This window comes from Chiloscyllium plagiosum, unplaced genomic scaffold, assembly GCF_037043375.1.
Source record: "Chiloscyllium plagiosum isolate Xiang-an unplaced genomic scaffold, Cpla_swu_hap1 HiC_scaffold_53Y, whole genome shotgun sequence".
Taxonomy (NCBI): Eukaryota; Metazoa; Chordata; class Chondrichthyes; order Orectolobiformes; family Hemiscylliidae; genus Chiloscyllium; species Chiloscyllium plagiosum.
In genome coordinates this window covers 7,518,308-7,590,396 of record NW_028270192.1, presented here as the reverse complement: position 1 = coordinate 7,590,396, position 72,089 = coordinate 7,518,308, and positions in this window count along the sequence as shown.

Genomic DNA, 72,089 nt, shown 5'->3' with positions numbered 1-72,089 from the left:
TTAGCCAAGGGTCAATACCAGGAAAGGCATCGGCACGCTGACCAGTGCACATCGACCCACGAAGTCGGGACCTGTAATCTTGAAAAGGATCTTCTTTTACACCAGTCACTGAAAGTAATATTACAGAAAACAGTTAGGAAGATAAATGGTGCGTTGACCTTCATTTCAAGAGGATTTGAGTACAGGAGTAAGTGGGTCTGGGTACAACTATACAGCACCTTTGAGACCTCATCTTGAACATTGTGCAGTATTATGTGAGGTTTGGTCTCCTGACCTAAAAAGGACAAACTTGACATTGAGGGAGTGTAGTGAAGCATGACCAGACTGATCTCTGGCTTGTTGTAGGAGCCAAGTTTGGGTCGACTGGGCCTGTATTTCATGAGGTCTATGATAACAAGTGGAAATTTTGGTGAAATGTATAAAACTCTGACAGGACGAGACAGATGGAAGCAGGAATGATAATTCCCCTGGTTGGGCCGTCAAAAACAAGGGACCACAGTTTTATGAGACGGCAGTGAACCTTTCTCTTAATTAAACCAAACACCCAGAAAAGCTCACCTCGCCTTGTAATCTGTAAAAATATGAGTGACAGAGAACTCCCAAATTCCACTATTTAAATTAAACATATCAATTCATTCTATAATGCTAAAAGTGAACATTAGAACATAGAACATAGAACAAAACAGCGCAGAACAGGTCCTACGGCTCTCGATCTTGCCCCGACCTGTGAACTATTCTCAAATCGTCCCCCTACACTATTCGTGTGCTTATCTGATGCATGCTTAAATCTCCCTAATGTGGCTGAATTGACTACATTAGCAGGTAGGGCATTTCAGGCCCTTACCACTCTTTGCATAAAGAACCTGCCTCTGACATCTGACATAAATCTATCACCCCTCAATGGCGGATATTTCTGTGTATAATGCAGAAGTTGCAGGATCAATTCATTCCAAAAAGGAAGAAAGATCCCAGGAGGAGCATGGGCGGCCGTGGCTGATGAGGGAAGTAAAGAAACATATAAAGTTAAAAGAGAAAAAGTATAACATAGCAAAGATAAATGGGAAAACGGAGGACTGGGAAGCTTTTAAAGAGCAACAGAGGATTACTAAGAAGGAAATATGCAGAGGGAAAATGAGGTGCGAAGGTAAACTGGCCAAGAATTTTAAGGAGGATAGTAAAAGCTTTTTTAGGTATGTGCAAGGCAAAAAATTGGTTAGGACAAAAATTGGGCCCTTGAAGACAGAAACAGGGGAATATATTACTAGGAACAAAGAAATGACAGAGGAACCAAATGGATACTTCAGATCTGTGTTCACTGGGGAAGACACAAGCAATCTCCCTGAGGTAACAGTGGCTGAAGGACCTGAACTTAAGGGAATTTATATTTGCCAGGATTTGGTGTTGGAGAGACTGTTAGGTCTGAAGGTTGATAAGTCTCCGGGGCCTGATGGTCTACATCCCAGGATACTGAAGGAGGTAGCTCGGGAAATCGTGGATGCGTTGGTGATTATTTTCCAGAGTTCAATAGATTCAGGGTCAGTTCCTAATGATTGGAGGGTGGCTAATGTTATACCACTTTTTATGAAAGGTGGGCTAGAGAAAGCAGGAAATTATAGACCAGTTAGTCTGACCTCAGTGGTGGAAAAGATGCTGGAGTCTTTTATAAAGGATGAAATTACTGCACATCTGGATAGTAGTAACAGGATAGGACAGAGTCAGCATGGATTTATGAAGGGGAAATCATGCTTGACTAATCTTCTGGAATTTTTTGAGGATGTAACTCTGAAGTTGGACCAGAGAGATCCAGTAGATGTAGTGTACCTGGACTTTCAGAAAGCTTTTGATAAAGTCCCACACAGGAGGTTAGTGAGTAAAATTAGGGCTGAAAATGTGTTGCTGGATGCTGCCTGACCTGCTGCGCTTTTCCAGCAACACATTTTCAGCTTGATCTCCAGCATCTGCAGACCTCATTTTCTCCAGTAAAATTAGGGCGTATGGTACTGGGGGCAAAGTACTAGATTGGATTGGAAATTGGTTGGCTAATAGGAAACAAAGGGTATGATAAACGGCTCCATTTATCATATGTGACCAATGGGGTACTGCAGGGATCCGTGTTGGGACCGCAACTTTTTACAATATATGTTAATGATATAGAAGATGGTATCAGCAATAACATTAGCAAATTTGCTGATGATACAAAGCTGGGTGGCAGGGTGAAATGTGATGAGGATGTTAGGAGATTACAGGGTCACCTGGACAAGTTAAGTGAGTGGGCAGATGCATGGCAGATGCAGTTTAATGTGGATAAATGTATGGTTATCCACTTTGGTGGCAAGAACAGGAAGGCAGACTACTACCTCAATGGAATCACTTTATTTAAAGGGAAAGTACAGAGAGATTTGGGTGTTCTTGTACACCAGTCAATGAAGGCAAGCATGCAGGTACAGCCGGTAGTGAAGAAGGCTAATAGCTTGCTGGCCTTCATAACAAGAAGAATTGAGTATAGAAGCAAAGAGGTGCTTCTGCAGCTATACAGGGCCCTGGTGAGACCACACCTGGAGTACTGTGTGTAGTTCTGGTCTCCAAATTTGAGGAAAGACATTCTGGCTATTGAGGGAGTGCAGCGTAGATTCACGAGGTCAATTCCTGGAATGGCAGGATTACCTTACACTGAAAGACTGGAGCGACTGGGCTTGTATACCCTTGAGTTTCGAAGACTGAGAGGGGATCTGATTGAGACGTATAAGATTATGAAAGATTGGACACTCTGGTAGTAGGAAACATATTTCCACTGATGGGTGAGTGCCGAACCAGAGGACACAGCTTAAAAATACGGGGTAGACCATTTAGGACAGAGCTCAGGAGAAACTTCTTCACCCAGAGAGTGGTGGCTGTGTGGAGTGCTCTGCCCCAGAGGGCAGTGGAGGCCCAGTCTCTGGATTATTTAAGAAAGAGTTGGATAGAGCTCTCAAAGATAGTGGAATCAAGGGTTATGGAGATAAGGCAGGAACAGGATACTGATTAGGAATGATCAGCCACGATTATATTGAATGGTGGCGCAGGCTCGAAGGGCAGAATGGCCTACTTCTGTACCTATTGTCTACTGTCTATTGTCTATTGTCTATTTATAGTTATGCCCCCTCCTTCATGCTGACGTCATCATCCTAGGAAACAGCTTTTCACTGTCTACCCTATCTAATCAAATTTTCACAACTTTAACCTTCCTTCTCCTATCTGGTTATTATCTGTCTCCTTCTTTATAACTATATACTTTTCCAATAAAACATTTGTTAAAAATTACTTCAACTTAATTTCGAAACAATACAACAGCTGTCATCTTCAGTATCTTTCATCTTCGGGCTGAAGATCTCATTGAGTTCTCTTTTTTTCTTTTTACTGCCAATATGATTCATATGCAAAGGTTACTTTGAAAGACAGTGTATCAATACCTTGAGTCTGCCTCTCTTTTGGTGACCATTGCTCTGTCTAACTCCCAAACTGCCTGCCTTTTTTAAATCCTCCCCAACATCTGATCGTCTCATTGGTTTAATGTCGGCAAAACAATAAATTCTAACTCGATTAGGTTTTAGATTTCTGGGACATAATTTAAACTGATTGAATAAATTTGAATTGTTGTCAAAATAGCAATCAATTTACCTTACTATTCACAGCCAAATATTACATATTTTCAATTTCCGAGTGCACTCTCAGGCTGCTCTTTTTAGCTCTCAGTGCAGAGCAACATTCACTGTCTCTTAAAGATACATGCCTTAAACATAATAACAGCAGCAGTATTAGGTATAGAAAGGTCATGCTGCATTGAGGTTAGAATAAATGCCTGCAGTCAGGACAGTGGAACCTGGGAAATTCACGATGAGAAAATGCTGTGGAAGCAAAGGCACTAAAAAAATAAGGATGTATAAACACTAATGGAACAGAGCAGGAGTGTGGCGTGGAGATAAAGAAAGAGACATCATTATATTGAACGGGAGAGCAAACTTGATGGACCAAAGGGATTGCTGCAGTTCCTACATTATATTGTTTTCCCCGATATTCCATCACAATAAGGAATCTGTGATATATTTTGAATGGCCTCCTTCTTTCCCGATGTTTCCGTGCAATAAGCGAGAAAGCTCCGTAAATGTCACAAGCTCTCAGATGCTGGGAAGGAGGATTCTGTAGGGTCAACAGGACTGTGTTTCCCGTTCACCTTTCCAATACTGAGGCCGATGCTGAGTTGTTCTGTTTTGGGTTTATACTTTAAGATCTCGGAGCAGTTTGATACAATTGAGTGTCTTGTTTGGCCGTTGCAGAGATCATTGAAGAGTTTATCACATATCTGTGTGTTTGGCGTCATTTTTGAGCCAGATCAGAAAAGCATGAGAGATTCACTTCTGGAATATACACTGGGGAAGCAATCGACATTGGCTTCAAGGTCACTATTACTGGCATCAGATATTACAGCTCGATATTTTATTAACTTTTTTTTAACTTCCACCAGCTGCCAGAACATTAGCCTGATCTTGATGAGTAATCCAGTGACTTTTCCACAAAAGCACCAACTCCACATGGGGACCTGTCAGAAACCACACTGAGCAGGTTATTTCTCACTGCTTGACAACTCGGTCAAAAAGAACTCACACCAATTTGACGATTGTGATGGGACTGAGCAGTTGGTATTTGGTCAGTTTGCAATTATTGTCTCCTTAGGGAACCGGACATAGCTGAGTAATTTTCCACATTGCCAGGGAGATGTCAGAGTTGGAGCTGGAATGAAACAGCTTCCCCAAGGACACGGCTTGTTGTGAAGCACAAGTCTTCAGTCCTCATTACCGTTTCTTGTATCTACTGTCTTCACCAGTTTCAGAATGCCACATGCAGCGAATCGAATTGGTTGAAGACTGGCATCTGATTCTGAGGACATAATGATAAGGGTGAGATGGATCATCATCAACAATTCTGGCATGAAGACGGTGCAGATACTACATCCTTGTCTTTTACAATGATGTGCAGGGCTGTTCCATTTTTGAGAATGGGGATATTAGTGGAGCCATCTCTTCCAGTAAGTTTTTTTGATTAGGTTGGATTACTTACAGTGTGGAAACAGGCCCTTCGGCCCAACAAGTCTACACCGACCTGCCGAAGCACAACCCACCCAGACCCATTCCCCTACATTTACCCCTTCACCTAACACTGCGGCAATTTTTTAGCATTGCCAATTCTTTGGACTGCGGGAGGAAACCGGATCACCCGAAGGAAACCCACGCAGACATGGGGAGAATGTGCAAACTCCACACAGTCAGTCGCCTGAGGCAGGAATTGAACCCTGGTCGCTGGCACTGTGAGGCAGCAGTGCTAACCACTGTGCCATCGTGCCGCCCACATTTTTGTTTCTGGGTCCAGCCAGTTGTTCAATCATCCAGCACTATTTGTTATTGGATGTGACAAGACTGTAAGTCTACTGGTCTTGAGACCATTTCACCTTCCTACCATGTGCTGGTCCTGCTTTTTGGAATGTAAGCAGCCGCATGCGGTAGTTTATCAGGTTGTCATCAGTTTTCGGTATACATGCTTCTGACTCTGGCATGGTCGTCCACATTCATCACTGCACCATTGGTTGGTTGGATGGTTAATATAGACTGAGGGATTATTCTAGGAAAAATGTTACAGATTGTGATTGCACACAATTCTGCTTCTGCTGCTGTGTTCTAGCACCTCATCAGTATCAGGAATACTTTATTCCAGAAAGTCTGGAGAACTAGATCACTGAAAGTATTTATTGAGGATTTTGGACCTGGAACTGAGTTGCGGGAAATGACGAATTGGTTATGAATGACTTTTAAATTCATACAATATGCAAACAGACACTTTGGCCCAACTTGTCCATGCACACCAGGTTTCCTAAATTTAACGAGTCTCAATTTTTCGATTTTTGGCACATATTCCTCCAAATCTTTCTGATTGTCTTTTAAATGCTGTAATTATACTTGCATGTATCACTTCCTCTGAGAGCTCGTTACATATGCACACCACCCTCTGACCCTTAGATACCTTTTAAATCTCTTCACTCTCACCTTAAACCTCTCCCTTCTGGCTTGTGGACACCTCTTCCCTGGGGAAGAAGACCTTGGCTATTCATCTTATCCATGCCCCTCTGACTTTATAAACCTTAATAACGTTACCCCTCAGTCCGTTATGCAAAAAGAAAATTCTCAGCCTATCCTGATAGTCTCCGTCACATCATTTTTGTATTGTTTCTAGTTTATAATATCCTTCCAAAAGTAGGCAACAAGGATACTTAACAAACATATAAAGTTCTTGAAAAATACAACCGATAACAAATACTAGTATAATAAAGAGAAAAAAAGAAAAACACAAATTACAATGCTACTATCTACTAACCTACCCTATAATACAGAACAAATCTTAACACTGTGCAAAACAATACCAATGACTAACAGATCAAAAAATGAAAAGCAAAATGAAACACAAAACAAACCCCCACAAATTGCAAAATAGCTAAGCTTGGCGCATAGCTCCCAAATAAATAAAAAGGGAGCATCCGTATTAACTTAGGAGACTCCTCCAGGACCCAGGCCTCGTCAAACCTAACCGTTCTGGTTAAACAAACACCCTAGTTAAGATAGCCGGCAGATCTATATCCAAATAACTTAAGTAGCGCTGCCAATTCTTATAAAACTGGTCTGTTATGTAGTGCACCATGTTTATAAAACAATCCAAGGGAATGCGCTCCATAAATAATTTCCACCATCCTGCAAGACTGTCGGGTTCTCAGTCACCCAGTTCATCAGAATATTCTTCCGTGCATAGTATGCTAGAAAATTAAATAGCTTTTTCCCATTCTCGTCTAATTATGGTAAATTTGGTAGACTTCAGAGGAAAGATATCGGGTCTACTTTAACTTCAGTCCTCAATAAACTCCCTATCTCTCCTGCCACAACGCTCCAATAAACACGCAGCCTGTGGCATGTCCAGAAGCAATGGGTAGGAGTACCTACATTTATTTACATTTGGAGCACACTGAACACGCCCCTTTTCTAAACTTGGCCAAACGGTTGAGTGCCAGATGAACCCGGTGCAGAAGTTTTAACTGCATAGCGCATGTCCAATTAGAGATTGAGATCGTTTGGACATTCTCCCATGTTTCAGAAGAGATCTCCACTCTGAGCTCTTGGACCAAGACTTCACATACCGATTAATACCCTGCCAGGCCCTACCACTCAGCAGGCGATAGAGAACACTAACCGAAAGGGTGCATGTGGAACGCATCAACAACCTCTCTATATCAGGCTTATGGGCTAAGTGAGAAGTGTCATCTTCTGGATGAAATCCCTAACCTGAATAAAATGGAAAAGATCTCTGCTGCGCAACCCATATTTGCGGCTCAGTTGCTTGAAAGTTATCATAACCTGTCCCTCAAACAAGTCTCCCAAGCTGGAAGCTCCTCTCTCTGATAATAGTTTGAACCCAGAGACCATCATCTCTGGTTGGAACCTTGGCATACAAACGTTTGGTGTGAGTGGTGAAGTCTTGGATTAGCAAGCCTCACTATGATGCATCACCCTCCATGCGTTCACCATAATAATGACAATGGGTTCCGGTAGTAGTCCATAACTGTCCTCATCTTATCCATGAACAATAGGTTATTAAGAGAGCACTTTGCCAGGGAGGCCACAATATCCAGCCATATTGAGTTTGGATCGTTACCAACCCAATCACAGACAAAGGACAGCAGGGAATTCAGTTGATACCTCCTGATGTCTGTTGATGCTAACACCAGGGAAGCAACACAGCATTCTGAATTTTTGCTGCTGGCCACAGAAACGTCTGTCTGTGCCTCGGACTGGAGAGTCCCCAATCAATATTGGTGGGCGGCACGGTGGCACAGTGGTTAGCACTGCTGCCTCGCAGCGCCAGAGACCCGGGTTCAATTCCCACCTCAGGCGACTGACTGTGTGGAGTTTGCACGTTCTCCCCGTGTCTGCGTGGGTTTCCTCCGGGTGCTCCGGTTTCCTCCCACAGTCCAAAGATGTGCAGGTCAAGTGAATTGGCCGTGTTAAATTGTCGGTAGTGTTAGGTAAGGGGTAAATGTAGGGGTATGGGTGGTTTGCGCTTCGGCGGGTCGGTGTGGACTTGTTGGGCCGAAGGGCCTGTTTCCACACTGTAAAGTAATCTAATCTAATCTAATCTAATCTCTTGGAATCCCACGTACTCCTCACTAAATTAGAACCGGTCTCAATACCAGAATCTTGGCTGTATTTGCTTAGGGGACTAAGAATCAATCACTCCCCCTACATTTTTCGAAACAGCATACTTGATTGAAATGGGGATAGCCACAGAAGACTCCTTCACTACATGCCTACCTCTCTTACCTTTCCTGGAGTTAACCCATCTATGTGACTCTATCTCCGAATTTTCTGCCTTCCTTTTACTACCATCCATCATACCCCCTTCCTCTTGTAAATTCCTCAATGCCTCTAACTGTTGCTCCATCCGTTCCATTCAATCTGATAGGATTCTTAACCAAAGGAATTTAGTACAGGTATAATCCTCAGTAACACGTAAACTCTCCCTAATATCCCACATCTGACAAGAAAAGCAAATCACTCTACTAAGGGCTATTTTGATTCTTCCAATCTGCAGACACTGAAAATAGTCGTCTTATTCTTCTACAAAATGCTGCTCCAGGCTAACTTAAGACTTATGACTTATATTTTTAGGTTTAATCAATATACATATCTCAATAAAACATATAAAGATGAAAGAGCCTACTCAATTCACGAATACATACTTGCAGCTAGGCCCCAAGGCCAAACTGAAAACAGTTCACATACCTGTTTCTGTGCTGTGACCTCTTCAAAACAGGTTTCTCCATGATCAGTTGTGAATTTCACTGCTTGTTAAATTTCCCAGATGCTCTCACATGTCCAGCGATGCATGGATTCGACAGCACAGACAGTAACTGCACAGGTTCACTGATGCGTCAGTTAGCAGTGTGGGTTTCTCTCTCACTCTGCCTCTCCCCCCCCCCCTGCACTGACCTCACCACGTGCTTTCTTTGTCTGTTCCTCTCCCTTTTAAAAGTGTTGTTTTGATATTTTGAATTTTTTCCTCCAAAGTTCCAAAACAGTTCAACTGCATATAAAAGAGTAATTGCTGCATCTGCAATTCGAGGAGATCATATCCAACACCTAAATTCCCTCTAAAAAAGGAGCAGCCTGTTCCAGCCAGAAATGTTTCCTGTCCTCCATCTTATGTTACCCAGAATCAGTTGATCATGATCTCATTGTCCTTCTAAATGACCATATTTACTGTCCACTATAACAAATATTGAGGTTTTGTCTGCAAACGTGCTGCCCATGGTTCCTATACTCTCATCCAAATCATTTACAAAGCCAATGAACAACAGCAAACTGGTCCTTGTGGCACATCTCTAGTCATAGGCCTTCAGTTGGAACAAGAAATCTCTCCCACTACCCACTTTTTCCTTCTGTCAAGCTAATTTTGTATCTAACTGGCGAGCTCTTTCCGGCTACCACGTCTGGGCCCAGTCTCCAGACTGCACTGGATTCAGGCTCCAGACAGCACTGGACCGACTCTCAGGCAGCATGTGGCCCAGACTGTGCACCACGCTGTACCGAGTCTCCAGATTGCACCGGGCCAAGTCTCTGGACTGCACAAGGCCCAGTCTCCAGGCCATATTGATCCAAGTGATCAGACTGTACTGGGCCGAGTCTTCAGGTCACATCATACGAGGACACCAGACCTTGCCGGACCTAGACTCCAGACTGTATTAGGCCCTGTCTCCTGACCACACTGGGCCCAGTCTCTACACCTCACTCAGCCCTTGCTACAGATTGCACTGAGCCCAATCTCCAGACCGCACTGGGCTCAGATTATGGACCGCACTGGATCCAGTCTCCAGACTGCACCGGGTCGAGGCTCCAGGCCTCACCACTCCAAGAACCCAGATCGCATCGGGCCCAGTCTCCATATCGCACTGGGCAAAGTCTTCAGATTGCACCAGGCCGAGGCTCCAGGATGCGCCACGCCAAGACTCCTGATCCCACCGAACCAATGCTCCAGACAACACTGGGCCCAGTCTCCGAGGCTCCAGGCCGCACCACGCCAAGAGCCCAGGTCGCATGGGCACAGTCTCCAGCCCACACTGGGCCCAGTATCCAGACCGAACTGGCCCAGTCTTCAATTCATACCAGGCCCTTGCTCCAGACAGCACTGGGCCATGTCTCCCAGCTGCACCAACCCCAGTCTCCAGATCGCAAAGGGCCAAGTCTCCAGACTCCACCATGCCAAGTCTCCAGACTACCCTGGGGCGCGTCTCCAAAATACACTGAACCAAGACTCCAGACCTCGCCGGACTCGACCTCCAGACTGAACCGGGCGCAGTCTCAAGACCAAAGCATGCCAAGTCTCCAGAACGCACCGGACCAAGACACTAGACCGCATTGGGCCCTGTCCCCAGAGTGGACCAGGCCCTGCCTCCAGACCGCACCACGTCTAGTGTCCAGACCATACTGGGCTGAGTCTCCACACTTCATCAGGCCCAGTCTCCAGGCCATATTGATCCAAGTGATCAGACTGCACTGGGCCAAGTCTTCAGGTCACATCGTACCAGGACACCAGACCTTGCTGGGCCCTTTCTCCAGACCACACTGGCCCCAGTCTCCAGACCGCATCAGGCCCTTGCTGCAGATTGCACTGAGCTGAGTCTCCAGACCACACTGGGCTGAGGCTCCAGGCTGCACCGGGCACAGTCTCCTAACCGCATTGTGCTCAGTCTACAGACCACACTGGGCCCAGTCTCCTAACCACAATGGGCCGAAGCTCCAGGCTGCACCATGCCAAGACTACAGATCGCATTTAGCCCTGTCTTCAGTCTCCTAACCGCATTGTGCTCAGTATACTGACCACACCGGGTCCAGTCTCCAGACCTAAGTTTATGGAGTCTCCAGGACACACTGTGCCCTGTCCCTTGACAGCACCGGGCCCATTCTCCAGACTGAGCTGGGTCAAGTCTCCAAACCGCACCGGGCCATGACAAGTCTCCAGACTGCAGTGCGCTGAGTTTCCAGGCAGGATCGGGCCTATGTCTCCAGAATGCCCTGGGCCAAGTCTCCAGATTGCACCAGGCCTAGCCTCTGTACCACAGCAAGCCCAGTCTCCACATCTCACTGAACCGGCCCAGTCTCCACAATGCAGGAAGTGCAGTCTCCAGATCACAGCAGGTTCGGGCCCAGAATGCACTGGCCAAGTCTGCATACCATGCCAGGACTTGCTCCAGATCAGACTGGGCCGAGTCCCCAGACTGCACCAGACACTTTCTTCACATTGCGCCAGGCCCTATCTCCAAACCGTACTGGGTATAGTCTCCAGACTGCACCACGGTAAGTCTCCAGACCCTGGCAGGTGTAGTCACTGTGCAGCATTGGGCCCAGTCACTAGACCGCCCAGACCCAGTCTCCAGACCACAGCGATTCCTGTCTCCATGCCCATTCTCCAAACCGCCCGGCTCAGTCGCCAAACTGCAACGAGCCCATCTCCAGACGACCCCAGGCCCAGTGTCCATATTGCACCAGGCATAGTCTCCAGACCGTGCGAGGGTAAGAATCCAGACTACTACGGACCCTATCTCCAGAATGCACCTGGTCCGACCTCCAGACCGAACCGGGACCTTTATCCAGACCGCATTATGCTAAATCTCCAGACCACAGTAGGCCGAGTCTCCACCCTGCAGCAGGACAAGTGTCCAGACTGCACTGTATACTGCCAGTCTGCAGACTGCACTGGACCCAGTCTCCAGGCCGCACCGGCCTGAGGCTCCAGGTTGCACCACGCCAAGACGCCAGATTGCATTAGATCCTGTCTCCAGACTGCCAGTTTCCAGACCACACCAGACCCAGTCTCCAGACATAAGTGTGCCGAGCCTCAAGGAAGCACTTTGCCTTGTCTCTTGACTCCACCGGGCCAATTCTCCAGACCTCACAGGACCATGACAAGTCTCCAGACTGTGTTGGGCTGAGTTTCCAGGCAGCATCAGGCCTTTGTCTCCTGAATTCCCTGGGCCGAGTCTCCAGATTGCACCAGGCCTAGCCTCCATACCACAATAGGCCCAGTCTCCACACCTCGCTGGGCTGATTCTCCAGAATGCACTGGGCACTGTCTCCAGACTGCACCAGATACTGCATCCAGAACGAATCCGCGCATTCTCCAGACCACACTGAGCCCAGTCTCCACTCTGCACTAAATGCCGTCTCCAGATCGCACCAGGCTCTGGCTCCAGAATGCACTGGCCAATTCTCCAGTCCACGCCAGGCATTGCTCCACATTGGACTGGTCTGAGTCCCCAGACTGCAACAGACCCTTTCTCCACAGTGCGCCAGGCCCTACCTCCAAACCATACTGGGTAAAGTCTCCAGACTACACCATGGCAAGTCTCCAGACCGCAGCAGGCATAATCACTGGGCAGCATCAGGCCCAGTCTCCAGACTGCCCAAAGCCAGTTTCCAGACCACAGCGAGCCCTGTCTCCAGACTGCCTGAGGTCCAGTCTCCACACTGCATCAGGCCCAGTCTTCAAACTGCCCCAGTCCGAATTTCCAGACTGCCAGTCCAGTCACCAGACTGCCATGAGCCCAGGCTCCAGACAGCCCAGGGCCCAGTGTCCATATTGCACCAGTCCAAGTCTTCAGACAGCGCAAGGCCAAGTCACTAGACTGCTTCAGACACTATCTCCAGACTGAACCGGGCCCTATGTCCAGACTGCATTATGCCAAATCTCCAGACCGCATTAGGCCGAGTCTCCACACTGCAGCAGGACAAGTCTCCAGAGTGTGCGTGGCTAAGTCTGCAGACTACACCAGCCTAGTCTCCAGACCACTCCAGGCTCACTCTCCAAACTGCACTAGACTCTATACTGCAACAGGCCGAGTCTCCAGACTGTGCTTGGCTGGATTTCCATACTGCTCCAGACCCAGTCCAGGTGTTCAGACTGCACCAGGCCAAGCATCCAGGCCGCACCGTGCCAGCACTCCAGACCTTGCCGGGTCCTGTCTGGAGACCACACTGAGCCCAGTCTCCAGACCGCACTGGGCTCAGTCTCCTGATCACACTGGGCTGAGACTCCAGGCTGCACCACGCCAAGACTCCAGATTGCATTGGGCCCAGTCTCCAGAGCGCACTAGGCTCAGTCTCCAGGCTGCAAGTGGCCTAGCCTCCTGACCGCATTGGGCTCAGTCTATAGACTGCACTGGACCCAGTTGCCTGACCACACCGGGCCGACGCTCCAGGCTACATCACGCCAAGACACCAGATCGCCTTGGGCCCTGTCTCCAGACTGCACTGGGCTCAGTCTCCAGACAGCCCCGGGCTGAGCTCCAGGCCACACCACTCCAAGACTCCAGATTGCACAGGGCCCAGTCTCAAGTCTGCACTGCGCCCAATCTCCAGACGGCACTGGGCACAGTCTGCAGACAGTACCAGCCTTAGGCTGCAGGCTACACCACGCCAAGACCTCTGATCGCACTGGGCACTGTCTCCAGACCACACCACGCCCAGTGTCCAAACCGCACCAGGCCTTTGCTCCTGATTGCACTGAGCCCAGTCTCCAGACTGCATTGAGCTCAGTGCAACACCCATGCCAAGATTCCAGATGTTGCCAGGCCGGGGTATCCAATTTACAGACTGCACAGGACCCAGTCTCCAGACCACCACAGGCCCTTGCTGCTGGCCGCTCTGAGCCAGTCTCCAGACTGCACAGGGCCCACTGTCAAGAACTCCCCAGGCCCTTGATCCAGATCGCACTGAGCCCAATCTTCAGACACCAGACCGAGTCTCCGGGCCACACAGGGCCAAGACTCCAAACCTTGCTGGGTCCAGTCCGTAGACCGTAATGGCTCAGTCTCCAGACCGCCCCAGGCCCTTTCTCCAGATTGCACTTCCTCCAGTATCCAGATCGTACTGCGTTAGTCTCCAGACTGAAGACTGCATGAGACCCAGTCTCCAGACAGCACCAAGCTTTAAAACTCGAGGCTTCGCATCCCTGCACCATCTTCAGGTCTGGAACTCTGCCCCTCCATTCTTCTCTGAGTAATTTTAAAACTTAAATATATGGGAAACTATAACAGTTCTGAAAACAGAGAAAAATGAAAAAACGTATGAATAGGCAGTCCAGAGAAGCTCTGGCAGGAATATTCTGACTCTGCAACCAGCTTTAGAACATTTCTCGGCGCTTCCTTATTGAAAGAATGACTTTGGAACCTGAAAGCATATTTTTTTCTGATTCCTTTTAATGTCCCTGACTTATTAGCAGAAGTTAATAGGCATGCCCATTGTTGGCCTGGAAAGTGCTTTGGGGTTTTATTTTCAGACTTTATAATCCATTCTCACTAATAATTTGAAAGAGTGCATAAAAATAATGAAATTTATAGAACGTGCATAAAATGTATTCCAATCTCTTTCGATGTGCGTCACTGAGAGTGGCCTGCATAAACTTGTGCTGCTGTCGTCTGCATTGCTCCACACACTGGACGGATATCTAGTCTGAGTTTATAGATCAGTGCATTTCTGTTCCCTGCTGGGTCTGTTATTTGGATTGAGAATGCGATATAACTAACCATTTTAGCGGAGCTGACAATGCCTTTTTATGCACTCATTCTTGTGATTGAGTCCTCCGTCTCTCACTCCATTAACGTTACAGTGTCATCATGCACAGTACATCATGTTGGCGAATACCCACTATCCTGACAACAACAGGTTTGACGAAAGGTCTGTTTCCATGACTCTAAGCAGTCAGCCATTCTCATCGTCGTCAAGTCTACACGGAGAAAAAAATAATGGTGGCCTCTCGGATAAAGGCAATCCTCTTGATACACAGCTCCCTTACCCACACCACTCCCCACTGTCAACCAACCACATCTAAGTATCCTGTGTGTACTGAGAGCAATGGGGCCACTGGGAACATCAGGGAACTGACCATCAGGGAGATGGAGCATTATTGCCGATGTCTGAACAGGTCTGAGTGAACACTCCAGTGCATACTGTGCCACGATGTCCTGCAATTTCCCTCCATTTATGGATATTCAGTTTGTTTAATACTCTTACTGATAATACTCGCAGGCTAACAGTCACCAATGTCATAATCCATTGGCCAAATTGTTGTCCATTGCTTATCCATCTTTTGATAATTTAGTTTCTTGCCTATGTTAGCGTCCGTGAGAAAAGTATTTAGAGTGCATTTTTTTCTATTTATCTAACACATTGATACAGATTGCAAATAGTTGAGTGCTCAGCACTGGTCACTGTGTCACTGTAGTCGTTAATTTGTGTTAAACTGATAAAGACTAATTTATCCCTTATGTTTCCCTGCTCCCGGCTCAGTAACCAGTCCTCCCATATTCCTATGGAGCAGCTTTGAAAGGCAAAATGCTCCTTTCCATTTGCTGTGTAACAGACATGAGAGATGGAAGTAACAGCTCCAATTACTGAGTAACAGCCTCGAATGGCTGAATGGCCGCATTCTGTTCATGTTTAAAACTCTTGCTGGGCTGAAAAGCCTGCTTCAGTGCAAGTGTAGTTGGGAATAGTTTTGAACATTTTGGAACCATCAGTGAACAGCTCACTTCTGACTTTATGATGGAGGGAAGGCCATCGATGCAGCAGCTGCTGATAGCCCACAGTGCCTCATGGATGCCCAGTTTCTATTTGCTTAGTCCTTTTGAAGTATATCCCACTTCGCAAGAGGTAGTGCCACATAACACAATGGGCAGCATCTTCAATATGAGGCTGAGACTTATCCTCTGCCAGGGGTGTATGGTGGCTACTCCTACAGATATTGTTAGGGACAGATCCATCTTTGATAAGTGGTTTGTTGAGAATGACTCCCTCTTATTGTTTCCTCCATCACTTTCCACAGTCTGGCTTGCCTTGCTCAGTGATTGCTGGGCCTGTGGAGCCACACTTGTTGATGGACTTTGAAGACTCACACCCATATTACGTTCTGATACGTTGACTCTGATTTGTTTTCAACATCGAGAGGAAATGAGTTATCACAGAGCGGTGTTGTGGATGGCAGTAAGTATCCATCGTCAGACGATTTCCGTGACCATCTTTGACCTGTTACTGCGAGATTTCGCGGGTTATGGAATCAGTGTTGTGGAATTCCAGGGTAACTCATTTCTTGATTGTGTACCACATTGCCACTACCACTGATGGGTCTGTCCTGTCAGTAGGACAGGATATACTCAGGGATGGTGATGGGGCTTCACAAAACATGACTGATCATTCTGTGAGTGTTACGATGGAGCAGGGAATAATGGGTTAAAAAGCTGAATGAAAGGCACTCTATCTGAATCTCGAAACAGATTGAAGAATTCACTGCATACAATGAGGCAATGGATATGATTTGGCGATATTAGAGAGAGGTGGCAACAGTGTGATTGATATTGGAAACTGAATATCCAGAGCACTTTACAGCTGGGAGTGTTAGACAGAACTGAAAAGTAGATACAGGAGATCTCTGAATAAGGGATGGCATCTGTCCGATCAGAAAAAATGATCTTAAACAAATGATCAAGATATTGATTTAACCATATTTTTTTGTACAAAGTGCCAAATGAATTGTGTTTGGGGAGAGATCCCTACCGTGAGGCTGAGTGGTTCTCACCAAACCTAATGGCAGAGGATCCATGTGATGTGAGTCTTTATGACTCTGTCACATTCTTTAACTGACACTCCTAAGAATATCCTACAACTGGCTTCATTCATGAATCGCTGGACATCAGTGAATTGAACAAAATAAGAGAACCCGAAGGAAGAGATACCTTTCTTGGGGGAAGGAGATACTGTTCTGAAGTCCCCTCAGTCAGTTAAAGGTGTGAATGCATTTTCCCTGCATTTACATTTCTTCAGTGAGTCTCAGTTCAATTGTTGATAAAGTGTTGGAAAAGGTTATAAGAGATAGGATTTATAACCATCTAGAAATAGAATTATCTGATCAGGGACAGTCAGCACGGTTTTGTGAAGGGTAGGTCGTGCCTGACGAATCTTATTGCGTTTTTTGACAAAGTGACCAAATAGGTAGATGAGAGTAAACCGGTTGATGTGGTGTATATGGATGTGGTGAAAGGCGTTCGATAAGTTTCCCCCAGAGTAGGCTATTATACAAAATGCGGAGGAATGGGATTGTGGGAGACCTAGCATTTTGGTTCAGTAATTGGCTTGCTGAAAGAAAACAAAGGGTCGTAGTTGATGGAACATCTTCATCTTGGTGTCCAGTTAATAGCGGCGTACCGCAAGGGTTGGTGTTGGGTCCACTGCTGTTGTCATTTTTGTAAATGACCTGAATGAGGGCTTAGAAGGGTGGGTTAGTGAATTTGCAGAGGACACTAAGGTCAGTGGAGTTGTGGATAGTGACGAAGGATGTAGTAGGTTGCAGAGAGACAGAGATAGGATGCAGAGCTGGGCTGAGAGGGGCAAATGGAGTTTAATGTGGACAAGTCTGAGGTGATACACTTTGGACGGAGTAATCGGAATGCAAAGTACTGGGCTAATGGTAAGATTCTTGGGAGTGCAGATGAGCAGAGAGATTTCGGTGTCCAGGTACACAGATCCCTGAAATTGGCCACCCAGATTGACAGGGTTGTTAAGAAGGCATACAGTGTTTTGGCCTTTATTAATAGAGGGATTGAATTCCGGAACCTGGAGGTTATGCTGTAGCTGTACAAAGCTCTGGTACGGCCACACTTGGAGTATTGTGTACAGTTCTGGTCATCGCATTATAAGAAGGATGTGAAAGCTTTGGAAAGGGTGCAGAGGAGATTTACTAGGATGTTGCCTGGAAGGAATGTCTTACGAGGAAAGGCTGAGGGCCTTGAGGATGTTTTCATTGGAGAGAAGAAGGTTGAGAGGTGACTTAGTAGAGACATAGAAGATAATCAAGGGGTTAGATAGGGTGGAGAGGGAGAGTCTTTTTCCAAGTATGGGAACGGCAAACACAAGGGGACACAACTTTAAAGTGAGGGGAGATAGGTATAAGACAGATATCAGAGGTAGTTTCTTTACTCAGAGAGTAGTAAAGGTATGGAATGCTTTGCGTGCATCGATATTAGATTCGCCAACTTTAATTGCATTTAAGTCGTCATTGGACAGGCATATGGACGTACATGGAATGGTATAGATGGGATGGGCTTCAGATTAGTATGTCAGGGCAACGCAACATCGAGTGCCGAGGGCCTGTTCTGCGCTTTTTATGTTCTATGTTCTATGTTCACGACACAGGATCGAGCACAAATGAGACGAAAAGACAGAAATTTCCATCCTCTGCTTGTTTTCAAGGAACTGAGAGAGTATCCTTTAGGACACTAACGTCTTCTGACTGTTCTCGAGTGATCGAGTGTGTGGGAATTTTCTAGAAAACGTCTGTTCTTACAGCTGTGTCTCTGTGTGTTTTGGGAGGGAGGGTTTCATGTGGTTTATGTCACATTTTTGTCAGTAATTCAGACCTTCCCATTTGTTATTTCAGCTACAATTATTTTAATAAATCTCTGAATACGTGACACATTTGAAAATCTCACTGGGTCCTCAATCAAATTGGAATCTTTGCCTCCAGGCTGTCATGTAATATGTTTGTTTTCCTTCTTCACAGTTGACATCGTGAAGATCTAGTCCTGATTCATAAAGATTGTGGATTATTTCCATGTGTCAGACGTTACGGGGGTGGGGGGGGGCATGGCAATACTAGTCTTATCTTTGACCTGATATTGAGACACACTCCCACTGTTCATCGGGAAGTGTTTTATTTCCTGGAGTACATCCTTGGGTGTAATATCACGCCGTCCTGCTTTATGCAGCCACTGACTGCTCTGTCTGGTTCACCGTCACTTTCACCTTTGATCTGTTTGTGGCCGTTTATTGTCAGAAGCTGAAAAGTAAATATTGCAGTGAGAAGACGGCGGCTCTGGTTCTGGAGCAGTGACTGTGCTGAGCTGTTTAAAGAACATTTCCTGGTATTTTATGTTCACATCTTGGTATAGGATGGCGAATGTCTCCTGGTTTTGTGATGTAACAGACACATATTAGTGACCAGCAGAGCCCACGGGAGACTCCGGGCTCACACCAATGGGGACGGTCAATGTGACACAGAAATGCAAAATCGAAACAATCCATCATCTTACTGAAAAATCACACAACACCAGGTTATAGTCCAACGGGTTTAATTGGAAGCAAATTGCTATAAATTCTGTGTTACAATCGAGCCCTCCACTATCACCTGATGAAGGAGTATCGCTCCGAAAACTAGTGTGCTTCCAATTAAACCTGTTGGACTATAACCTGGTGTTGTGTGATTTTTAACTTTGTACACCTCAGTCCAACACCGGCATCTCTAAATCATCATCTTACTGTTTGTGATCTCGGCTAATTTCATTCTGTTATATCAACGTTAATTGTGTCTTTGATATTGTTGCAGATGTGGAATATTGGGTATGTATCTGTGTCTCGACATTGGTTTGTTCAGGAATTGGGCTTCATGCTGCAGATCCTCAGTTGCTGCACAAACATTGCGATTTATGGCGTGACCCAGACTAAGTTCAGATAGCAGCTGAAGAATGTGCTGAAATATCCCTTGACAGAAATTCTTCAATCTAATTCACTCATTAATCAATGCATTCTGGATTTTGTCAGGTCAGTGTTTAAGCAGTAAAGCAGCCTGTCGCTATGGGAACAGAATGAGGTGTATGCTGAATTGTCCAACCTTATCCTACTTGGTGCTACAGGGACACAGTTCAATGTTTGTCTCAGCTCAGGGGACAACGAGAAAATGCACCATCCACTGATTGTATCCCACTATCACTTCAATTTGTAAACAATAAAAATATTCATTAAAAGTTCGAGGAGAAAGTGAGGACCGCAGATGCTGGAGATGAGAGCTGAAAATGTGTTGCTAGAAATTCGCAGCAGGTCAGGCAGCATCCAAGGAGCAGGAGAATCGACGTTCGGGCATGAGCCCTTCTTCAGGAATTCCTGAAGAAGGGCTTATGCCCGAAATGTCAATTCTCCTGCTCCTTGGATGCTGCCTGACCTGCTGCGCTTTTCCAGCAACATATTTTCAGTTATTCATTTAAAAGTGCCAAGCAGCAGAGTCAAATATATTGTTGATTGCCGTTGTATTGAAGAAGCTGAGCTGGAGAGATAGAGACACAGCCCCACGGCCTGCTCCTCAGGGAAAGGGAGGGGACCGGATATGATCTCAGGAATTGAGCTAAAGTCACTCTGTTCTTGCTTTCAACTCTGGGTCCCCCATTCCTTCGGTAGAGCTCATCTCTCCAGTTGTCCTTCTCCCTCCATATCTCTCTCCCGCTCTCACAGAGTCCCTCTATCTCTCTATCGCCTCCTTCCATTTAAACAAGTCTGTTTCACTGTCTCTCTCTTTCACATTTCCCTTCAATCTCTCTCCGTTCTGCACTCTCCACCTCCAAACGACCTTGCTCCAAAAGTCTGCTCCTCGAATCCTCCCTCACCTTCATTGTTCGAGGAACAGAGAGACGTGTGGAGCTTCGGGCTGTTGCGAGGGGAATATATGGGGCTTGGACAAAAGTGTCTTCGGTAGGGGACACAGTGGGTTTGAGAACACTGTCCATTACTAGGCGATAAATGCGGGAGTGACAACATAGGCTGTGGCTAGGGCTAAGGAGTAGAGGTTGGACAAGAGATAATTACACATGGAAGAGATTTGGGGGGAGCGACTCTCTGTTACTCAGGGAGCATAGTGGGGAAAGCGTCAAAGGACTTTTTGGGTTTCAAAAGGTGAGGAATTCGAAGGGCAGTTCAGGGTAGGGAGTGTGCAGGTGAATGGGTGTAAGGGTGGGAGAGTGTGTGGGGAAGTGAGTGTGACAGAAGTGTATAGGGGAGTGAGTGTGGCAGTTGGGGACCTTGGAGGGTGAGTGTATTTGTCCATGGGCAAGGTTCTGTTGGTGTAAGTGTGACGTAGGGGCAGTGTGTGGGGGTGTGAGTGTAAGAGTGGTGGATTGTAATGGGGAATGAGGTTGACGTTGGGTAGAGTATGGGGGAGTGAGCGTGAAGCTGGGCGAGTGTGCAGTGAGTGAGTGTGACCATGGGAGACAGAGCACGACCTTGGGTAGTGTGCAGAGGAGTGAGTGTGAAGGTGGAGTAGAGTGCTGGAGGGTGTGCATGTTGGTGAGGGAGTGAGTGAGGGAGTAAGTGGTGCGCTGGGGAGTGAATGTGACGTTGAGGCAGTGTGAGAAGGAGCTAGGGTTATAATAGGGGAATGTGCGGGAGAGTGAGTATGGCGGAGGGGCAGGATATGGGTGAGTGAGAATGGTGGCGGGTTAGGATTTGGGGCAGTGAGCTTGGCGGTGGGGAGGTGTGCATGGCAGTGAGCATGATGGTAGTCGAGCGTGTGGGAGTGAGTCTAACTGTGGCGGAGAGCGCAGTGAGTGCAAGTGATGATTGGTGAGTGTGTGGGGGAGTGTGTAAGTGAATGAATTTGACCATGTGGGATTATGTGGGCGAGTGTGTGTGATGGTGGGGGACTGTGTGGGTGAGTGAGCTTGATAGAGGGGGAGAGTGCAGGTGAGTTAGCGTGGCAGTAGTGGAGTGTTTGGGGTAGTGGACTTGATGGTGTAGGATTATGTGGGGAAGTGAGCCCGATTGTGGGGAGTGTGTGGGGGAGTGAGCTCGATGGAGGGGGAGTGCGCAGGTGAGTGAGCGTGGGTGTAAGGGAATATTTGAGAAAGTGAGCATGGTGGTGGCTGAGTATGTGGTATCGTGAGCTTAACGGTACGGGATTATGTGAGGTAGTGAGCGTGTTGGTGGGGAGTGTTTTGGAGAGTGAGCTTGATGTAGGGGAGAGCACACGTGAGTGAGTTTGGCAGTGGAGGAGTGTGCAGAGGAGTGAGCGTGGTGGTGAGCGCATGTGGCAGAGTGAATGTGATGGTGGAGGAGTGTGTGAGGATGATGTGAGAATTGGATGATGGGTGAGTGTGTGGGGGTGTGAATATGACAGTGGGGGAGTGGGCAGGGGAGTGAGCTTGGCAGTGTGTGAGTTGGTAGTGTGTGGGGAACTGGGCGTGACAGAGAGGGAGTGTGCGAGGGAGTAAGCATGATGGTGACACTAGGGGAGTGTACGGTGGAGTAAACGTGATATTGGGAGAGTGCTCTGCAGAGTGAGAGTGACATTGAGGGAGTGTGCAGGAGAGTGAGCATGATGGTTGAGGCGTGTGTAGCTGAGTAAGTGTGATCATGGTGGAGCGTGCGTGGGAATGAAAGTCACATTAGGGGAGGGAGCGTGATTGTGACGGTGAGTCTGGAGGGAGCATGACACCCGGGAAGTGTGTGTGGGAGTGAGTGTGACGTTAGAGGAGTGTATGAGGGATTAAGTGTGATGATGGAGGAGTTGCGGGGAGCGAATATGGCGGTTGGAAAGTGTACGGGGGAGTGAGGTAGTGTTGGTGGAATGTGCAGGGGAGTGTGCAAGACAGCGAGGATGTGAACGTGATGGTGGTGTAGTTTGGAGGGGAGTGAGCATGGCAGTGGGGAAGCATATAGGGGAGTGAGATGTTCGTGGTGCAAAGTGCAGTGGAGTGAGTGAAGGTGTGGGAGAGACCCCAGTCAAAAGTCTGATGCGGGGGGAGTGTGGGTTGTGTGCACATGACAGTCCGAGTGTGTGGGGGAGTGAGCGTGGTGGCGGGCAGTGGCTGGGAAAATCAACGTGACAGTGGGGGAGTGTGCACGGGAGCGAGTGCTACAGTGGGTTCTGAGTGGGGCAATGAGCATGACAGTGGGAGATTGTTCGGGGACAGGGCATGACAGTGGGTGATTGTGTGAGTGAGTGAGAATGGCAGTGCAGGAGTGTGCAGGGGAGTGAGTTTGGCAGTGGGGGAGTGTGCAGAGGAGTGAGCGAAATGATGGAGGATTTTGTGGGTGAGTGAGGGTGTCGGTGGGGGAGTAAATATGGCAGTGGGGTAGGGTGCAGGGGAGCAAGCAAGACAGTTGGAGTGTGTGCAGGGGAATGAGCATGATGGTGTGGGATTCTGTGAGGGAGTGTGATGGTGCAAGAGTTTTGGGGGTGTGAATGCGATGCAGGGAGATTGTGTGCGAGAGTGAGTTTGATGGTGGGGGAGTGTGTGGGGAGCAAGCATGAGGGTGAGGGAGTGAGCAGGACAGTGAGAATTATGGTGGGAGATTGTGCATGGGAGTGAGCATGAGAGTAGGGGAGGTTGCGGGGATTGAGCATGATGGTGCTGGAGTGTGCAAGGGAGTAAGCATGATGGTGACACTCCATTTAGGGAGTGAGGATGACAGTAGAGAGGATGTGTGAAGAGTGAGAGTGCAGTAGGGGAGTGACAATGGCAGTAAAGCAGTGTGCAGGGGAGAGAGCGTGGAGGTAGGGGAGTGTGTGGGGGATTGAGGTGACATACGAGAGTGAACGGGACAGTGAGCATGATAGTGAGGGAGTGTGGAAGGATTGAGGGTGACGGTGAGTCAGTGTGTTGGGGAATAAGCATGATGGTGACGTGAGCGGGTAGAAAGTGTGAAGGTGGAGGGGACTGTGCAGGGGAAGAGCGTGACAGCATGGGAGTGTGTGACGGAGTGACCGTGGCAAAAGGTGTGTGTGTAGCTGAGTGAATATGATGGTGGGTACATGTGTGGGGGAAGGAGCATAATAGTGGGGAACTGTGTGGGGAAGTGACTGCGATGTTGGGCAGTGTGCGGGGGAGAGGGCATGACAGTGTGGGAGTGTGCAGGGAGTGAGAACTTGCATGGGAGCATGCGGGGATGTGAGCATGGGGGTGGGGCTGTGGGCAGGAGACTGAGTGTGACTGTAGTTGAGAGTGTGAGAGATTGAATGTGGTAATTGGGAAGAGTGTGAGGGAGTGAGCATGACAGTGGCAGATTGTGCGGTGTAGTGAACGTGATGACAATTCGGGTGACAGTTGGAGCTGCAGGGGATTACAGAGATAGGGAGGGATGTAAGAATTGGTGTTTGCACAAACGGGGTAGTGGTTTGAACTGCAGGACTTTATTAAGGAAGGGAGGTTTAATGGGTCTGGATCCCTTCGCAGAGCCAACGACAATTGTAGGGATTGGAGGAATCAGCGATACTGAGGATTGTAACACTTTAGAGAGTAATTGTGGGCTGTGAAGGCAGGTTAGCCATATTACCATAAGTTACACTGAGATGTGGAGTGCTCCTCTGGAGGAGGTTAGAGAAATCGAGAGGGTTGAACATGCTAAAATATATGATACTTGAGGTGGCTTCAGGGACAGGGTGCAGTGAGGGAATGGAGGCTGCAAAAGGTATTAAAAATGCTGCAAGGGACCAATAACATTACATCAATTGTGATCTGGAGGTGCCAGTGTCGGATTCAGGCATACAAAGTTAAAAATCACACAACATCAAGTTATCATCCAACAGGTTTATTTGGAAGCACTAAGTTTCAGAGTGCTACTACTTCATCAGGTGGTTGTTTCCAGACAACCGCCTGACGAAGGAAAAGTGTTCTGAAAGCTAGTTCTTCCAAATAAACCTGTTGGACTATAACCTGATGTTGCGTCATTTTAAACTTATTACATTGATAAGGTGAATTAGAAGGTCTGGAGCTAGAGAACCAGAATGATAGTGATTAAAGAATACCATTCTGATAATGAAGCGACCCAATTAACGTGAAGAAGGGTAAATTTATTGCTCTGAATGACCCACTGCCGACTGCACGTTTGATTTTACGCAGTTCATCGCAATTTGATGAGATAACAAGGAGCAAAGTCATTTGGGACACCAGGAGGTGACCTCATAAGTTCTGGTGTAAGAGCTGGAGGTGGTTAGAGAGAGGACAGACATTCAACAAATGTTGGGGTTTGGAGTGCGGGTGTACTGTTGGAACTGGAGAATGGAACAGGTTAACTGAATGAGAGGTAGGTACTACTTGACGCGGGGTCTTACAGAACAGCAGGCTACAAGCTCCCTACATGTCATTTACTCAGTAGGCTATTCTCATCCAGTCTGGTGCTAAACCCACATACAAAGAGCATGACGTTTCCAGTCTCTTTGTGCTCAAGGCCCCAGTGTAGTAACCTTCAAACCAGTTGGTGCGATCCCGTCGAAAGGGTAATTACACTGCTTCAGACTGTTGAGAATTATCGTGGCTTAGCAGAAGTCTTGATGCATACATTATTCAATTCACATAGTGATGAACTCAGCGAAGCAAAGACAATCTGCACCCTAATACCCTGGTTCTCATCCTATTAACCATAATCTGTAGAAAACAACAGAATCGATGAAAGTGCACTGCATGTGTCAGGGATATTATTAAAGCTTGCATTCTCTCCAATGTGTAACCAATTCTTGCTTCTCATTAAACTGCCAATTTAACGTAATGCAAAAAAAAATCCAATTGAAGGCTTTGGTGAGGTGAGTTGTGGTCAGTCATGTAGATCTGGACGTTGCCAGATGCACAAAGAATGTTTTCTATCAGAGCAGCACCAGGTCAGTATCAAGCACACAGAGACAACGAGAAATAGATTCCCGTCTGAACCCATCTCCCAGCATGGGCATCTCAGGCTGTGCTCAGCTATTCTAATAATAAGCTCCAAAATCAATTCAGCCAATCACAGAATTGTGCATTTACAATTTCAAACTATTTGGTTGCTGAATCCCATGGTCCAATCAGAGAAAAATCAGTGATTAAGTTTGTAATAAAATTCAGGTTCCACAATCCAATTGGACCTTGGTCTGATATTGCAGTTTCAATGATTACTACTCCCTCTAACACGCAGCAGGATCAACGTCCCTTTCTATATTTGTACCATAGGGAGGGATATCTAGACTGGGAGATTTTGCAGGAAGAGGATTCAGAGAATTGGAGAGTGTGGGGTTTGAACGAGGTTACATAAATTAGAAGTGTCGGGAGTGGAGGTTACAGAGATAGAAATGGTCTGATCTGGAGCAGATGATCCAGATTGGAAGGGTTGTGGGAACTTCAGGGGAATTCACAGGGTCGGAGGACCAAAGAGCCACAGGAGTCACAGAAATATGGAAAGCTGTAGGGGCTGCAAGAGTTCGTGAAGATGAGAGGTTTGGAGGGATGGAGCCGTTTACAGGGGTAAGAATGTATGTAGCTCTCAAGGTCTTTTATTGATCCAAAACATGACTCGGACAATTGATTCATTTGTCCAAACCGATCTTTTTTTTTGAACGCAAATGGAGAGGGTACATGTCCAGATTATAGATAACAACTGCAACAAGCAATTCAAAATAGTCTTTTTCTAAACTAAAGAGGAAAATCTCCACATGACTATTCAAAAAATAGTGAGTACAAAATTGTGATAACTGGACTAACTGATTAGGATATCAATGCTAGTGCAGTGCATTGAAACTGTCCGTTAGTTCCCTGACAAATTGACTTTCCCATGGATTCTTGCCAAACAGATGTCTGCTTGTTCAAGCTGCAGCTTGTTTCCCACTAGCCACCAGCAATACTCAAACCATAAGTAACTCTATCCTTCAATCTACGCAGAAAATAAATTTATTCTTTCTGTACTGAAAGGAAAATCAAATTCTAAATCAGAATGCGGTCAACTTCCCTGAGGACCGGCTTTCCTTCTTCTGAGAGAAAGGCTGGATAGGCAAATCGTTGAGCCATTATGGTACAGTCATATTTTGTTTGACAAGAGAGGCGCAAAGGGTTCTCCATCAGGAGATCAAGCCAAAGATTACAATAATAAAGACCAGGAACCCAGTGGCAATTGTATAATATTCTTCCCCAGCCAGCTAACAAGGAATCGTGCCAGCTAAAAGGTGCCCAACGTGCCTCTGGGTTTCTATGTCGCTCGTTCTCAACCTTCTTAACCTTCCTTCTGCTTGGGATTGGTGATGTTCTCAGAGATGTCCGGGACGTAGGTGCGTCATGCTGACCCTATGGGGGCACAAGTGACTTCTTTTTCAGCCAGAGGTTGTCAAGGGCCTCCCGATTTTGGACCGCTCATGACGGAATGGCCACCGTTTCAGCAGTGATTTCCTCTTTTGTCTGGTTGGCATATTGGAGCACCTGTGCAGTTTCATCGGACTTTTTTTTCACCTTTATAGACTTCCTCGTTGATTTAGCTATTTCATACATAGCGAACAGGATAACAAAGAACCATGCTGGTTTTTTGATAGTGCATTCTGGTGATGACTCAATCGAACAAAGAACACATAACAACTAAAATTTACAGCTCAGGAACAGGCCCTTTGGCCCTCCAAGCCTGAGCCGATCCAAATCCACTGTCTAAACCTGTCGCCCAATTCCTAAGAATCTGTATCCCTCTGCTCCCTACCTACTCATCTATCTGTCCAAACGCATCTTAAATAAAACTACCGTGTCTGCCTCCACTACCTCTGCTGGCAACACGTTCCAGTCACCTATCACCCTCAGTGTAAATTACCTGCCAAGTGTATCCCCCTTAAATGTTTCACCTTTCACCTTGAAAGCGTAACCTCTCGTTATTGAATCCTTTGCCTTGGGAAAATAAAAAGCTTTTTCTCTCTCTACCCTGTCTATATTCTTTATGATTGTGTAGATTTCCATCAGGTCTACCCTAAATCTCTTTTTTTCCTAATGAAAAGAATCCTAACTTACTCAACCTCTCTTCATAGCCAGTACCTTCCATACCTGGCAACATCCTCGTAAACCTTCTCTGCACCATCTCTAAAGTGTCCACATCATGATTATATTACTTACAATGTGGTAACAGGCCCTTCGGCCCAACAAGTCCACACCGACCCTCCAAAGCGCACCCACCCAGACCCATTCCCTACATTTACCCCTTCAACTAACACTATGGGCAACTCAGCATGGCCAATTTACCTAACCTGCATACTTATAGACTGTTGGAGGAAACCCACGCAGACACGGGGAGAACGTGCAAGCTCCACACAGACAGTTGCCTGAGGCGGGAATTGAACCCGGGTCTCTGGCGCTGTGAGGCAGCAGTGCTAACCACTGTGCCACCGGCTAATGTGGCAACCAGAACTGTACACAGTGTTCTAATTGCAGCCGAACCAATGTCTTGTACAATTTTAACAATGTCCAATGGTGGGACAAGAATTGAAGATGATACATGTGGAACATAACATCAGCTAAATAGTATGAACCGGTCCATGTTGGGGACAGCCAAGCATATGTTCTGTGTCCACAAAGGAAATCCATGCTATTGCATGGGATAAACTGAGTTATATAGTCAGGAGATCAGACATGATTAAAAGTTTATGCTAATGTAATCATGACAAAATTAAGTTTAGGTGGAGGCTGATATTAAAATATTGTGTATAATTCGAATTTACAGACCAATCTCTTGGCTCAAATCTGGTGAGGCAAATAGAACCCACTAAATTCCGCGCCCCCCCCCCCCCCCCCCCATCCCACCTTGATGCGTCAGCATCAGTGACAAATGGCGAAGTGTGGCAAGTATTGAACTAAGGTTGATGTCTACCCATTACTTTCCTATTTCTGTATTTGTTCTAGTAAGTTACACATGCCGCCATTTCAGATGTTTTAAAGAGAATGAGTTTGAGGGGGACCCTCCATTCAAGGGCGTCAGCCCATTCTACATATCAAACAGCTAAATTGATCTGACCATAACGCATAGTCATACCTCAAACGCAGAAAAGTGCTGAGGTGTGGACTAGTCCATACTGGTCCCGAAGACATAGCCGTTCAGTGTATTTCCAGTTAACGATGAGTTTGGGGCTTCCCCGTCAGGAGCCTCTTCCAGTATGACACGTGCAATTATGGGAGTTGCCCTTGTAATTTTAAGCCGGGTTGGTGGTCAGCATGATCTGGGACGGCTCTCGAACCTTGAGAGAAGGCTTTTTTTTCTGTTCAATTTTCCTGGTTCCAAATTATGGCACTCTATTCTAGTTGGGTCAACGTGTGCGTTCTTTACCTGTAAATGGAAGCGAGAGATATTTTCGATGAGTGACGTACAATAATTTAAAACATTTTCCTTCATTTTATGAATACATTTCTTTAACAGTAACAGGTGCAGAGAAAGGTAAACCGAGGTGAACCCCGTGACAATCCCGTGTGGTGACAGTCATGCCGTCCTGTTGGTAGCAGATCTCTTAGTCATTAGACTAAAGCTAGAACTATGATCCATTTAAAGCCAGTTTCCTAACTGACTTTTGCAGGTTTATTTTTCAACATCTCACTATATCGTCTACTAGTCTAGCCGACTGAGAATGGTAGCTGTAGTGAAACTACTGGCTGATTTGCAATGATTCATATATTTCTTTAAGCACGACACCTGTAAAGTGAGACACGTTGCCACTTGATAGTTGCACAGGTATCCCGAACCGTAGTTCAGTTTCTTTTAATAAGTGTTTAGCGACTGTAGTTGCATCATTTCTCTGACAGAGAATGATTCAAACCTTTCAGAGAATACATCAATAATTACAAGCATGTGTTTGAACATCCATAAAATCGATTTACAAATGTTCGAAAGGTTCTGCACGAGTTGGGTAGGATGTATCTGCACTTTTCCATTTTCTTACCGGACTCATAGCTTTTCAACTTCACTGATTTGGTTTGAAATTGCTAAAAACAAAGCAGACACTACCATTACCATTCCTGGATATGTCCTGTCCAACCAGAAGAACAAACTCAGCAGTTGTGGCGACACTTCCGTATACAGTTGGGAGGTAGCTGCCCTGAGAATCCTTAACATCGATTCCGGTTCACGGCTTCAGTTTAAACATGGGCAAGAAACATCTAACTGCTTACCACGTAACATCCTCCTTCAGCTGGTGATTCAGTAATCCTCCATGTTGCACAACACTTAAAGGAAGCATTGAGGGTGGCAAGGGCACAAAATGCACTCTGGGTGGGGAATTTCAATGCCCATCACCAAAAGTGGCATGACAGCAGCATTACTGATCGAGCTGGTCTGGACCTAAATGATACAATGGATAGACTGGGTCTGCATCAGGTGGTGAAGGAACGAACAAGAGGTTAAGGAAAAACATGCTTGACCTCATCCTGGCTAATTTGCCAGCTGCAGAAGCATCAGTCCATGACCGTATAAGTAAAAGTGAACATCACACTGTCTTGTCGAGACAAAGTCCCACCTTCACATTGAGGATAGCCTCCATCGAGTTGTGTGGCACTATCACTGGCTAAATGGGTTAGACTTTGAACCGATCCAGCAGCACAAGACTGGGAGTCCATGAGGTGCTGTGGGCCATCAACAGCAGCAGAAATGTACTCCAGACAATCTGTAACCTCATGTACTGGCATATCCCCCACTCAACCATTTCCATCAAGCTTTGTTCAATAGAGAATGCAGGAGCGTATGGGGGGAGGAGCCACGGACATAGAACATAGAATAATACAGCACAGAACAGGCCCTTCGGCCCAAGATGTTGTGCCGAACATTAAGCACCTATCCATGTACCTATCCAATTACCACTTAAAGGTCACCACTCTCTGGGTAAAGAAAATACCCCTGACATCCTCCCTATACCTTCCACCCTTCACCTTAAATTTATGTCCCCTTGTAACACTCTGTTGTACCCGGGGAAAAAGTCTCTGACTGTCTATTCTATCCCCCTGATCATCTTATAAACCTCTATCAAGTCACCGCTCATCCTTCACCATTCTAATGAGAAAATGCCTAGCACTCTCAGCCTATCCTCGTACGACCTATTCTCCATTCCAGGCAACATCCTGGTAAATCTCCTCTGCACCCTCTCCAAAGCTTCCACATCTTTCCTAAAGTGAGGCGACCAGAACTGCACACAGTACTCCAAATGTGGCCTTACCAAGGTCCTGTACAGCTGCAACATCACCTCACGACTCTTGAATTCAATCCCTCTGCTAATGAACGCGATTACACCATAGGCCTTCTTACAAGCTCTATCCACCTGAGTGGCAACTTTCAAAGAGCTATGAACATAGACCCCACGATCCCTCTGCTCCTCCACCTTACTAACAACCCGACCATTAACCCTGTATTCCGCATTCTTATTTGTCCTTCCAAAATGGACAACTTCACATTTTACAGGGTTGAACTACATCTGCCACTCCTCAGCCCAGCTCTGCATCATATCTTAGTCCCTTTGCAGCTGACAACAGCCCCCTCACTATTCACAATTCCACCAATCTCCACCAATTTACTGACCCACCTTTCGACTCTCTCTTCCAAGTCATTAATAAACATTACAAACAGCAGAGGACCCAGAACTGATTCCTGTGGAACTCCACTTGTAACTGGGCTCCAGGCTTAATATTTACCATCTACCACCACTCTCTGACTTCGACCGGTTAGCCAGTTCTCTATCCAACTGGCCAAATTTCCCACTATCCCTTGCCTCCTGACTTTCTGCATAAACCTACCATGGGAAACCTTTTCAAATGCCTTACTAAAATCCATGTACACTACATCCACTGCTCTACCCTCATCCACATACCTAAAAATAATGTATCAAACTGGTGAACCTACCAAACAGGACTACGTCCATACCAAACAGCATAAACAGCAAGTGATAGGCACACTGAAACGATCCCACAAACAATGGATCCGATGCAAGCTCTGCAGTCCTTCCACACCCAGTCGTAACTGCTGGTGGACAGTTAAGCAATTTACTTGAAGAGGAGGCTCCACAAGTATCCCGAACCCCAATGATGGAGGGGTCCTGTACACAAAAAGGAGGACAAATCCAAACCGGCCAATTAACCATTCAACCTCTTTACTATCCATCATCAGGAAAGTGATGGAAGGTGTCATCAAGAGTGCTATCAAGCGCGCCTGCTCAGCCACAACCTGCTCAGAAATGCCCAGTTTGGGTTTCACCAGTGTTACTTAACTCCTGATAGCATTACAGCCTTGGTGCAAACATGGACAAAAAAGTGAATTCTAGAGGTAAAGTGAGAGTAACTGACCTTGACGTTAAGGCAGCATTTCACCGGTTATGGCATTAAAGAGCCCTGGCAAAACTGCAATCAATGGGTACCAGGGGAAAACACCCTCTGCTTAGAATCATACCTGGAACAAAGAATGATAATTGTGCTTGTGGAGGATCAGTCATCTCAACTCCAAGGGCATCTTTACAGGAGTCCCTCGGGTTAGTGTGCTCGGCCCAACAATTTTCTGCTGCTTTCTCAATAACCTCCCTCTGTCATAAGGTCACATGTGGGGAGGTTTGCCAATGATTGCAGTCTTCAGCACCATTCACGACTCCTCAGATACTGAAGCAGTCCGTGCTCAGATGCAATGAGATCTGAATATTATCTAGGCTTGGGCCAACAAGTGGCAAATAACATTCACGCCATACAAATGCCAGACAATAACCATCACCAAAAAGAGACATTCTAACCACCGACATTCAACAGTATTACCATCAATGAATCCCCCACTGTCACCATCCTTGGGGTTACCATTGACCAGAAACTCAACTAGACTAGCCATGTAAACACAATGGCTACAAGAACAGGTAAGAGATGAAGCAACCGTGTGTACACTCTACAACATGCACTGCAGAAATTCACCAAAATTTCTCAGACAACACCTTTCAAACCTACGTCCACCTCCATCTCGAAGGATAATGGCAGCAGGCAATCGGGAGCACTACCACTTGCAAGTTCCCCTCCAAGTCACTCACCACCCTGACTTGGAAATATACCGCTCTTGGGTTGTTGGGTCAAATCCTGGAATTCAGTACCCTCCCCCACCCGGGTTTGTGAGGTAATCCACAGCAAGTGCACTGCAGCGATTCAAGAACGCAGCTCACCACTACCTTCGCAATGGGCTATCAATGCTGGTCAGCCACCAACGCCCATGTCCCTCAAATGAATTAAAAGAAATCCCGGTGCATACCATGTTTTCAAAATGTAGACTGCCATTCTGCGCCACCTCCCCTTGCACACATGAGTGAATGAGTGAGTATAGCAGACAATTAATTGAAACAGAGCTCTGGGTGCCACCACGCAGTCATTGTGATGAAACCAGACCCTTACCGTGTTTTATTCCACTGATCTTGTGCCCGGAGTAACACCTCCTCAGCACTGACCTGAGATTGAAAGTCAAATGCATCCTCAATTGTGGGCGCTAATTCATTGGGTTTAGAATACATAGAACATAGAACATAAAACATAGAACATAGAAGAATACAGCACAGAACAGGTCCTTCGGCCCTCGATGTTGCGCCGATCCAAGCCCACCTAACCTACACTAGCCCTCTATCCTCCATATGCCTATACAATGCCCGCTTAAATGCCTATAATGAGGGAGAGTCCACCACTGCTACTGGCAGGGCATTCCATGAACTCACGACTCGCTGAGTAAAGAACCTACCCCTAACATCTGTCCTATACCTACCACCCCTTAATTTAAAGCTATGCCCCCTTTTAATAGCTGACTCCATACGTGGAAAAAGATTCTCACTGTCAACCCTATCTAAACCCCTAATCATCTTGTACACCTCTATCAAGTCACCCCTAAACCTTCTTTTCTCCAATGAAAATAACCCCAAGTGCCTCAGCCTTTCCTCATACGATCTTCCTACCATACCAGGCAACATCCTGGTAAACCTCCATTGCATCCGTTCCAGTGCCTCCACATCCTTCCTATTGTATGGCGACCAAAACTGCACACAATACTCCAGATGTGGCCGCACCAGAGTCTTATACAACTGCAACATTACCTCAGTACTCCGGAACTCAATTCCTCTACCAATAAAAGCCAGTACGCCATATGCCTTCTTCACCGCACTATTTACCTAGTGGCAACTTTCAAAGATCTGTGTACATGGACACCAAGATCCCTCTGCTCATCCACACTACCAAGTATTCGACCATTAGCCCAGTACCCCATCTTACTCTTAGCAAAGTGAATCACCTCACACTTAGCTACATTGAATTCCATTTGCCACCTTTCAGCCCAGCTCTGCAGCTTATCTATATCCCGCTGTTACCTGCCAAATTCTTCCTCACTGTCTACAACTCCTCCGACTTTCGTATCATCCGCAAACTTGCTCACCCAACCTTCTTACCCCTCCTCCAGATAATTTATAAAAATGACAAACAGCAATGGTCCCAAAACAGATCCTTGCGGAACACCGCTAGTGACGGCACTCCAGGATGAACCTTTGCCATCAACTACTGCCCTCTGTCTTCTTCCAGCCAGCCAACTCCTCATCTAAACCTCCAACTCACCCTCAATGCCATACCTCCATATTTTTTGCAGTAGTCTACCATGGGGAAAATTCTCAAACGCCTTACTAAAATCCATATACACCACATCTACCGCTTTCCCCTCGTCCACCTCCTTAGTCATCTTCTCAAAGAATTCAGTAAGGTTGTGAGGCACGACCTGCCCTTCACAAAACCATGCTGACTATCCTTGATCACATTATTCCAATCCAGATGTTCATAAATCCTACCCCTTACAATTCTCTCTAAGACTTTGCCCCCAACAGAAGTGAGACTCACCGGCCTATAGTTCCTAGGGTTATCCCTACTCCCCTTCTTGAACAAGGGAACCACATTTGCTAGCCTCCAATCTTCTGGCAATACTCCTGTAGACAACGAGGACATAAAAATCAAGGCCAATGGCTCTGCAATCTCCTCCCTTGCTTCCCAGAGAATCCTAGGATAAATGCCATCAGGCCCAGGGGACTTATCTATTTTCACCCTTTCCAGAATTTCCAATACCTCTTCTCTACATACCTCAAAGCCATCCATTCTACTTAATTGTGACTCAGTATTCACATTAACAACAATGTCCTGTTCCTGAGTGAATACTGATGAAAAGTATTCATTCAGTGTCTGGCCAATCTCTTCAGCCTCCACACGCAACTTCCCACTACTATCCTTGACTGGACCTATTCCTACCCTAGTCATTCTTTTATTCCTGACATACCTATAGAAAGCCTTAGGGTTTTCCCTAATCCTACCAACTAAGGACCTTTCATGTCCCCTCCTTGCTGCTCTTAGCTCTCTCTTCAGGTCTTTCCTGGCTACCTTATAACTCTCAATCGCCCCAATTGAACCTTCATGCCTCATCTTTACATAGGCCGCTCTCTTCCATTTAACAAGGGATTCCAATTCCTTATTAAACCATGGCTCCCTCACACGACCCTTTCCTCCCTGCCTGACAGGTACATACTTATCAAGGACACTCAATAGTTGCTCCTTGAACAAGCTCCATATATCAATTACGCCCTTGCCTTGAAGCTTACTTTTCCAAGCCACACATCCTAAGTCATGCCTCACCGCATCATAATTTCCCTGCCCCCAGCTATAACTCTTGCCTTGTAGTGCACACTTATCCCTCTCCATCACTAGAGTAAAAGTCACCAAATTGTGGTCACTGTCCCCAAAGTGCTCACCTACCTCTAATTCTAACACCTGGCGTGGTTCATTACCCAGAACCAAATCCAGTATGGCCTCACCTCTTGTTGGCCTATCTACATATTGTGTCAGGAAACCCTCCTGCATACATTGGGCAAACACTGACCCATCTAACGAACTTGAGCTATAGCTTTCTCAATCAATATCAGGAAAGTTAAAGTCCCCCATAACAACCACCCTATTACTTTCACTCTTCTCTTGAATCATCCTCGCAATCCTTTCTTCTACGATTCTAGGACTATTAGGAAGCCTGTAAAAGACTCCTAACAGGGTGAGCTCACCTTTCCTATTCCTAACCTCAGCCCAAACTACCTCAGATGGCGAGTCTTCATCCATCGTCCTTTCCACATCTGTAATACTATCTTTGACAAGCAATGCCACACCTCCCCCTCTTTTACCCCCACCTCTGACCCTACTAAAACATTTAAACCCTGGGACCTGCAACAGCCAATCCTGTCCCTGTTCTACCCATGTCTCTGTAATAGCCACAACATCGAAGTCCCAGGTACCAACCCACGCTGCAAGTTCACCTACCTTATTTCGTATACTTCTTGCATTGAAGTATACACACTTCAAGCCACTTTCCTGTTTACAGGCACCCTCCTTTGAAATTGATGCCATGTTCCTAACCTCCCTACACTCCAGGTCCTGCACCCTAAAGCTACAGTCTAGGTTCCCATGCCCCTGCAGAGTTAGTTTAAACCCCCCCCCCCCCCAAGAGGACTAGCAAACCTCCCACCAAGGATACTGGTGCCCCTCGGGTTCAGGTGCAGGCCATCCTGTTTATAGAGGTCCCACCTTCCCCAGAAAGAACCCCAGTTATCCAGATACCGTAATCCCTCCCTCCTTCACCATTCCTGTAGCCACGCATTTAACTGTTCTCTGTCCCTATTCCTCGACTCTCTATCACGTGGCACGGGTAACAAACCAGACACAACAACTCTGTTCGTTCTAACTCTGAGCTTCCAACCTAGCTCCCTGAAAGCCTGCTTAACATCCTCAGCCCTCCTCCTACCTATGTCATTGGTGCCAATGTGGACCACGACTTCGGGCTGCTCCCCCTTCCCCTTAAGGACCCGGAAAACACGATCAGAGACATCACGTACCCTTGCACGTGGGAAGCAACATACCAAACGTGAGTCTCTCTTGTTCCTACAAAACCGCCTATCTGTGCCCCGAACTATCGAGTCCCCAATTACTATTGCTCTGCTCTTCTCCACCCTTCCCTTCTGAGCAACGGGGACAGGCTCCGTGCCAGAGGCCTGAACCCCATTACTTCCCCCTGGTAAGTCATCCCCCCCCACAGGTATCCAAAATGGTATACTTGATCTTGAGGGAACGGCCGCAGGGGGTCCCTGTACTGGCTGCTTCCTCCCAGTCACCCATCTATCTGCCATCTTTGGAGTTACTACTTCCCTATAACTCTGATCTATGACCCCCTCTGCCTCCTGAATGATCCTAAGTTCATCCAACTCCAGCTCCAGTTCCCTAACACGGTCTTGGAGGAGCTGGAGATGGGTGCACTTCCTGCAAGTGTAATCAGCAGGGACATCCATGGCATTCCTCACCTCAAACATGACCCAAAACAAATGCCAAGACCTGCAAACGAATATCAGACAAGGCGGCAGTGCAAGCTGCTCTATCAGCCCTCACATTGTTCAGCGTAACCTCTTCCTGTTTACCAGTAGTGCCTGTTGCTTAATAATCGCGACCCGTTGATTATATTGAATAATACTGAAGAAGTTGTCAACATGTTCAGCATTTTTTATTGTTGAGCCCGAAGTGGTTTGATAACCCCTGAGATTCCATGTCTATCCATAATATTGAGCAATGCAAAATAGATAACGAAAGTTACAAAGTTAAAAATCACACAAGCTGAAAATGTGTTGCTGGAAAAGCACAGCAGGTCAGGCAGCATCCAGGGAACAGGAGAATCGACGTTTCGGGCATAAGCCCTTCTTCAGGAATGAGGAAAGTTTATCCAGCAGGCTAAGATGAAAGGTAGGGAGGAGGGACTTGGGGGAGGGGCATCGGAAATGTGATAGATGGAAAGAGGTCAAGGTGAAGGTGATAGGTCAGACTGGGGTGGGGGCGGAGAGGTCAGGAAGAAGATTGCAGGTTAGGAAGGCAGTGCTGAATTTGATGGATTTGACTGAGACAAGGTGGTGGGAGGGGAAATGAGGAAACTGGTGAAATCCGAGTTCATCCCTTGTGGTTGGAGGGTTCCTAGGCAGAAGATGAGGCACTCTTCCTCCAACTGTCGTTTTGTTGTGGTCTGGCGATGGAGGAGTCCAAAGACCTGCATATCGCGACCTGTTGGTACTGGGCTAATGGTCGGATACTTGGTAGTGTGGATGAGCAGAGAGATCTTGGTGTCCATGTACACAAATCTTTGAAAGTTGCCACCCAGGTAAATAGTGCGGTGAAGAAGGCATATGGCATACTGGCTTTTATTGGTAGAGGAATTGAGTTCCGGAGTCCTGAGGTAATGTTGCAGTTGTATAAGACTCTGGTGCGGCCACATCTGGAGTATTGTGTGCAGTTTTGGTCGCCATACTATAGGAAGGATGTGGAGGCACTGGAACGGGTGCAGAGGAGGTTTACCAGGATGTTGCGTGGTATGGTAGAAAGATCATATGAGGAAAGGCTGAGGCACTTGGGGTTGTTTTCATTGGAGAAAAGAAGGTTTAGGGGGACTTGATAGAGGTGTATAAGATGATTAGGGGTTTAGATAGGGTCGACAGTGAGAATCTTTTTCCTCGTATGGAGTCAGCTATTACAAGGGGGCATAGCTTTAAATTAAGGGGGGGTAGGTATAGGACAGATGTTAGGGGTAGGTTCTTTACTCAGCGAGTCGTGAGTTCATGGAATGCCCTGCCAGTAGCAGTGGTGGACTCTCCCTCATTATGGGCACTTAAGTGGGCATTGGATAGGCATATGGAGGATAGTGGGCTAGTGTAGGTTAGGTGGGCTTGGATCGGCGCAACATCGAGGGCCGAAGGGCCAGTACTGCGCAGTATTCTTCTATGTTCTATGTTCTATCCTTAGTGGAGTGGGAGGGGGAATTGAAATGTTGTGCCACAGGGTGGTTGGGTTGGTTGGTTCGGGTGTCCCAGAGGTGTTCTCTGAAACTCTGCGCAAGTAGCCGGCCTGTCTCCCCAATATAGAGGAGGCCACATCAGGTGCAGAGGATGCAATAGATGATATATGTGGAGGTGCAGGTGAATCTGTGGCGGATATGGAAGTTTCCTTTGGGGCCTTGGAGGGAGGTGAGGGGGGAGGTGTGGGCGCAAGTCTTGCACCTCCTGCAGTTGAGGGGAAGGTGCCGGGAGTGGAGGTTGGATTGGTGGGGGGTGTGGATCTGACGAGGGAGTCATGGAGGGAGTGGTCTTTACGGAATGCTGATAGGGGAGGGGAGGGAAATATATCCTTGGTGGTGGGGTCCGTTTGGAGGTGGCGGAAATGACGGCGGATGATGCGCTGTACTTGGAGATTGGTGGGGTGGTAGGTGAGGACCAGTGGGGTTCTGTCCTGGTTGCAGTTGGAGGGGCGGGGCTCAAGGGCGGAGGAGTGGGAAGTGGAAGAGATGCGGTGGAGGGCATCGTCGACCACGTCGGGGGGGAAATTGCGGTCCTTGAAGAAGGAGGCCATCTGTGTTGTGCATTTTTGGAACTGGTCCTCCTGGGAGCAGATGCGGTGGAGTTGAAGGAATTGGGAGAATGGGATGGCGTTTTTACAGGGGGCAGGATGGGAGGAGGTGTAGTCCAGATAGCTGTGGGAGTCGGTCGGTTAGGTGTTGAAGGTGTTGGCCCCCTGTGTTCTCTGTCTATGCCATGATGTTTAGATTGATTCTAATCTAAAAAGTGAGATAATGGAGTGTTACATAAATTCATGCACTTTCTGAGCTCAGAGTTCTACATGAATGCATGCAGTTTTTGAGCAAAGTACAATGTACCCCTGAAAGTACAAATTCACCTCACAAAATATATGTGTGCATGTGTGTCTTTGTTTATCTGTGTGTGTATGTCTGTCTAGGGTGGGGGTTGTGAGTGTGAGAAATTGTATGTGTGTGTGCAGTGAGTGCAGAGTGTCTTAAGTCTGTGAGGGGGTGCATGTGTGAGTGTGGGAGTGTGTGTGTCTATAAGGGTGTGTGTGGGTGTCTGTGTGTGCGTCTGTGTGTATCTGTGTCCGTGTGTATGTGAGAGAGAGTGTATGTGTAGGAATATCTGTGTGTGTGTGTAGTGCAATGGTGATTAACTGTAATGTGACATGAACCCAAAGTCCTGGTTGAGGCCCTCCCTATGGGTAACGATCTCAGCTATCAGCCTCTGCTCGGCCACTTTTCTCTGCTGCCTGTCCCGAAGTCCATCTTGGAGGATGGTCACCCGAAGTTCCGAGGCTGAATGTCCAGGACAAATGTAATTTTTTGCTATAAATTCTGTGTTACGATCGAGCCTGGTGAAGAAATGTCGCTCTGAAAGCTAGTGTGCTTCCAAATAAACCTGTTGGACTATAACCTGGTGTTGTGTGATTTTTAACTTTATACACCCCAGTCCAACACCGGCATCTCCAAATCATAAAGAGAGTTAGTGTAACTTTGAAATGTTTAGCCAGTAGCCTATGTACATGCTCATATGATAGCTAGAAGTTCAGCTTGCTGAACAGAGTAAGTGTTAGGGAGAGCTGCCGGTTCGACAGTAGAGCAGTCTGTGATGATGGCAGAGCCTACACAGAAGTGCCCTTTTCATTCCTTTCAGCAGAATTATAGTCAAAATAGACTAAGTCCTGATTTCCTTTGGGGCTGTCGCTCATACAAATTAGAGATTTGGGACCAGCTGGCAAGGGTCATGGTCGTATGAAAGTTAGTCTCGTAAGCCTGGTCTCTCGGTGATGACAAAAGCATTTATCAAGATTGTATAACAAATTAGAGCATGCTGGAAAAATTACACCTTCCAGATCTTTCTTCAAACACTGGGAGGAAATCATAAAGCTTTCTGGATAATCCTTCAGGAGCCTCGTCTCAGTTTTTCGATTCATCGGTAGGTGGAAGCAAAGAGGAAGTGGAAGTCTGAGTGTATCAAGATGGTGAAAAATGCTAAACACAAATCAACAACTGTATAATGGGGCAGCTTGCTGGAATGCTAGCGAGTATGGTAGCTGGATTTGGGACTACTGGACGGGCAGGAAAGACTAATTCATTAACTGCCCGGAGGACCTGAATAAAGCATACTTTGTCACTACCAGTTTTCTGAACCAACACGATCAGTGTATTGCAGGAGCTGCGGGTAGTTACAAAAATATTCTGATCAAGGAGGACTTGACGATGGAAGCAATTTATTATTATGCAGCCTGAGAAAAAGGACGCTGGGGCTTTTGCAAAAGTGGCACTGCTGGTTTGAGAATGAGTTTGTGAGGCTGGGTGGGTAATATTTTCCTGATTTCATTAGAGTGGCGACAACACATCTGTGGCCGGACATGAATCAGGAATTTCTCTGCTTCCTCAAAGAGGAGGAATACTGGGCACTTTTCAAATTCAGCATCAAAACAAACTGGGGTAATCAAGTAAAGGTAATATCCCTGCTCTGCTTCATAGCGAAGTGCAGTGTGTTCATGTATCCACCACTTCCTTTCCAACCCCCAATTCCTTCATATTATTTAACATAGTGAGACTGGTAGTGTAAAGTGGGGCTCACTATTCTGCACCTGAACGAGTTTCTGTACTTGAACAGTGTGCTAGGACAGTGGCCACTATGTCTTCAGTCTTACATTTAGCCAGTACTGATGGTGAAAGAACGGCTCATAAAGGGCTTGTTTCCTCCGATCTTCGCCATCTTTGTCATGGAAGGTGGTGCAACGGAGTTTGAAGTGCTAGGGTCGCAAATGTAAGGAGTCACACGAGGAGCTGCTTTCATGATGGGCTTATATGTAACAGGAAGGGTACTGCCTAGTTCAGAAAAAAAAGATGAACCGACCGTCCAACCACGACATTCGGAAAGATATTGAAAACACCCTTAACATTGACCACAACAGGTTGAAATTGGCCAAGATCACAAACAGTATAAGGATGGATTTTTTTTTTGGATTTCGCATTTCTGAGTCACACTCAATGTCCCCATTGGTGTGAGCCCAGAATCTCCTGTGGGCTCTGCTGGTCACTACAATGTGTCTGATGATCAAAATATTGAGCAGCAGAATCAGGAGAGATGGCGCCTCGAGTTTAGAATGTGGTGAAGCAAATCGAATGTAACTCAGAACAGAAAGAAACGAATACCAAATTCTGGAAACAAAACCAGGGTTGGTTTATCGACCAATATTCATCTGTGAGCAAAAAAAACCCAGAAAATATTCTTTGAACAGTTCAGTACAATCACAGTTCCCAGAACCACAAACACATTTTTCTCACTGCAATGTATACTTTTCAGCTTCCAGCAACAAATGGCCACAAATCAATCAAACGTGACAGTGGCCGTGATCCAGACAGTACGTTCAGTGGCTGTATAAAACAGGACAGCGTGGAGATTACACACCTGGATGACTTTCAGAAATGAAACTGTCACCGCAAAACAATGGGAATGTATCCCTATATCAGGTAAGGATAATGATTAGTAGATCTACCACTGCCATCGCTCTCAGGTAACGTCTGGCACACAGAGACAATCCACAATCTTTATCAAGCAGAATGTAGATCGTTACTACATTAACTGTTATAGACCAGTGAGCCTGATGTCGGTTGTGGGCAAGGTGTTGGATGGATTCCTGAGGGACAGGATGTACACGTATTTGGAAAGGCAAGGACTGATGAGGGATAGTCAACATGGCTTTGTGGGTAGGAAATTTCATCTGACAGACTTGATCGAGATTTTTGAGGAAATAACAAGAAGGATTGATGATGGCAGAGTGGTAGATGTGATCTATATGGATTTCAGTGAGGTGTTCGACAAGGTTCCCTTGGGAGACTGATTAGCAAGGTTAGATCTCATGGAAACAGGGAGAACTAGCCATTTGGATACTGAACTGTCTCAAAGGTAGAGGACAGAGGGTGGTGGTGGAGGGTTGTTTTTCAGACTGGCGGCCTTAGACAAGTGGAGTGCCTCAAGGTTCAGTCCTGGGTCCTGTACTTTTTGTCATTTACATAAATGATTTGGATGCCAGCATAAGCGGTATAGTTAGTAAGTTTGCAAATAACACGAAAATTGGAGGTGCAGTGAACAATAAAGACTCAGATTACAACAGGATCTTGACCAGATGGGCCAAGGGGCTGAGAAGTGGCAGATGGAGTTTAATTCAAATAAATGCGAGGAGCTGCATTTTGGGAAAGCAAATCTTATACACTTAATGGTAAGGGCCTGAGGGGTGTTACTGAATAAAGAGACCTTGGAGTGCAGGTTCATAGCAACTTGAAAGTGGAGTCGCAGGCAAATAGGATAGTGAAGAACATGTATGGTATGCTTTCTTTTATTGGTCAGACTATTGAGTACAGGAGTTGGGATGTCATGCTGTGGCTGTACAGGACGTCGGTTAGTTGGAATACTGTCGGAATATTGCGTGCAATTCTGGACTCCTTCCTATCGGAAAGATGTCGTGAATCTTGAAAGGATTCAGAAAAGATTTACAAGGATGTTGCCAGGGATGGAGGATTTGAGATATAGAGAATGGCCGAACAGGCTTGAGCTGTTTTCCCTGGAGGGTCAGAGGCTGGGTGGTGACATTATAGAGGTTTACAAAGTTATGAGGGGTATGGATAGGGTAAATAGGCAAAGTCTTTTCTCTGGGGCTGGAGAGTCCAGAACTAGAGGGCATAGGTTTAGATTGAGAGGGGAAAGATATAAAAGAGACTTACGGGGCAACTTTTTCACACAGTGGGTGGTACGAGTATGGAATGAGCTGACAGAGGAAATGGTGGAGGCTGGTATAATTGCAACATTTAAGAGGCATTTGGATGGGTATATGAATAGGAAGGGTTTGGAGGGATATAGGCCGGTTGCTGGCAGGTGAGACGAGATTGGTTTGGGGTACCTGGACAGAATGGACAGGTTGGACCGAAGGGTCTGTTTCCTTGCTGTACATCTCTATAACTCTATGATTCTATGTTATGGAAGTTAATTTGGTAGTTGTTTATTTAACAGAGCAATGCATGCATAGGATCATGCAACAGATGAGCAATAGATGCGCCGATGCTGAAGGTACTGGTAATACGCCATGATAGGGCATGAAATCCCGTGTTAGATGAACTAATGCTAAAGATGATGGTGGTGCTATATGACAGGTTACGTGTAAAGTAGCAGACCAGTGTGGCAAAAGATGATTAGTTTAGAAAGACTAAGCAAGCTCATACAATTGATTATGCTTATGACACCAGATAAGCACGGGAACAAGCAATGTATAAGAAGTAGTGGCCACAAAACTCTGCGGCTGTTGGGAGGCTGTTTTCTGGTGTCCACAGCTTTTGTTTTCAAATAAATGTTTAACTTAGTGAATGATTTTCTGCTTCTCCTGGTAATTATCATTGTTTTCCTTGCACAACACTGTGTGCAAGGAAAACAAACAAATTGTACAGGTTCTGGAGTCAAAGTGTCACTGTGTTCAGAGACGGATTGACATAATTGAAGCGGACATAACACATGGGAATTTCTGAATTACTTAAAAAATGTGATCTAGAAGACAAGAATCTTTTCCGCCCCAACCTTATAGGCACACATCCATAACAACAGCCAACTTTTCCAATATTCCAATGTTGTGGGTTGCACAGAGACGTGGTTGCAAATGGATCTGGGCTTGGAAGTAAATGCATAATGGCATACACAGCGCCAGAGACCCGGGTTCAATTCCAGCTTCAGGCGACTGTCTGTGTGGAGTTTGCACATTCTCCGTGTCTGCGTGGGGTTCCTCTGGGTGCTCCAGTTTCCACCCACAGTCCAAAAATGTGCAGGCTAGGTGAATTGGCCATGCTAAATTGCCCGTAGTGTCAGGCGAAGGGGTAACTGTAGGGGAATGGTTCTGGGTGGGTTGCGCTTTGGCAGGTCGGTATGGACTTGTTAGGCCAAAAGGCCTGTTTCCATACTGTAAGCCATCTAATCTAATATGAAAGGGCAGGCAAATTGCAGAGTGGGCAGGTGACAAATTTTTTAGCAAGTGATAAAATTAAATCAATAGCAATACAAGGATTATGATCAGAAAGTATGGAAGCCGTGTAATCAGAGATGAGGAACCAAATGGCAAGAAAATTTCCTTTCTGTTTTGCATAGGCCTCCTAACAGTAGTCAGAATGTGAGGCAGAAAATAAATAATGCGCTAGACAAGTCATGCGAGAAAGACATGATTGAAATAATCATATTCGACTTCAAAATAAGGTGGACTGAAAAAAATCAGGTTGGTTGGTCTTTGCAAGAAAATAAATTTGTGGAATTCATGAGAGTTAGAAATTTTGGGCCAGCTCGTGGTAAAACCTACGAGGAAGCAGATAATTCTGGAGTTGCTGATGTGTAATGGGGCAGATTTTTTGAGGGAGTTGTGACCGATGGGGAAATGATCGATGTCACTCCGCACTTTGAGAGTGAGAAGCAGGACTCAGGTCTCATAGTACTAAAGTGACAAAGACATAACGGAGGAGTTGGCTCGAGTTGCCTGGAAGGACAACGTTTCTGGTTGTAATTTGGGAGGCACAGCAGAAATTCATCTCAATAAATTAAACACATACTAAGAGGAGAGAGCGAGAGAGAGAGAGAGAAGATGGGAAAATGGTAATAAAACATCTCTATTTAAAGGGGGAAGAAGTCAGAAGACAGGAAGTTAGAGGCTGGTATGGCTGACGTTGTTTGATGGTTCGTTTTCTTTTTGTCTATTTTAATAATGAGATTATGGACTACCTGGAAATGCATGGTAAAACAATGCTAATTCAATACGTCTTCATCAAGCAGAGGCCATGCATGCTAATTATATTAGAATACCGTGAGTCAATAATGAACAACTTAGACACGATGTGAACTTTGGATTCCAAGATGCCCTTCACAGATGTACCTCACAGGAGGCTGTTGGCTAAAATAAGAGCCGTTGGTGTTAGAGGGCAGATACTGACATGCATTGAGGATTGGATGATGGGCAGAAGGCCGAAATCAGTAATAAGGAGTTATTTTTCAGGAGTACAGCCAGTGACGGGCAGTGTTCTACAAAGGTTAGTGTTGGAACAACTGTTTGCCTGGCATATTCACGATTGTGGCAAAGGAACTGAAGTAATCTTTGCTAAGCTTGCAGATGATTCAAAGATAGATGGTAGTATTGGTCGTGTTTTAGAGATGGGGAGGCAGCAGAAGGTCAAACCTCTGGAAGTGGCAAAAGAGATTAGGAGCAGCGAAGTTATGTTGAGCTGTTCACATCTTTTGTTCGACCACAGTGGGATTATTGTGTTCAGTTCTGACCATCGTACTGCAGGAAGAATTTGATTGCACTGGAATGGGTGCAGAGTAGATTCATGACTATGTTGCCTGGAATAAGAACATAAGACAAAAGAGCAGAATTAAACCATGCAGCCATCGAATTAGCTTCAACATTCATGGCTGATTCGATTACTCACAAGTCCATTTTCCCCAGCTTTCTCCTTGAATGCCTTACAGATTAAAAATCTGTCCATTTCAGCTTTGAATGTAATTACTAACCAAGCCTCAAGAGCCCTGTGTTGTGTGAAATTCCTCAGAATTACTGAAGGTAAATGTAGTGATTAGAATGAGGTCAGCCAAGTGGACCTCAAAATATAAGTTCCATGAGTGGGACTGCCAAGTGGTCCAATAAGGGAGCCCTGGCTTGAAATACAAACAGAAGTATGAGACGCTCTGTTCAGTCTGAGAGCGAGGTGTGACGGAGCTGCATCAATTTCGAGGACTACACACGTGTAAACATAGGATGACTTGCTGACAGTATAATGGCCTCTTTGATGTTATTTCAATAACGTTATCATCGTCTTGCCAGCTGTAATCTCATTGAAGATAGATGACTGGTGATGGTCTAAACTGCTGTTCACTTCACCTCAGGCAAGACGACAGGTTGAGATTCAAAGTCCTGCATGGTTATTTTAGCCAGTAAGAGAATTGCCGCCTTGTTGTCAAGAACCAATTGATTACAAACCATCCATCCAGCCAAGTGAGTTAAGTGAACCCCTAAACTGCTCACTAGCCTCTGAGATGAAAAAAAAGTTCTCCTCTTCTTTGTATTAAATGTGCAAAGTTTTCTTCTGAGATTCTGTCTTCTGGTCCCTGTCTCTCCCTCAAGGAGAAAGAACCTTTCCATATTTACCTTGTCACGTACCCTCACCATCCTGAATGCTTCAAGAAGTCATAGCCAAGCAATTTTCCAGGCATCACTTGGGAGGCTGGAAAGCAATGCATTCATGGTCAGTTTGTCAGCCTTTATTTCCCAAGTACACTTCTTCTTCACAATAGAACAGGACAATTTATCAGTTTCCTTCTTGTTGACTATATATGAGCAATGCTGTCTCATATATAGTCAACAAGATGAAGGAAATCTACTGACAACGTCCTGGAGTTAATCAATTATGTCAGATTTTAAAAAAAAATTGTTTTCTGCACTCATTGTCAATAAAACCCTCCACACACTGCAGACTGAATGTAACTTATCCTGATCTCAAGAACAATTGGAAGTAACTCCGTTAAAATAACTCCTACCCTTCCTCGGGTATATGACGCATACTGCTACAGAGCAGGAACTGGTCATTCATCCTGTCCTTCTTCTGCTGACTGTCTTAGTAAGCAATACACTTCCTGCCACTCCCAGTAATTCTGCACATTCTTCATTTCAGACAATAATCCATGCTTGCTCGAATGGATCTACTTCAATTGCACTTTTTGGTAAAGTACACCGGATTCTTTTCATTCACTGCAATATAACATTTCTCCTTGCGCTACCATTTCTTCTTTCACTAATTATGCTATCTGTGGTCTTGATTTTCGATCTTTCTTACAACTGGGAACACTTTCGCTTTCTCTACTTTGTCAGACATCTCATGATTTTGAACATCTTCATCCAATCCCCTCTCAACTTTCACTTCTCCAAGCTATGCAGCTCCAACTTCTGCAAGCGATCAACATCACTGAAGTTAGAGAGGAGCCCAACTGACGACATGGCAAATTAACTCACACAACTGTCTGTGTTGAGTTTGCACATTCTCCTCGTGTCTGCGTGGGTTTCCTCTGGATGCTCCGGTTTGCTCCCACAGTCCAAGAATGTACAGGTCAGGTGAATTGGCCATTCCAAATTGCCCATAGTGTTAGGTGCATTAGTCAGAGGGAAATGGGTCTGGGTGGGTTATTCTTCAGAGCGTCGGTGTGGACTGGTTGGGCCTTAGGGCCTGTTCCACACAGTAGGGAATCTAATCTAATCTAAAGGAAGAGGAAAATCTCTGATTTGGATCCCGTACGTTAGTGCTCAGCAGGCTGCTCACTCACTTCCAATGGTCACGCCATACTGGGAGCGTTTTGCATAAGTCTGGTCTGTGGATTGTAAATAAAGATATTAAAACGATTGCAAAGAAGATTTTAAGGGATAATAACTAAAACTGAGAGGTTTTCACAAATGACTGAAAGGTTTGTGTCACCTTTCTTCGGAAAAGAGAAAATCTAGAAACAAATGAATATATCCTTTAAGTATAACATAAAAAGGCGATACGAGTTGGAGGTGCATCCTTGTTAGTCAAGGACTGTATAACTGTGGCTGAAAGAAAAACCTTTGACGAGGGTTCGTCAGTTGAGGAGGCATGGGCTGAGTTTAGAGACAGGAGAGAAAAGGTCACATTACTGGGAGACTTTTTTTATGGTCTTCCACAATGTTCCAGAGATATTGAGGAGAGGATTGGCAGAACTAGTCAGGGCAGGAGTGATAGGAACAGGGTGGTCATTATGGGGGTCTTTAACTTCCTCAACATTGACTGGAAATGCTATAACTTTCATGTATCGGATGGATCAGTTTTTGTTCTATGTGTGCAAAAGGGTTTCCTGACAAAATGTGTCAAAGAGCCAGCAAGAGGGGAAGCCACATTGGATCTGGTAATTCGTAATTCACCAGGCCAGGTGTTTGATATAGTGGTAGGTGAACATTTTGCAGACAGTGACCATAATTCAGTTACGTGTGGTTTAGTGATGAAAAGGGATAGGTACATGCCAGAAGAGGAGAGTTATATATGGGTGAAGGGCAATTACAATGTTATTATGCAAGACTTACGTGGCATTGAATGGTCTGGCAAAACGCAAGAGATGGGGGACAATGGAAATGTGGAGCTGTTTTAAGGAACAGATATTGCGAGTCCTTGGTAGGTATGTCCCTGTCATGCAGTGAGAAAGTGATAAGGTAAGAGAACCGTGGTTACAAATAAATTGTATCTCTTGTTAAGCGGAATATGGAGGCTTATGTGACATTGCGACAATTTGGCTCAGATTAGGTGATAGAGAGTTACACATTAGCTAGTAAGGATTTAAAGACAGAGGGAGGTAGAGCAAGAAGGGGAGCTGAGCAGTCTTTAGCAGGTCGGGTAAAGGAGGACACTAAGGTTCTCTACAGTAATGTGAGGAACAAAAGGAGGACAAAGGGTAGGAATAGGTCCAGACAAAGACAGAAGTGGGAAGTTGTTTGTGGACCCTGTGGAGATCAGAGAGATGCTAAACGAATATTTCTCATTTGTTTTCAACCAGGAACAGGTGAATAATGCAGAGGAGAAGACTGAGATATGGCTTCTTAGACTAGAAAGGATTGAGGTTAGTGAGGCGGAGGTGTTATCAATTCTAGAATGTGTGAAAGTAGATAAATAACCTGGGCCTGATGGGATTTATCTGAGTGTTCTCTGGGATGTTGGGGAGGAGACAGCGGAGCCTTTGGCCTTGATATTTGAGTCATTTCCTACAGGTTTCGTACCAGCAGATTGGAGGATTGCAAATGTTGTGCCCTTGTTCAAGAAGGGCAGCAGAGATGACACAGGCATCTGCTGTACGAAAAGATTTGGAAAGGATTATAAGAGATAGGATTTATTACCATCTGGCAAACAACAACTTGATTTCGGATAGTCAACAAGGTTTCATCAAGGGCAGGTCGTATCTCACAAACCTTATTGAATTTTTTGAGAAAGTGACCAAGCATGTGCATGAGGGTAGGGCAATTGACGTGTGTACATAGCCTTCAGTAAAGTCTTTGATAAGGTTTCACATGGTAATCTATTGGAGAAAATGTGAAGGCAATGGATTGAGGGTGATTTATCAGTTTGGATTAGAAACTGAAGAAAAGTAAGAAGGAAACGAGTGGTTGTTGAGGGAAAATATTCAGCCTGGAATCTGGTTACTAGTGGTGTGCCACAAAGATCTGTTTTGGGACCACGGCTGTTTGCCACTTTTATAAATGACTTGGACGCAGGCAGATGTGAAAGTTTGCAGATGACAGTAAATTCGGTGGAGTGGTGAACAGTGTTGAAGAATGTTGCAGGTTGCAGAGAGACTTGGATAAACTGGAGAGTTGGGCTGAGAGGGAGTTCAATGCAGATAAATGTGAGGCCATTCACTTTCAGAAAAATAATATGAAGACGAAATACTGGGTCAATGGAAAGATTCTTGGTAGTGTGGATGTGCAGAGGTATCTTGGAGTCCATGTGCGTAGATCACCGAAAGTTGCCACAGTTTGATAGTGCTGATAAGAAGGCATACATTCTGTTAGGTTTTATTGGTAGAGAGATTGAGTTCTGGAGCCGTGATGTCATGCTGCAACTGTTCAAAACGCTAGTGTGGCCTCACATGGAATACTGTGTACAGTTCTGGTCGGCCCAATTCAAGAAGGACATGGAAACATTGGAAAAGGTGCAAAAGAGATTAACTAGGATGTTGCTTGGTCTGGGGGGAAGGTCTGTTCTCAATTGAGAGAAGAAGGCTAAGACGGGATTTAATAGAGACACACACGATGATAAGAAGATCAGATAGGGTGGTCAGTGAGAGTCATTTTCCTCGAATGATGACGCGGCTTGTATGAGGGAATATAGCTGCAAATTGAGTGGTGATAGATTTAAGACAGATTCAGAGGCAGGTTCTTTACTCAGAGAGCGTTAAGGGCGTGGAATGCTCTGCCTCATGAGAAGGTTTTAAATAGGTCTTGGATAAGCATGTGGATGATGGTGGAATTGCACTGGGTGATGGGCTTAGATTAGTTCACAGCTCAGTGCAACATCGAGGGCGGAAGAGTCTGTTCTGCACTGCGTGTTTCTATGTTCTATGTAAATCCACAAGGGAGTTGGTCAGGCAGATTTCGAGAAAGAATTTCCAACTTGTTGGTGGGTGGGGGTTGGTCTTCTACCGAATGGCTGTCGTAAATTAAATCAACGAGGAATTAGAAGAAAGGTTTTTACAAACAGAGCGGACAGGAAGTGGACCTTGTTTCTACTTGGAGGAGAGGAAGCAGATATTTCAAGTAAATAGCCATTGTGGACACAAAGGACTGAATTCTGCGCTCTGAAGACTCTATACATTTGACTGGGAAGCTCTACATGCGCTTGAAGGTGTAAAGAATAGGAAATGCAGACAGCGTAACATTAAGTGGGTGGGAGGAAGATCATGCGGAACATAAATAGCAGCACAGATGGAGGAGTACGTGTTGTCCCGTTTCCGTATTGTTCATCACATGGAGCAAGTTTGCGAAATAGTGTGTGAGGCACAGACTTGCCAAATTAGTGTTTAGTGGCAGAGGTACAAGGACAAAGCACCAAAGGTGTCTTGCAGTCAACCACAAACCAATTCTATTGGAATATTATTGTGCAGTTTGTCCGCATGATCGGGATTGAAATAGAGTATAACTATAAAATTCGGATTGATGAAGATTGAGAAATCAATACCTGAGTGATGTAAACCTCGATATCTTAAAACGATAATTTCATTGACCTACAACGGGCACCTAATGGCTTGCATTTGTCTATTGCCTTCAACACAGCAAAATATCACAAGGCGTTTCAAACAGCGCCTTCAGGGACAATTTTGCTTTAAGATTACTTACAGTGTGGAAACATGCCCTACGGCCCAACAAGTCCACACCGACCCGCCGAAGAGCGGTCCCACAGGCCTGTTCTCCTACATTTACCCCTATACCTAACACTACGGGAAATTTAGCATGGTCAATTCACCTAATCTGCACATTTATGGACTGTGGGAGGAAACTGGAGCGCCCGGAGGAAACCCACGCAGACACGGGGAGAATGTGTAAACTCCACACAGTCAGTCGCCTAAGGCGGGAATTGAACCCGGGTCTCTGACGCAGCAGTGCTAACCACTGTGCCACCATGCCACCCACATTCGACATTGATTTTGAAGAGGAGATAGGCGGGAAAAAATGTGTGCCACTGACGGATGATGTTTTCAGCTAACTAGAAGAGAACATTCAGCCTGTTCAGCTTTGCACCCCTATTCAATAATTTCTAGGCTGATCTCCCAAAGTCCTCAATTTTTTTTTGTTAGCTCTTCAATGCCACCAAATCCTTGACACTTCAAAATACTATCCATCTTCACTCTGAATACTTTCAGTGATCCAGCCTCCACAGCCCTCTGAGTTAGAGATTTCCAGACACCCATTAACGTCTGCCAGAATGCAAAACATCTATTCACGTCTCAGTTTTCAAGTAATGGCTTCTAATTCTTTAACTAAGTGCCCTACTTCTGTATTAAAACACGAGTAGAAGCATCTTCTCAACTTCTAAACTTCAAGCTCCCCCACCCCCGAATCATGACATGAAATAAGATCACCCATTATTATTCTAAATGCTAATGCATAAAAATCTAACCCGTAACTCATTAACAGTTGCAAGCTTCATCTGAGACATATCTATTAATTCTATTGTTATGTTAAGTAAGTGATAAAAACTATGCACAGTACTCCAGGTGAATTCTCACCAACATCTTTACAGTTGTAACAAGACTTCCCTTTAAAATAAATAAGTCCAGTCCGATCACAATGAAATTTCATTGTCTTATTTCCTTGCTGCGCCTCGACTCTAACATTTCGAGTTTCGTGCACGAGAATAACCACATAACCTTCGTACTCAACTGCTTTTGCAGTCTCTCTTCATTTAAATAACAGGAAATTTGATACTTGCCGCGAAATGAGGACGCTTCCTTCCCACTTTTAACTTCTTTGGCAAAGTCGGTGCGTCCTGATTCAATCTATCTCTATCTCATTACGGATTATTACTGATCTTATCACTACATTCCTTACCAAATTTGCTTTTGCATTATCAGCTAATATAGGGTAAGTGCATTACATTCTATCGCCTGCATTCATTATTTTATTTAGATTTTAAGTTATTGAGGATCTAGGAACTCCACGAACCTAAAAAAAGGCGCATTCATTGCAATCCTTTCTTTTCTTTGTTATCCAATTCTTAATCCATCCATAAAAAATTCTCTGTAAACGACAATCCCGTCTCTTGAAATAACCTTTTATTTAACACTTTATCGAATATTTCCTGGAAATACATGTACGTAACATCGATTGTTCCCCTCTTATCAGCTCCGCTTGTCTGATCCTCAAAAAACCCAAGCGAATCTGATTTTTCTTTCACAGAACTTTTGTTTATTGCGTTTCATTACATTGAGCTTTTTTTTTAGAATCCCTACATTGTGGAAATAGTTCCTCTGGCTTAAAAAAGTCCACACCGACTCTCTGAAGAGTAAGCCACCCAGACACACGCCTCTACATTTATCCCTGACTAATGCATCTAACTTACACATCCCTGAACAATTAGCATGATTTCGCAACAGATTCACCTAACCTGTATATCCTTGGAATGAGGTTAAAAATCACACAACACCAGGTTATAGTCCAACAGGTTTAATTGGAAGCACACTAGCTTTCGGAGCGACGCTCCTTCATCAGGTGATTGTGGAGGGCTCTATCGTAACACAGAATTTATAGCTATAAATTCTGTGTTACGATAGACCCTCCACAATCACCTGATGAAGGAGCGTCGCTCCGAAAGCTAGTGTGCTTCCAATTAAACCTGTTGGACTATAACCTGGTGTTGTGTGATTTTTACCTTTGTACACCCCAGTCCAACACCGGCATCTCCGAATCATCCTTGGAAATTTGGGAGGAAATCAGCGTACCCAGAGGGAACTCAAACAAACATGTGGAAAATGTGCAAACTCCATATAGTTGCCCGAGGCTGGAATCAAACGCGGGGCCCTAGCACTGTGAGGCAACAGTGTTAAGCACTGAGCCACCATACCATGTCTCTTGGCATTTCTTGCTTATTCATGGACTCAAACATTTTCCCAATTTCGGAGATCCAACTAACCAATGTACCGTTTCCTGATACCTGTCTTCCTCCTTTCCTGAACAAGGTCATTTCATCAGCAGTTTTTCAATGACCTCGAGCCCTCCTTGAATTCAGTGAGCTTCGGAATATTGCAGCCATAAGCTCCACTATCTCTGCACTCATTTCGCTTAAAACCTGAGGGTATAGGCCGTAAAAACCCAACGACCTGCTGTGCCTTCAATCCCATTAGTTTGTTCAAAACAATATCGCTTGTATTTTCCTCCATTATTCCTTGCTGATGCATCTTCGAAATATTTGTATTGTCCAGTGGCATGATGATCAAATAACAAATCTTCTAATTATTTTAATTTGTAACAAAATGTTCTTGTTGAGTTCCCATTAGCAATTACTCAGTCCCATCTACTCAGAGTTCCAATTGTACTTGACCTGCACACACTCTCTCTCTCCCTTTAAGCACACGGGGAAAGGTTTGCAGTTTGATTTTTGTTTCTTACGCATGCAAAATCTTCATCATGATTGGTGATTCAGTCAACTGCTGCTGGTTCCTAAAACAAAAACGTTCTCTCACCTGCGACAACATTTCAACGTTGGACCTGATTTAGTTTTTGATTCGATCCTTATATTGCCTGTCTTTGTTAACCACAGGTGATTCGACTTCTCATCAAGTCCTTCATATTGAGAAGAATTAAAAAAAATCGAAGCATCATGAAATATTGGTTTAAATGTCTGTTAATGTTCATACACTGATCCTCCTGTTAGTCTACATTTACCTCCAGATTTAATCAACTAATTAGTTTAAGCCTGCTGGTTGGATGCCTGGTTCGATACAATGCTTCAAGCGGATTCTTTGCCAGATCATCAACTGACTGCATCTAATACAGGAGTTCAATGGACAGACACAGAACAAGGTTGAAAAGTGTGAGCTATAACCGCTGAAAACCATACAGGACACACAGGCAAGTGGATTACAACACAAGCCACAGATCTTCATTGTTTCCGGTCATGGATAAAACTAGAGAGTAACGCATGCACTATTAATATAGAATAGGAACACACTTGGAGGGGGAGAAAAAAATCAGACCAATAGGTCAAATGGACAGTGCAAAAATGAGACTAATTGGACGAGAGACGCGTCGAACGGTCCACAGGGATGACAAAAGTAAAATTGAGATTTAAACATAACAAACGTCTACGATGGTGAATGACTTTGGATGGTAAGTGAATTCAGGGATGTTGAGTAAACAGGACACTGTGAGACAGTAAGTGTAGGGTTGCTGGTGAACAAGACACTGTGGGGCGGCAATTTTCGGGTTCATGGGCAAATGAGACAGTGTAAGTTAGTGAGCTTAGGGGTGATGGACGAACGAGGCATTGTCAGTCAGTGAGTACAGGGGTAATGAGTGAACAGTACTGCGTAGGTCAGTGAGTGGGTCATTGTAGTGCAGTAAGTACAGGGGTGATGGGGAAAAGCTCAGTGCAAGTCAGTGTGTAAAGGGGTAATGGGGCAACGGGATAGTGTAGGTCAGTGAGTGCAGGAGTGATGGGTGAATGGGACAGTTTTGGTCAGGCTGACTGTGTTTGATTTTTCATTGACTGACGAATCAGAGATAATGGTGCTTGGAGAGAAAAGTGCAGCTGGAATGACAATAGGTAGAACTACAATTTATTTACTGTTGGAGGCAGTTCAAAGTGGCAGTTGTTCTTGTACTTCTCAGTCCTCTGTTGTGATGCTTCATTCGGCCCTTTGAAAATGGTACACAGCAGGAGCTCGAAGCTACTTCAATGGGTAGGTGAAGTTTGGTAAATGTTCTTGGAAACTCCAGGCTGGAAAAGGAAGATCCCGCCTCTTCCAGTGCCTCTTTCTGTACTTCCCATCTTTGCAACATGTTATCGAAGCGTTGGTCATGCTGCAGTCACGAGATCTAAAATCTGGTGTCAGTAACAGTGATCTTGTGTCCAATGTTAATTGTAAACATCAATCTCGTTCCCCAGTGTACTTTCAGGAAGTGAATCTCCGTGCTTACCTGGTCTGGCCTAAAAGACTCCAGACACACAGATATGTGATCAACTCTTCAATGGTCTCTGAAACGGCCAAGCAAGGCACTCAATTGTATCAACTGCTCCGACTCTTAAAGGATATACCCGGAGAGAACACCCGGCTCCAACCTTGGTGTCAGAAAAGGGAATGGGAAACACAGTCCTGTTGACTCGGCAGAGACCTCCTTCCTAACATCTGAGGGTTTGTGACAACATTCACTGAGCTTTCCCACAGACTGCACAGGAACATCGGAAAATAAGTACGTCACACAACACATTGAGCTTTCCCTGTGCCATTGAGTTAATGGCTGAACATCTCCTTATTGCAGTTTTACCCATACAATATTCATATCCCTTAATATGTTTAAACATTGTGAAATATAAAATGAGAACTGCTGTAGTCCCTTCAGCCCATCAATTTTGCTCCTCCATTCAATATACAGGCAGTTCTCAGACAACGCGAGTTGATTAAATACAATTTGGCTGCAATGTGATTCGTGAACCTTTTTCCTTAAAGTGAACTCTCATTTACTGTGACGCAATTCCTTGCCGGGAACCAGCTGAACAGCAAAACCCAGCCTCAGGATCCTCTGTCTGCAAAATGTACAATCAATCAATAAAACAGGAATGCAATCCGCTCTGGAAGCCTTGAAACTGAGCCTGAAATGGGGAATTGTAATATCCAATGGGAAAGAACTTTATTTCAAACTGTGGGGAGAATCTTGAGGAGAACTGGAATTTCCCCCTCGGCATCACTTGGTCAGTCAGCCCCATGCGCTTTCTGGTGAAGAGTGTGGTGAAAGGAACACTGCTGTAGTCAGTGACTGTAGTGTGAAAGTGTTACATTTACAGCACTGTTTTATTACAATATGTGATTTAAAGATTTATTTAGACTGTGCTAGTGCGTGTGTTAGACTAAATTGAATTTTTGGTTTTTACTGATATTTTTGGGGGTTCGCCCCTTACCCTCTTTTTGCCCATAGGCCCCATTATTAATATTGCACGATTTTCTACAACATGGTGTTGCACAGGAACACAGTTACTGCGTTACTGGAGAACAACCTGGACTGAAAGCTGATCTTCTATCTTCACACGATACTCCTGCTCTCCTCCTATCCCGATAATTTCCAGAAATCCTTATTATATTCAGCGTCTTGGTTTCCACAGCCCGAACTGGGAGAGAGTACCCCTGGTTCGCCAGTCTCTGAGTGCAGACATTTATTCTCATCTCAATGCAAAGTGGCCTGTCTGTACCTAATGCTGTGGCCCTATGTTTTAGACGTCCAAGCCAGCTTCCAATCTATCTCTCCCTGTCAGTGTTTCAAATATTTCATTAAGATCTCCACTCATTTTCCTAAAGCCCATGGAATGCAGGCCCTGTCGCCTCAAATACTCCTCCCGCAACAAGCCTATCATCCCAGAGATCAGTCTGGTTATCCTTCGCTGCTCTCCCTCAATGTCAGGTTTGTCCTTTATTGGGTATGGAGACCAAAACTGCACACAATTCTGTACAATGTTCGAGATGGGGGTCTCACCAAGGCCCTGTACAGCTGCAGTAAGATACTCTTACTGCTGTACTCAATTCTTTTAAATCTGTCTACCTGCTCTTACAATATTGCTTTAGTGACTGGTGTACAATGTGATCCAGATTCTTTTTAATGTTACAGCTCCCCACTTGCTGGGTCTATGTACACTGGTCAGCGTGTCAATGCCATTCCCAGTATTGACTTCTGGCTTCAGATTCACTGTCCTGCATGTACTCAGAGGGCTGCGCAGAAGTAAACGAAAATGCAGCTTAAGTTCCTTTATAGAACAACATTTTTAACCATTCCCTTTTCAAATGAGAGGCTGCCATTCTACTGTTCCCATCAAAGTACACATCTCATCTCTCCCATTGCTCTCCATCTGCCATGTATTTTCCCAGTAATTTCACTTGTCTCAGTCACTTTGGAGCTTTTTTACATCCTCCTCACTGACTCACAAGCTGACATCGTTTAGTGCTGTCAGCAGACTTGGGAATATTGCATTTGAGCCCGTCAACCAAATATATGATGTGTATTGGGAATAGCTGGGGTCCAAGCCACGATCCTTGCTATATCCTCCTAGCCTTCCATTTAAAAAATGTTGTTTTATTCCTACTCAGTGTTTTCTGCCAGCTCTCCCATTCTAAAACCATGACCATATGTTAGACCCAGTCCCACAGGATTCGAATTTGCACAATAGGCTTGGGGCTTTATCAAAACTCTTTCTGAGATTCCACTCGTACTGCATTGATACCTCCTACATAATGTTGCTAAAAGCTTGGGGCTTTATCAAAACTCTTTCTGAGATTCCACTCGTACTGCATTGATACCTCCTACATAATGTTGCTAAAAGGGCCTGCATTCCATGGGCTTTAGGAAAATGAGTGGAGATCTTAATGAAATATTTGAAACACTGACAGGGAGAGATAGATTGGAAGCTGGCTTGGACGTCTAAAACATAGGGCCACAGCATTAGGTACAGACAGGCCACTTTGCATTGAGATGAGAATAAATGTCTGCACTCAGAGACTGGCGAACCAGGGGTACTCTCTCCCAGTTCGGGCTGTGGAAACCAAGACGCTGAATATGATTCCCATTTCATAAATCTCTGTTGACTTTGTCTATGTCCATTAATTTCATTCCGATACTTTCTCTAAACTGTTTAGTTGCTAATTTCATTCTATTCCCTTTTACTCACCAGACTAAAGATCCCTAGTATTGCTAGGAAGTTTTCTTTTTTATTTTGTTTTCCTCTGTGAAGGCATAACTGAAACTTTTGTTCTATAGTTCTGCCATTTCCCCGTCCTCAATTATCTGACATCAAACTGGAAGAAAGCTGCACATTTCTTTCTCTTAATTTTGCCATTAACATATTGTCAGAAAATATCACAAGTTCTGTCTTATAAACTTTGTTAAGACATTCTTCAGAAACCTATCAATTCCTATTTTAAGGTACTCACTGATTGGCCTTCTACAACCATACAATCACAGAAGCAAAGACTCTGTACTATCAGAAATACAGCATGGTCCACATTAGGCCCATTTTCCCACACAATAACCCTAGCCGTGAAGCTTAAGACATTTCAAGTGCACAACTGTGTATTTTCTAATGGTTTTGAGTTTGCCATGATATCTCCCCTCTCCAGAAGTGCACTTCAGACCCTAACACACTCTGAGTGAAAAGCAATCCTCAAATCCTCACTAAACCGCAAACCCTTCACTTTAAAAGTGTGCCCCTTTGACTAAAAGAAACAGCTCCTGTCCATCCACCCTGTCCATGCTCCTCGTAATTCTATGCTTCTGAATACGTCTCCCTCAGTCTCCTCCAAACTAAACAACTCAAGCTTATCCAGCCTCTCTCCATAGCTGATATGCTCCTTCCCAGGGAACATCCTGGTAAATCTCCTTTGCACTCCCTCCAGTGTAGTCACATCCTTCCTGTAATATGGTTCCCAGAACTACACACAGTATTCCATCTTGGCCTCACCAAAGGTCCGCATAGCTCTTATAATCTGTGCCTCAATGAATCAAGGTTATGTTTACAGTCCCTTATGCTTTCCCAAATTGTGTATGAACCTGTTCACTCACATTCAGGGATGTGTGGAGAAGCACCCTCTGTCCCTCCTAGTGTGCTGCCATTCATTGAGTCCTCCCCTGTCTGGTTCCTTCTTCAAAAGTGTATCCCCTCATATTTATCAGCGTTATATTCCATCTGCCATTGATCTTCCCAGCTGATCATTCCATCTGTATCTTCCCATAACTTAAGGCCTTCCTCCTCACTGCCAGCCAATGGCAATCACACAACATCAGGTTAGAGTCAAACAGGTTTATTCGGAGGCATTAGCTTTCGAAGCACTACCTCTTCATCAGGTGATTGTGCGCTTTGATGAAGAAGCAGCACTTCGAAAGGTAGTGCCGCCGAATAAACCTGTTGGACTCTAACCTGGTGTTATGACATTTACAGCATTGTCCACCCAATCCAACACCAGCACCTCCGAATCACAAACAATAAGAGATACAGCATTGATCCCTGTGGTATACCATTGGACACTGGCCTCCAGTCACACAAGCAGTCAACCACCACCTTGTGTCTCCTACCACTAAACTTCATTTGGATGTAATTTGGCAAGTAACTAATGAGACCTACCTGTTCCCTGGTTATTCTGTTCCACTGGACACACTTGTAGAATATCTGGGAATTCTCCCTAATCTTGCCCTGCCAGCAGGTTTCCATGCCCCTGTGTTAGTTAGTCCCCTAAGCGTGCAGAATTTCTTCCTTATTACAGTCTTAAATGGTCGTCCTTTATCCTGTCATCATTTCCCTTGAATGTGGATTAGGCAGCCGGAGAGACATCCTGTTAATTTCCAACTTGTCACATGTTTTGTGAATTTTATACATTTCACAGTGACCCATCTCTCATTCTTTGAAACTCTAGAGAACACAGGCCGAGTTTTCTCATCACGCAATCTCGCCAATTGAGGGATTAATCTGGAGAATGTCCATTGAACTTTCTCTGTGGTCAGTATATTCTTTCTCAGATTTGGTGACCAAAACTATACTCAATATTCCAGGTACAGTACTCACCAACACGCTGTTAAACTGCTTCAACATGTCTTTACATCCATATTCTGACTCCCTTAAAGCAAGGTAATCCAAACTTTAACTTACCACTTGCATATATTTCTCCAAATACCCTTCACATTCATTGCATTTATGAACTCATTGTGTGAGTTCTTATAAAAGCCTTCTGATAATCTAAAATCTACCAATTGTAATGGTTCCCCATTATCTATGCTGTAAGAATCAACTTCAAACAATTCCAAAGCTTGTCAAGTATGATTTCCCTTTCAGAAATGCATACTGATTCTCTCCAATATTGCTGTTAATTTCTAAATAACGAATATCACATCCTATTTGATAGATTCCAACAGTTTCCCCACAAATATCAAGTTAATTGGTCTGCAGTTCTCCACACTATCTCTTCTTCCCTTTGTAGATGCTTGGATCACTACCATACATCTATCGTGCTTGGATCACGTTTACTAATGTCCATTTATCTACAATCGCTTCCAGACTATGCAGAATGCACTGGGTAATAGAACACAGTCATCGACAGTGCAACTAATACTTCTATTAGTGGTTTATTTCTGAAGATTTTGGTATGAAGTACATCTAGTTTGTTAAGGTTAGCAATGCTTAATCCAGCTGCATGTTCAAGTAGAGCCTTGTTACTGATATAAATTGACTTTATGTCTTTTGATCCACAAGTTCTATATAATGACGTATTTCTGGGTGATTTTCTGGATCTTCCTCCATGAAGACAGATGGAAAGTAACTGGTTATTTGCTAGGCCATTTCCCTGTTATCCATAATAAGCTCGTCTCTCCTGATTGCAGATTTCCACATTTGACTTTGCTTTTCTCTTTCCTTTGAAATATAGAACATAGATTTATGCAGTCTTTGTGTTCCTGTTTGTTTGCATGCGTGTTCGCTTTTTGATTTCCTTACCCGTTTCATGGCCCTCCTTCTCTGGATCGTAAATTTCTGAGAATTCTCAGGATTCCACAATGTCTGGAATTCTTCTGAAGTCACTTCCTGTAATTCATGTAATCTCTAATTTATTATGCTAATCATTGTTAACTCACTTTCTCACTCTTGGGTGTTTTACCTGAAATAAATAGACATATTTTTCAGACTTTGTAGTATTTCTATAAATCTCCTGGTCCTGACCATATATATTCAGGAACACTGCAAGAGGACAGGAAAGAAATAGCGGGGGCCTTGGTTGGTACTTTTGCATCATCAGGAGCCAATGGGTGAGGTCTTGGAGGACTGGAGGGTAGTGAATGCTGTGCCGTTATTCACGAAGGGCTACAAATAAAAATCGGGGAACTCTAGACCAGTAAACCTAAAATCTGTAGCAGGTAAGTTACTTGAGAAAATTCTGAGGGAGAAGATATACATGCATTTGGAAAGACAGGGCCTTGTGAATGGGGGATTATGGCTCTCACATTTGTTAGACTGCTTTGATGAAGTGACCAGTAACTTTGGCAAGGGCATAGTTGTATATATAGTCTATATGGATTACAGTAAGGCCTTCAATAAGGTTCCACATGGTACTCTGCTCTGGAAGGTTAGATCATATGGAATTGAGGGGGAGCTGGCAAATTAGGTCCAAAATTGGCATGAAGATAGGAAGAAGAGGGTAACCGTGGAAGGATGGTTGTCGGACTGGAGGCCTGTGATGCGTGGAATGCCTCAGGGGTCAGTGCTGGGACCATATATTCATATATTACACATATCTATGATTTAGATGAGAATGTACAGGCATGATTTGTAAGTTTCAAGGTGACACTAAAATAGGTGGTATCGTGGACATTGAGGAAGGTTATCAGAAATTTCAGAAATTACAGCAGTACCTTGATCAGGTGGGGGAGTGGGCCAAGAAATGGCAAATGGAATTTAATTCAGATAAGTGTAAGTTCTTGCATTTTAGAAAGTCAAATCAAGGCAGGAGTTTCATGGTGAATGGCAGGGCCTTAACGAGTGCAGTGGAACAGAGTGACGTTGGAATGCAGGTGCACGGTTTTCTGTAAGTGGAGTCCCAGGTAGACAAGGCACTGAAAATGGCATTTGATTCACTGGCCTTCATCAGTTAGAGCACTGAGTATCAAAATTAGGGAGTTATGTTGCAGTTATACAAGATGTTGGCGAGTCCATACTTGTAGCATCATGTTCAGTTTTGATCACTTTGCTCAAGGAAGGATGCTATTAAACTGGAAAGAGTGCAGAAGAAATTTACGAGGATGTTGCCAAGACTCAATGGTCTGAGTTATAGTGAGAGGTTGAACAAGCTAAGAGTTTTTACTTTAGAATGTATGAGGCTGAGGAGGATCTGATAGTAGTCAATAAGATCATGGGAGGCATGGTTAGAGTCAATGCACTCAGTCTTTTTTCCCCAGGATTGGGCATTCACGGACTAGAGGGCATCAATTTAAGGTCAGAGGGGAAAGAGTAAAAGGGAACCTGAGGGGCAATTTCTTTTACACACAGGATGGTATGCATATGGGATAAGCTGCCAGCAGAAGTGGTTGAGGCGGGTACGTTCACAAAATTTAAAATACATTTGGACAAATACACAGGTAGGAAAGGATTAGAAGGATACAGGGAAATGGCAGGGAAATGGGGTTAGTGTGAATGGACATTTTGTTCGGAATGGACCAGTCTGGGCTGAATGGCCTGTCTCCGTGCTGTAAGACTATATTGGTCTAACAACCATTGTTCTCCTACTGAATGTTATATTGTATTTTCCCAATTCACTGGAACGAACTTGACACTCTAGCCTCTGGGCTTCCATGATGTTTGACCAGAATGTTCAAACATTCCATACTGAATGCAGACGCTGTGTAAAATACAACATATTAATATCACCACTTCTCCAAAGCTGCTTCAGAGCAAGGTTAGTAATTAGTCCTTCCGACCACACAATAGACAATAGGTGCAGGAGTAGGCCATTGTGGCCTTCGGGCCTGCACCACTATTCAATATGATCATGATTGATCATCCTTAATCAGTATCACACAACACGAAATCCGAAATAATCTGCTCTCTAGTTTGGTTCACAACATACTCTTCAATTTACCTGATATACACTTATGGAATTTATTTTTCACAACATTAGCAGTCACTTAGTTAACTCAGTTTCGATGCAACTTGACACCATCCATTATTACTGCAGAACCCACAAGTATTTGTTACTAATTCACAGAATGAGGGCTTAGCTGGATAACCAGCATTTACTGGCCATGCCAGACGGCAGCTAAGAGTCAACAGCGTTGTCCAGGATCTGGAGTGACATGTAGGCCAGACCAGATAAGAACAGCCGTTTCCTTCCCTAAAGGACATTAGTGAACCAGATGAGTTTTTCCAACAATCAGGAATGGATTCCTGATCATCAGAAACCCTTGATTCCAGATACTTATTGAATTCAAATTCCACAATCTGCCATGGCAGGATTTGAAACCATGTCCCCAGAACATTACCTGGGTCTCTGGGTTAAGAGCCCAGCGTTAATATCAGTATGTCATAGCTTCCCTTTGCATAAAGTTGCATATATAATTTCCAGAGCATATGATGCAAAATATTTGGTTTTGGTTCAGATATATAACACAAGTTTTTCTCCTTGCTATTTGTAAGACCCACCCAAACTGATTCTGTGGAATCTGAGGGACAGAGCCTGTGTCGTTATTAGTGATAGACTTGGATAAGACATTCGGGGAGGCTCACCTCGATGCTGAGATTATCTGAAGACATGTCAAGCAATACAGGACAAGCATCAATATCCACCCCACTCTGTCAGGATAAGTGTCACCGTATATTCTCACTGCTCCCTCACACTCACTGTATGTCTCTTATAGCACCTACCCTTGACTAAGGCTCACACTCTATCTCCAGATAAGGTTCAAGCACAACCACTCTCATTGTTGAATTCAGCACCTTCGCTCCCTCACATTTTCTGTCCTTGATGCAATAGCTCCACACATTAATAGCACTACATGGATACTACACTATGGACAGACTCCCTCCGGCCACCTCACCATGTCACACCTTACCCAGCCCAGCACTAACAGCAGGGCCATCCACTCCCAACCTCACTCATTCTCTCCCTTTCTCCCATTCCAGGAGAAACAGCCTGGAATAGGACAGAAAGGGTCAAGCCGGGTGGTGGAGTGCCGGATATCCGTTCCCTCATCCCCCTACCCTGATATGTGGGGAGGATCCTGGAGAGAGCCGGAAAGGACCAGGAGGCCTTATGTGGAGATTCTGAAACATCCACGTTCCATGAACCAAATAAGGTGCAGTGTTCAGTAAAGAGCAATTCTCAATTCAAACCTACTGTCAGTTCCAGCTTCATCTCTCTCACTCGCAGAACAACAGATACCCCATTGCAAAGAGATGCAGGCATTGAAATACACAGATGTATTGGTAAATACCCCAATATACTAACATACACAATGCATACAAGGAGATAAGCATGCACACATGGAGAAGTACACAAAGAAATAAAAAGTCACACACAAATAGTCACAAACACAGACAGAAACACACAGGCTGATACAACGACAGGCAGACATAGTCACACAAATACAAAAATAACAAGTACATGGACACACACACACACACACTTAAATACACATTAAGACACAGACGCGAGTGCCATTAGGACACAAATAAATAAGTTTTTGATTTATAAGGAGATCAAGGATTCTAGGGAGAAGGTAGGAGAATGATGTTGAGGAACATATTAGAAATAACTGAATGGTATATCAGACTCGATAGGCCAAATGGTCTAATTCTGCTCCTTTTATTAACGCTCGTGTGGTGTAATGCTATCAGGTAGTCTCTTCCTGAGACAGTAGCAGCAACATATTTGATTGGAAACAGTCAGTGGTAATGTGGGAAAAGATTGGAGGGCAGACTGGTTAATGTCTATTCCTAGTTATTGTACCACTTTATCCGAAAAAGGGCAGTGATTTGATAAGAGATTTTAAAAAAATTGTGTCCCACAATGAAAGAAGGTTGTCCCTTTCCGTTTACTGTTGTGCTATCTGTGGTGTCCTCATCCTCAGGGAGCAGTGAAGACTCGGTTAATTAAGGTATTTTAGTTTGAGATTGACTGATCTTTGCAGGACAGGTGAGTCAATGTTTATTGGGAACAGACAGGAGACGGATGGTCAGACACACTCGGATCAGCCATGAGCATTCTGAATGGTGCCACCAAATGGCTAACTGCTGCCCCTTTCCAATGTGTTGTTCCCTCAAACCACCCTCCCGGCCGTTACCAGAACATACTGTTGCCCCTACCCCATGTGTTGTTCCCTCAATCCACCCCTCGAGGTAGTTACAGAGATATACTACTGCCCCTACCCCATGTGTTGTGCCCTCAATCCACCCTCGATGCTGTTACAGAGATATACTGCAGACCATACCCCATGTGTTGTTCCCTCAATCCACCCCTCGATGTAGTTACAGAGATATAATTCTGCCCCTACCCCATGTGTTGTTCCCTCAATCCACCCTCGATGCTGTTACAGAGATATACTGCTGACCCTACCCCATGTGTTGTTCCCTCAATCCACCCCTCGATGTAGTTACAGAGATATACTGCTGCCCCTACCCCATGTGTTGTGCCTTCAATCCACCCTCGATGCTGTTACAGAGATATACTGCTGACCATACCCCATGTGTTGTTCCCTCAATCCACCCCTCGAAGTAGTTACAGAGATATACTGCTGACCATACCCCATGTGTTGTTCCCTCAATCCACCCCTCGAGGTAGTTACAGAGATATACTGCTGACCATACCCCATGTGTTTTTCCCTCAATCCACCCCTCGAAGTAGTTACAGAGATATACTGCTGACCCTACCCCATGTGTTGTTCCCTCAATCCACCCCTCGATGCTGTTACAGAGATATACTGCTGACCATACCCCATGTGTTGTTCCCTCAATCCACCCCTCGATGCTGTTACAGAAATATACTGCTGACCATACCCCATGTGTTGTTCCCTCAATCCACCCCTCGATGCTGTTACAGAGATATACTGCTGACCATACCCCATGTGTTGTTCCCTCAATCCACCCCTCGAGGCTGTACAGAGATATACTGCTGACCATACCCCATGTGTTGTTCCCTCAATCCACCCCTCGATGCTGTTACAGAGATATACTGCTGACCATACCCCATGTGTTGTTCCCTCAATCCACCCCTCGAGGTAGTTACAGAGATATACTGCTGACCATACCCCATGTGTTGTTCCCTCAATCCACCCCTCGATGTAGTTACAGAGATATACTGCTGCCCCTACCCCATGTGTTGTTCCCTCAATCCACCCCTCGAGGTAGTTACAGAGATATACTGCTGACCATACCCCATGTGTTGTTCCCTCAATCCACCCCTCGATGCTGTTACACAGATATACTGCTGCCCCTACCCCATGTGTTGTTCCCTCAATCCACCCCTCGAAGTAGTTACAGAGATATACTGCTGCCCCTATCCCTTGTGTTGTTCCCTCAATACACCCCTCGAGGCTGTACAGAGATATACTGCTGCCCCTACCCCATGTGTTGTTCCCTCAATCCACCCCTCGAGGTAGTTACAGAGATATACTGCTGACCATACCCCATGTGTTGTTCCCTCAATCCACCCCTCGATGCTGTTACACAGATATACTGCTGCCCCTACCCCATGTGTTGTTCCCTCAATCCACCCCTCGAAGTAGTTACAGAGATATACTGCTGCCCCTATCCCTTGTGTTGTTCCCTCAATACACCCCTCGAGGCTGTACAGAGATATACTGCTGCCCCTAACCCATGTGTTGTTCCCTCAATTCACCCCTCGATGCTGTTACAGAGATATACTGCTGACCACACCCCATATGTTGTTCCCTCAATCCACCCCTCAGTGCAATTACAGGGTAGAGGACCATCCCATTCAGCCAGACTGGATCGTTACAATGAAACGAGAGGAGACCATTCTGCCCCTCCAAAGAATTACACAAGAATATAGGATGGAGTAATTCAGCTCGTTTTGTACATTACACAGCCCAGGACGAGGCCATTCAACCCGCCTGAACGGCTGCATAGGAACCGGGATGCTGTCACTAACAGGAAATAGACAGTAGTGATATATGACTTTTTAAACAGAACTGTAACTAGTTTTGACTCAGCAATCACTGTAGGGTCATCAATTATCAATAATCTATGTAAAGTATCTGGATGAAGGGACTGAATGGATCAAAGCTGAACTACCTTGTACACCAAAATGATCATTCAATAGATCTTCAAATGGAGGTAGCGAATCTGCATTATGATGTAGACAGGGAAGGTTAGTAAGCATACCCTCAGCAGAAATAATATAATTTGAGTTGTCTATTGCAGTCGGGAACAATTTAAAAGCAGAGAGATTGCAGAACTCTGTGATGCAGATGTTTTTCATATTCTTGGTAGATGAATCATATGAAGTCTGTCTGCAGATGCAGCAAGTAATTCAGAAAATAAGTGGAATGATGTTGTTTGTGGCAACGGGTATTGGGTTTAATTAGGAATATTTCACAGTATCTGTACAGGGCATTGCTGAGACCACATCAGATACATTGGGTGCAGGTGTGATCCTCTAAACTAAAAACCGGATACAATTCCTTTCAAAGATGTTCAAAGATGCTTCCCTTTACTCATTCCTGAAATGAAGGCCTTTTGTTATCGGGGATTATCTGTTTAGATCTTAGATGAGAAATCTTACTGAACCACGATTTTCAGAGAAGTCTTTCAGCTGGCTACATATTTTCTCTTGTTAAGAAGACTAAAGCTAGATAATAATTTCTTGAATGAGATGCATTGGTATTAACACAAATATTATGAAGATATCAACCCATTTTTAAAAATTACGCAGATGCATATGAGCATCTCATCAAATCATAAACGGGCACATTATTTTCTTTTGCTAATTAAAGGCACTGTGCACAACTACAGCAATGATGCTGCATACAGCATACAGTCTATTATCACCCATTCCAGAGAATGTACATGGAGAGTGCACATGGTCCAGTTTGGTGTACAGTTGACATTATTGTATTTTTCCACACAGAGACGGAGAAAAATATTTCTTGCTTCAGAAGCAGCAGCCAATTGGTCTCTCTCTCTTACTTTGTTCTGCCTGAAAACAAGGCGTGAGAGCAGAAAAGTCCTGAGTCATCTATGCCACTTGTGGAGGATTCCTGATGAGGTTTCATAGGAATCTCTGTACTGCTCGAAGCAAAGGGAATTCAGCCAAATCCAACTGTTCTGGGAAGAAATCCTCAATCCCAGACATTTGTGTGAGCAGAATAAGTTCAAAGTCAGAAAAACATTTGGGACACTCTATCATTTTACCATTTGTTCACAGTTCAACTTTCTGTGTCTCAGATGTTTCTAGAAAATTACCCAGTCCGATACCTATATCATTGGACACAGCACTCAACTGGTATCATTTAAAATTTGCTTTCACCAATAGAGGAGTGGGAGAAGACATCAGTGACCCTCCAACATTGGTCAGACCACAAACAAGAGATTCTCAAAGGTGTGAATTTCCTTCCACCCGAAGATTGTGATGCCTGGATATTTCCAATTGTTCAAAATTGTCTATGTAAGACATTTGAAAGACAAATGAATGTAGAGAAATGGTACACTGACAGAAAAGTGCTGCTGAGACCTTAATCAGATCATAGTGCATGGTAGAGCCGTGACAAAGTGTCTGATGACCCTCCACAGTCCCGTGTTACTTAGGTGCCTTCAGGCTCTCACAACTCCTGTAAGGTGCAAATGGGGGCCACTTGCTCCAAATACCTGGTCCACAGTAACACAGGATCTCAAATAATCCCTCACAACTGTCACACACAGATTGGTATGGATTGGAAAATGTTATTTGGAAATCCAGGCTGGTTTTGAAAGACGCCTCTGGTCTGTTTACAGAGTGCCCCCTCACTGCAACTTGTGCTTCATTTGTTGGTCTTGGTCTAGACCAGGATTCGTTATGAATAAAGCTCCATACCTCACTCAGAGATGACTCAAAAATGCTTTGCTCTCTCTGATTACAACATACAAATACAGTACATCCAGGAAAATTACAGCCGTTTACTTCGAAATTACAGAAAATGAAAACATAAGGAACAGGAATAGGTAATTCAGACGGTCAAGACATTGTATACGATCATGGCTGATCTACTGTTAGTATTAACTCCTCCTTAATGCCCAGTTCTTCACACTCCTCAGCTTTCTGACGGGTCAAAGATTCATGTACCACCCCTTTAAATACTGTAGCTCCCCTAACTCTCTAGTCCAGATAATTCCTGACATTGATTACCCTCTGTGAAAGGAAAACACTCTCTACACATACACCGTCACCTATTGATATGAACAAGAGGTGAACACAGGGGCTCAGGAAAGAGTGAATGGTCTTGATATCAAGGCAGTAGTTGACTGAGGATGTCATCGGGACCATCTACTTATTTGAGCTTAATGAGAATCAGGTCTCACCTCCTCACTGTTTGGGGTCTTTCAGAGCACAAAGGAAGATGTTTGTGGTCGGTGGCCGACAATCCTGTCAATCCCGGGACATCTCTTCAGGAGATCCTCAGATTAACTTCCTCAGCACAAACATCTTCAGCTCCTTCGTCAACGTCAATGTGCCCCCATTCCCGGCGCGCACCATCTATCCCAAGATCAGAAGCGGAGTGATCACTGAAGATCACACAATATTCAGAACATTTTGTCCCCACTCAGCTCCTGAATGGTTCTGTGTCCATATTCAGCAAGACCCAAACAACATTCACATTTGTGCTAGATTAGATTACATTAGATTACATTACAGTGTGGAAACAGGCCCTTCGGCCCAACAAGTCCACACCGACCCGCCGAAGCGCAACCCACCCATACCCCTATATTTACCCATTACCTAACTCTACGGGCAATTTAGCATGGCCAATTCACCTGACCCTGCACATCTTTGGACTGTGGGAGGAAACCGGAGCACCCGGAGGAAACCCACGCAGACACGGGGAGAACGTGCAAACTCCACACAGTCAGTCGCCTGAGGCAGGAATTGAACCCAGGTCTCAGGCGCTGTGAGGCAGAAGTGCTAACCACTGTGCCACCGTGCCGCCCACTAAAGTGTTGGTAACATTCGTGTAACAGAATGGCCAGGCACTGCACATTTCCACAGTTAAAAGAGGAGCTCATTCAGCACCTCAAGCTGGTTACACCCGGATATGTGGAAATTATTCAGCCCATCAAAATGACTGAACAAGAAGAGGGACAACCTATTCAATCCTCCTGCCTGTTCCACAGGAAGAGGAGGCATCTGGTCAGACATTGAGCTGTTAAACAGGAACAGGCAAAGTCCAGTAAGACCCCTAAACCTGTTCTATGGAACCAGGAGGAGACCATTCACCCCTCGAGACACTTACACAGGAATAGGAGGGTGTCATTGATGCTCCAACTTGGAAAATGAATGGAGCAGATACTGCACTCATAGACTGCTCACAATGTTCCTTGTGGCTCCATTGCCTGTGGAATAAATGATACTTTAACGTCTTTTGCTGGCAGTGAGGAAGGAAGCCAAATGTTTTGTGCCAAGCTTCAAGGAGGCATCTTCCATCTCCAAGAAGACAGACCCATGTTCTCCGTGGGGGTCAGAAGTTGCTGGGGATAGTTAACTGTTTTAGAATGAAGGTATTGTGGCTCCTGTCGCGATGGTGGATAACGTGAAGTTCTATGTATGGTCACACACCAAATGCACTGTATTAATGTTGTTAGTTTAGTTTAGTTAAGACTGGCTCTCTCTCTCTCAATCGAAATGGGGAGTGGCATGGAGTGAGAGGGTCGATCTCAGAGTCTTTTAAGTCATCGAGAATCATTTAAACCAAGTTAAAAAAAACATGGAATTTATCACCGTATTAGTTCTGTTTGGAATATAATGAGTGACTGTCCATCACCTTAAGTTTAATGCAATCACCTCTTATTCTTCAAAGCGCAACAGATTAATCCTCATACACTCCAGATGGTAGAATCATCCCAACAATGAGTCTGGTGAAATTCCTTTATACTCTTTCTGCCAAGAGGATTATTCCTTATAAAGGAGAGAAAATCTGTGCACAATACTCCAAATACTATCTCAACAACACTCTAGGGTTGATCACAATAATTCTGTTCCCTCACTTAGCTGTCTCAGCTTCTTTCCTGTGGTATAAAAAGCCATTCCTTCTCTCTGCACTGCGAATGATGTGGAATTTTGAAGTCTCTTACATCTGTGTCAGTCATCACCAGAGGTGTCGATGGAGATGTATATCACGTTCAGAGGGAGACTCAATCAAAAAGAATTCACTTGAAACAGGGAATGGTCACCTACCTGAATGGAAATGACTTGCAGGAGCATGGAAATCAGGCAGAGAAAGGGAGCTATCTTTCCTTTTGTTCTTCCCTCATGGGATGTGTGCAGCCCTGGACAGGCCAGCATGTTATGCTGATCTCTTATCTGAGTGGTTGATTCAGCTGTTGTTCAGGATAATAAAGAGTGAACCACATTGCTGTGGGTTTGCAGTCACACAGAGACCTGAACATGGAATGATAACCCATTGCCTTCTCTAAAGGACATGAGGCAAACAGATATGCTTCTGTTTAAAACAAGTGGTGATGATTTCATTTGCATTCCATCAACTTCCTTCATGAGACACCAACAGATTATTATTCTGAGCC